Source organism: Lathyrus oleraceus, chromosome 4 (assembly GCF_024323335.1).
Source record: "Lathyrus oleraceus cultivar Zhongwan6 chromosome 4, CAAS_Psat_ZW6_1.0, whole genome shotgun sequence".
Taxonomy (NCBI): domain Eukaryota; kingdom Viridiplantae; phylum Streptophyta; class Magnoliopsida; order Fabales; family Fabaceae; genus Lathyrus; species Lathyrus oleraceus.
The window spans coordinates 428,196,317-428,268,405 of record NC_066582.1 but is presented as its reverse complement, the minus strand read 5'-3'; the positions used below and the strand labels follow the sequence as shown (position 1 = coordinate 428,268,405).

General features: G+C 36.1%; 2 protein-coding genes across 2 annotated transcripts in view; both read left to right on the top strand.

Moving 5' to 3' along the window:
- The window catches only part of LOC127137814 (uncharacterized), a 13,008-nt gene extending 4,133 nt beyond the window's left edge, over nt 1–8,875 (top strand). Inside the window, exons 2-4 of the mRNA XM_051064237.1 lie at nt 959–1,396; nt 1,493–1,623; nt 8,702–8,875. Of these exons, the coding sequence (XP_050920194.1) occupies nt 959–1,396; nt 1,493–1,623; nt 8,702–8,875 (743 nt within the window). The remainder of the gene's footprint in view (nt 1–958; nt 1,397–1,492; nt 1,624–8,701) is intronic.
- Nucleotides 8,876–42,533: 33,658 nt separating this feature from the next.
- Nucleotides 42,534–46,946, top strand: LOC127075855 (protein RBL). Its single transcript, XM_051017349.1, has 5 exons — nt 42,534–42,733; nt 43,003–43,107; nt 44,900–45,990; nt 46,072–46,333; nt 46,572–46,946. The coding sequence occupies exons 1-5, from the start codon at nt 42,715–42,717 to the stop codon at nt 46,748–46,750; spliced, it is 1,656 nt and encodes a 551-aa protein (XP_050873306.1). The 5' UTR covers nt 42,534–42,714; the 3' UTR covers nt 46,751–46,946.
- Nucleotides 46,947–72,089: the final 25,143 nt, after the last annotated feature.

The window sequence follows — 72,089 nt, the reverse complement described above, 5'->3', positions numbered from 1 at the left end:
TCTTCCCTCCACTCTAACCCAAGCCAAAACTTTTGTGCAAACATTTAACATTTGTTTTCAAACATTAGAAACCTAAGCATTATGCTTTTGATTTTCATACTTTCTTTTCATAACACTTATTTTGAATTGAATCTTTAAGTCAACTTTGACCATATTTTATAAATACTTTTCATTGGTAAATATAACCTGTTCAAATACTTTTTGTGGTTTGAATGGCCATTTCTTATAAAAAACTTTTCATAACCTTTAGCTATTAGGTTTGAGTTATCCTTGAGGTAGATATAATACTCACCTATATCCTTAGTGATGGACAATGAGTCTTCCATGCTTATTATAGGGTTAACCCCTCACTAGAATGTTGAAGTTATCCTCACATAGTGGATTTGTGGTTTTAGGTTGAGTTTTCTCCCTTGGATAACAAAAGACCTTAAGGCTTTTGGATCAATCAATTCACCAACTCACTTTGAGATTATTTTTTTACCCCGGAACTACGAGGTTTTGATCCTAATCTTTTTTAAGATGGTACGTAGGCAATGGGTTTATCCATTTAAACACAAATTGTAAATAACTTGTATATTCTTTTCTCATCTCTCCAATCATGTTTGCACAAATAAATTTTTCACAAAATACCAACCTTACAACAAGTGTGAAAAGGGCTCCCTAGGAGTACCTAGGATGTTTTGGGTGCTTAACACCTTCCCATTGCATAACAAACCCCCTTACCCCGATCTCAGACATTTTTACTAGTTTTTGATTCGATAAAACTATTAGGTTTTTGTTCGCTTTCTAACCATTCCTTTGGATAAATAGAAGTGCGGTGACGACTCGACTTTTATGGTTTACTTTTGATTTAGTCAATAAATCTAAAGGTAACGAATACCCCGCTACACTAAGTACACTGCTAAGTTAGAATAGCTAGTGGGATTTTCTCCACACTATAATGGTGCGGAAATTGTAGGGTTAAAGTGCATCAAGTTCGAAAGCGGTTTGCTTCCTGAAATCAAGCAATTTATTGGTTATCAAGAGATTCTTCGATTCGCTGTGCTGGTGAACAAATGCATGATATATAATGAATATAGCAGGGCTATATCTGCTCACTACAAGAGTGCTAGTAAGAAGAATAGTGGAAATCAGTTTTGTGGGAAACTGTATCTGACTTCAGATGATAAAGGGAAAGAGAAGTTTCAACAGAAATCTGCAGGCGGAAAAGAGATAAGTTGTGCAGGTGCTCATAATCCTATAAAGTGTTTCAAGTGGGGAGAGTTGGGTCACCGTGCTAATGAATGTAAGAGTGCAGGTTTGAAGTGCTTCAAATATGGGAATACAGGTCACCATATTGATGAATGCATGAGTAATGTTCCGACTTGTGATAACTGTGGCGAGCAGGATCACATCAGTATATAATGTCAGAAACCAAAGAAGACGTCGATTACTGTTGCTCAGACTAATGGTAAAGTGTTTTCTTTGAGTGATGCAAATGTCTTGAAATTAGATAACTTGATTCAAGGTACATGTTTTATTCAAGGTGTTATGCTGATTGATATGATTGATATTGGTGAAAATCATTCATTTATTTCCATTGAATGTATTAACAAGCTGAAACTTCAAGTGTCCTCTATGAATGTAAGTATGATCATTGGTACCCCAACTAATGGTTCGGTGACTACTCGCTAGTATGTCTGAATTGTCCTTTGACAATTTTTCGTAAAGACTTAGGGATGGACTTGGTCTGGTTGCCGTTTGTAACACCCTAATCTCCGACTCAACATTTAATAAGATAATTCAAATAAAAATCCATATTTAGAGTTTCACGCATGCTTCACCATAGCATAAAAACATCAATCACGAAATGGTCATGTGAAAATAAGCAGCGGAAATGAACAAATTCAAAAGTCTTAACAACAAAGCTCCAACATAAATAAAGCATAACACAATAACGAATGACATCTAATCCCCAATGCTACATATCAGAGAGACTCCTCTAAGACCTAATGATAAAAGCTAAATAGGCACCGACGTCATCCTCTAACTTAAGCTGCTACTATTGTACTTGATTGTCTGTACTCCCGAAGAACACAGATGTCATAATAACAAATAAGGGGTGATAATACATCTAACAAATGTTAACGAAGAAATTTAGAAAAACATGATAGTAATAACGAGTTATGAAATATCTCAATCACACTAAAAAATAATCAATTAGATAACTATGCAAATGCAATGCAAATGCCACCAACTCCTTCTCAAAATGCATGTGGTACCAAATCACTAAGATGAGAGGTGTGTTACCGATTTTCCCTTGTCTCCGGTCCCTTTCTAAACCGTGTCCCTATCTGGAGGTGAGACCGCCATAGTTCCTCTCTCAACCAGACCATCACTGGATCAAAGTCCTACCTATCTCCAAAATAAATGAAAGCATGATTATGAACAATACAAATATGTAACAACATCAACATCATAGAATCACAAAACATGGATATCAAAAAGTTCCACTCTTGAACCCATAATTCACCATTCACATGTCATCTTATAATCCCTCTCTGGATTACTATACTCAAATCACCAATAAATGCCTCACTATAATCTCTCTCTAGATTACTTTGCTAAAAAAATATATTTTAAAAACAATTTCAATTATTTCTCCTAAAAAATGTAAACTTATATTATTACCTTAAAATTCAACTCATCAAAATACTCAATAAACTCAAAATGTCTAAAAACTCGTGATTTCTCAAAATTCTCAAAAACTTATAAGTTCTCAAAATGTCTAAAAAAGGTAAAATGTTCATGAGTGATAACCCTACCAGGATAATGACAATCAAATTCCTAAGGTCACCAAAAAGACTCTAACATAAAAAATGCTTAATATTATCACCGAAGAACTCCCAAACTCGAAAAACTCCAGAAAATACCCGAAACTAGAAAAAATCAAAAATGCCCGAAATATCAAAAAAGTAAAAAATGCCCGAAATCGGAAATTACCGCAAGAAATGGCCGACCGTCGGTCTCCGAGCGTGCAAACCACTGTTGTCGGGCGACCAATGGAGCACGACCTGGCCACCCGATCGCAAAATTGAAAAAATGACGATCATGAATCGCCGCTCGCCGCCTTTCCGGCGCGGCCAGACCGTCGCCGTCGTGCTACCACCTGTCGTTGCCACCCTCTTAGCGCAACACAACTTCCCGACTGTCGCTACGCGGCCCGCCGCGTGACTACGATCACGATGATCGTCAGCCGCCGCCACTTCGGCACGACCCAGACGTCGTCGCCACGACGATTTCCCCTGAACCGATTTTGACTTTTCCCAAAAATATCCAATTTTTCAAAAATAACTTTTCCGATTTTGAAGTTTCTGCCAAAAAGTGTTTTTTCCTAAAATAAATCAAAAATTAAGTTTCTTTGTATTTGGAAAAATTTCTGAAATCAATCGACTCGGAAAACATTTTGAAATTCTAGTTATCAGACTTTGGATGTCACACTGGTTGTTATGACATCCAATTCTGCACAGACAGGGATTATGCAGAACTTAACAGTAAGTGCAGTAAATAACACAAGTAATTGTTCACCCAGTTCAGTCCAACATGACCTACGTCTGGGAGCTACCAAGCCAGGGAGGAAATCCACTATTAGTAGTATCAATTCAAAGCTAAACTCACCCGTTTACAACTTATCACTTAATCCCTACCCAATGCAATTTCAATCTTACACTAAGATCAGAGTTCCTACTCACTCCCCCTCAATCACCTCAGTGATATTAAAGACACTTTGAAGTCACACTTCAAAAACAACTCTTGATTATGCTTCACAGCTTAAATCAAGATACACAGCACTCACGCTTAAAAGCTTTGAGTGACACAACACTTACAACTCAATGAACACCCTATGCCAAAGCAATCATCTACTTGATAATGGCTTGGCTTACAAGATACGTCTAATACTAGACTTACAAAAATACAGCAGTGAAGTATGATGGACACACTAAATCTTCACGCCTCAAAATCCCTGAAACTGAATGAAGGAACGCCTTCCTTTTATATTGCAGTGTCCTGGGCTTTTGCACCTGTATTCTCCTGAATTTAAGGTCACACAAGTTCCCATAAATTCAACATTTAGGTTACTAACAAATAGGCTATTTGTTAGGTTCATTGAATGTAGCTTGGTTGTTGATTTCCTGGATTTTCTCTCAGCTGTTGAATCCCTAAAGAATAGCCTGAGAAAAAGCTGAAACAGAAAACTGAACAACCTACAATTTAGCATATGCTGTCAGGCATGAATGTCACGACATTCAGCTTGACATCAAGGTCCATATGCTGAGTCTGTTTTTCCAGAAAACAGACTGTACAATTTTGTTGGCCTGTACATGATCAAAATGACCATACTACAGTAACAGCTTACATTAATAAATGTCAAAGTGTCCAACTTAACATTTACACATTTGGCCTTAAGTTAGTTCTGTTATTCTCTTGAAGAACAAACTAAGTTACATGCTGAAGTATAACAGAACACCACTCTGTCTAATCTTCAGCAGCTGCTTTCAATGATGAATGTCATAACATCCAGTTTGACATTCAGTCAGTAGGCCTTATGCCAGGTCTGGTTCTTCCTTGATAACCAGACTGCACTTAAATACTAAGTTCTAACAGAACTCCTGCTGTTCTATTCCTTAGTATCTGTTGACAGGTATGAATGTCACAGCATCCAGTTTGACATTCAATAAATCCTGTGTTAGCTAGTCCTGCAGTAACTACAATGTAGTTACACGTACATGTCATGACATCAGTCAAGACATTGGTACCCATCTAGTGTTTTACCATATAATGCAGCCAATTAAACACCTACACGTTTACACACTTATAACTAACCCAAACTCATATCCAAAGACATACTTATAACTAATCCAAACTCAATAATATTATGTCAATCGAATTCCACACACACCAACATACGCCAACAACTTACAGTCATATAACCACACCCTAACCACACAACAACAAATATTTTATACCATTCAATTTTAACAACAAACTCCTTACACCCCAACCCCTTTAACAAGATACCACTACCAACCACCACCACAACAAACGACATTTCGACAATCCCTTCAATACACTTAAATCCCTAAACCAAGCTTCGATCACTTAAAACCCCAACAACACAACCTTAACCTTCAATTCCCTTAATAACCTAGAACATCCACACATAATGACTGATATATCCCTTTAATTGACCCCATTTACCCATACACCAATACATAACTAACATAATCCCAAAACATTTTTGCAATGATGGATGTTGATGTCTTGAATTTTAGTTGTGAGGGTTTACCAAATACTTTATCTGAATTCCCAATAATTCGTACATCCTCTCACACATCACAACATGTCCAAGATTCATCTTCGAACACTCCACCATCTCTTCCAATTCGTCCAGTTCGGGAATTAGGTTGTGGCAAACGTCAACCCAAACTTCGCCCATGTGGAACCAACAATCACCTATTTTGACAACATTATTGATTAAGTTTTTATTTTTTATTGTAACTCCTTGATCATATTTAAGTATAAATTTCTTCATGAGTATTAATCATGTATTTATCTATTTTTTAAAATTATTTTTAGAATGTTATTTCTTTTCAAAGGGAAAAGATAATTGATAAAAATAATTTTTAAAGTTTTAAATTAAGATATAAAAATAGTTAACTATTTTTTAATTAAAAAATTGAATTAGTTTTTAAAATAATTTATTATTAGTAAAATTAATATTTTAGTATTATAATTAAAAAACAATTAAGTAATTAATTAATTAAATTAAAAAAAGAGTATCAACTGAATGGAGGAAGGTCCTCATGGGCCAACAATCCTTTGTCCATCTACTTTTAATATATAAAAGTTAATTACCACCATAATTACTTAATTACCCTAATTACAATCCATAATACAGCTACTTTCATGTTCCTATAAGTAATTTCATACTAAACTCTATTTATACTACTAAAAAATATTACCGTTATTTTATTGTTGTTGCAATCTTATCATTCCAAAATGAAATCAATATTCTGAAATCAAATTAATTATTATTGTAGTTTTTTTTGCCAAATATTATGGTTACTTGATTTTCTTTAAATGACAAAATGAATATTTAATTGTATAATTATATGTTATTAAATTATAACTTTAAAATTAAAAATAACTATTTAATATAGTTGATTAATATTAATTGAGTAATTTAATATTATTGTTAATTTACCTACCAATTAATTTAAAATTTAAATAGTATATTTATTATTTGATTTGATTTGATTTAATTGAGATCCAAACTCTATAAATTAAAATCGGTTACTTATTATGAACAATAATATAGGGTCATTCCAATGTCAATCTATTATTAATTGAATTTTATATAGATGTAATTTTGCAATAACACGCTGGCATATTGAATCTTATACCGCTGTTATCTTTGCACTAACATATTTTATCCTTTCAACAGAATAATTATAGTAAATACGTACATTCTGTATACCGAATTATAATAAAAATGTATTAAATCAAAAGCAATAAAACTGTTTACAGTAAATAAAAATATAGAATAACATCTTAAAATTCTATTCTATTTGATTATTCATTTACTTATTACTAATTTATTTATTATATAAAAATATATCAAATAAAATTTTAAATATATGTTGTGTCATTAGCATTTATTTCAACTTTTGATTTATTATTGATTTTTTATTTCAATGAGTTTTTCTTTAAATATTTATGATCATGAAGAAATTAGACTATATTTTTATTTACTGTAAACAGTTTTATTGCTTTTGATTTTAATACATTTTTATTATAATTCGGTATACAGAATGTACGTATTTACTATAATTATTCTGTTGAAAAGATAAAATATGTTAGTGCAAAGATAACAGTGGTATAAGATTCAATATGCCAGCGTGTTATTGCAAAATTACATCTATGTAAAATTCAATTAATAATAGATTGACATTGGAATGACCCTATATTATTGTTCATAATAAGTAATTGATTTTAATTTATAGAGTTTGGATCTCAATTAAATCAAATCAAATCAAATAATAAATATACTATTAAAATTTTAAAAATATTCTTATCATATATGGCGGGTAAATATCAATAATAATAATAACAATAATAATAATTAATTGGTAGGTAAATTAACAATAATATTAAATTACTCAATTAATATTAATCAACTATATTAAATAGTTATTTTTAATTTAAAATTATAATTTAATAACATATAATTATACAATCAAAACGATGTTATATATGTGTAACATCAAAGGTTGAATCATTTTCAGCATTTTGCCACACACCTCTATCAAATTTATATACTCTTTTTTTTTCTTCAGGTTATTAGGTTTGTAATTTTATAGTCATCTAAATTTGCAGTTACATTAATTTTTGATTTTTTTTTCAGTGAAAATGAGTAGAAAGGTTGATTCTGTGAAAGACATCAATGACTCAAAAGAAACTTGGCGTCTTGCTGTTCGAATAATGAATGTTTGGAGTGTTGTGAACAATAAGGGTATTGAACATTTGGAGATGATTGTTATGGATTCCTTGGTAAATTGCTTTTCTTTTTTTAAGTATAGATTTTTGTATGATAGTTAGTAATTACAACAAAATGCTTTTTTGTATAACATATAAAAAGAAGATTATTTTCATTTTGTTAGGGTGATCGGATTCAGGTCCTTATTCGTCATGACCATTTACTGAAATGGAAAGAGGTCATTCAGGTCCTTTATCTTTACTATTACAATTATATTGTTTGCTTTTTGAAATTAATATCATTTTTTATTTGCTTTTAGGAAACTTTATGTGTTACTGTAGCAACCACATTGAAATTTGCTATCTCAAAGTATGGATGGTTTTATTATGGCTGCACAAGGTGTTCTTCGAAGGCACCTAATCCTGAAAAAGCTTATGAATGTTCATGTGGGCAAAAAGTCGAACAGCCTATACCAAGGTACATATAATCTAGATGAATTGCAAATAAATTTGGTAATGGATTTGTTATTAATCATATTATTTTCTTCGTTTAAAATACTATAGGTACAAGATTGAGATATATGTTAGCAATGGTGAATCAAAATATCGATTTGTATTCTGGGATTCCGAATGTGCTGCTATACTTGGAATGACTGCTGAATTTATGCATAACTCTATGGTGGAGGTACATTGTTATACATAAGTTAAAATGTTAATAGTTTATCGAGTTGTAAAGTTCAGATTATCACTCATGGTTGATATTTTATTTTTCCATTAGAATGGAGAAGATGATCCAATGGTTTATCCTGATGAGCTTGAAATGCTGTTGAATAAGAAAATGGCTTTTAGAGTTAAGGTGCAGCCAACGTTTTCCCAAGCGTCTGTTTGGAAGCTTTGTGATGATGAAGCCTTTGTTAAAGAGATTGAAAATGACTACATAGTAGAAGACGTATAATATTCACTTAATTCATGTATTATTTAAACATTTAACAAGTATAATAAATATTCGATGTTTCAATGTGCAGAATCAGTCTAAAACTGAATATGCAAAGTTGGTCCCTAACAAAGAAAATTTGGAAACTTCCGCAGTAAGTATCTTCATTTGTTAACATAATAATTTTCTATGATAAATATTGTATTATTATAATTCATTTTATATCTAACAATTAATTTTTTATATTGCAAGCAAACATTATCTGCATCTGGTGAAAATGATCCAGAATCAATCATTCTAATGACTCCGGCTAAGGATGTTGTAATTGTTGACAAGGGTGAAGAAGTTGATTTTGAAGCGCCTGACGCTACGCAATTATCAGGCACCAAACCATCCAAGAAATTAAAGATAGAACCATCTTCTTAATTAGAATTTTCGGAAATTTGATATTGAAATATATTTTATGAACTTTTTAGCACCAGAATGAGTTTAAGTATGAAGTTGTTAAGAACATGATATGTTTTGGTTGTAGGATGTGTTCTTACTTTTTTGAAGTGTTTATTTTGTGGGATTACAATTGACATTTATATTTCATGTATGGTTTAAAGGATGATAATGAGTATTTAATTCATGTGTGTGAAATTATTCAAAATCCTATGTTGTTATGTTGAACATTGTGTTTTGTGTGTTCTTTCAACTACAAAATTTATATGAGTATCATATCTTCAAATGTTAATAAGTATTTTAGATTGATAACAAAATACGTTGTCATCTTATGAAATATGTGTATACGACTAAATTATAAATAGATTATTGCATGTCATGTTTGGTTTCAGCATGCCTAATGGTGTTAGAAATTAAAAAAACAATTACATAAAAATTTATTATGAAATCCTTCAAAACTAATTATAGAAACAAATTTTTTTACAATTTTTTTCAAAGTCTAATACATATGTTAAAATTGCAGGTAGTTCAGAAATGTTGGAGCAATGTTTGAATCTTGCATTCAACTGAATTAAGGATTTATAAAAAAAAAACAAGGTATAATTATCATATACAGTGAATTGTCTTTTGATTGGTAATGGAAAATCTACATTGTTTGTTTGAAATGATTAAGTTAAGCATGCAACTATACTTTTTACCAATCTCACGTCATCATATATATATAACTCAACATATTTAAATTATTTATTTGTCAAAATATAGTTGGGGGTTGAAATGAATAATTATGTCCACTGCCTCCTTTCTATTGGCTAGGTCAGTGGAGTATTAAAATAATTCAGCCGTAAGATAATTAATGTTATGCATGATTTGTAATAAATCAATAAGAATATCAATTCTTTATACATTTAGTTGTACAAGAAAATGATTGTAAATAATTAAAGTGGGCTAAGAAAATGGGCCCCGCTAAATCCCATTATATATTATATAAAATATAATTAAAAAATTGATTCAAATATATCAAAATACATTAAAAGAGAGTTTTTCATTGGGTAAGGTGATGTATGATATGAGTAATTTCCAATGGGTGAATTATTTTATGGATTTGGGATAAAAAGAGAATTTTGAAATCTTGAATTATGGTGTGGATTTGGAATAAGAGGTGGATTTCCAAAATATGGGGTGTTTTGTTGATTTGGGATACAAAGAGGACTTCCATCATTTTGCATAAAATTGGAGCATGTGTTATGTTGATTGAGGTTCATTTTCAAATGAAATGTGTACACAAAAAAATTAAAATTAAATAAAATAAATTGGTCAAATTTAGACTAGATGTGAGTGAAAAATGTGATAAAATAAATTACCTATTTATACTACTAAAAAATATTACCGTTATTTTATTGTTGTTGCAATCTTATCATTCCAAAATGAAATCAATATCCTGAAATCAAATTAGTTATTATTGTAGTTTTTTAAGGTTGCGGGCAGGTTTTGAATCATCACTTCCTAAAAGGTTGCGGGCAGGTTTTGTATAAACCCAGTTTTTTAAGGACCAAAGAATTGTACGAAGTTAAATCATTTTTGTTGCTGGACTTATTTCTCACAATTTTAACTAAAATTGTGAACCTTTTGTTTCAATATCTTTTGTTGCATTAAACCTTACTGTATCAATTGCAATTAATTTCAACATTTGATAGTATTCATTACTATATTTTAAAACAAATGAGGTTCTGATATTTCTGTTACATGGTTTATGTATTTTGGTTAAATAATCATTTATTATGAAGGTTAATATTTGCGCTTTTATACCTCAAATTAGTAACAGATTGGAAAATTTCATCCATTACTAAATAAATATACTTTTATTTCTTATGTCCAAAATCTCAATGATAAATGAAATGTTTATTCATAACATTAACAATGGAATGTTTATTATATATCAATATATCAATAAATTGTAAAAATATTTTTGTATTATATTTTTTGATTATTTCCTTAATATAGTATACAAAAAAATTAAGCAAATTATATTACTATAAATTAATAATGTTTTACTTTATTATGTCCCAAACTGGAAAAAGTTATTTGTGGAAATTTTTTGAACCCATTTATTGATCATTTAACATCCATTACATTAAAAAAAACTCTTATGCAATAAATTTGTGTACGTTGATCCAACTATATATATATATATATATATATATATATATATATATATATATATATATATATATATATATATAATATATATATATATATATATATATATATATATATATATATATATATATAAACAAAAAAATATATTATATTTTAATTTTTTAAAAATAAATTATTGCACTTGCGCGACCCGTGCGAACGCACGGGTCCTTTACTAGTTCTATATTAAACTTGAATATATTTTTTTAAATAAAATAGAGCATTCTGATATTTGTTTTTCAAAGTGAGACATTTAAATTTTTTTTTTTTAAAGTGAGGTATTTAGAGCATTTTGTGAAGTCAAATTTTAAATTGGATTATATTTTGATGAAGATAAATATGTGAAAAGGAGGAAAAGATAGGACAAGAGTGTTTATGGTCATGTCAATGTTGATGAAGTCACAAGTTTGATCTTGATCAAGATACGATTTCTTATGGAATTAGATCAAACTTAATCTAAGGTATAATAGTTTTAGGTTCTCATAAACTTTCACCTAAACCCTTCTTAGTAAGTCATAACATTTGTGCATATTTCACATTCATCGTTTAATTTAGAAAATTTTCATGTGTTTCTTAATAAAAAAATATTTTTAAAAAGGCAACAATCGATTTTCATCCCTAGAGAAATTGACTGTCATGTGTTAACTTTTGAAATTTTTAACGTTGAAGAGGGCAACAATCGATTGTCATCATAGACCAATCGATTGTCGCCTAAAGCAACTTAAATTTTCTGAAACTTTATCATACATTTTCATGACACATGTTCATAAACACCTTTCCAAATCATTGTAACATATTTTCCAATTATTTCTAAAGCATTGACATGATTTTCAAAGGAAACGTGCCATTATAAATAGTAAAATTTTGTATGAATCAAATCACCTATTTCATTCAAATTTTTATAACAATTCTTCCGCATAATTTTCAAATTTTTGAAAACTTTGCTCCATATCAGATAAAAGTTTCTTGAACACTTAGAGTTTATTATTCTGAATTGTTATATTGAAAGTGAAGAAATTTGTTGGAATATTGTTGTGTATCAAAATTCACTTGTACTCAAATTCATATTCAATAACTTTGTATTGTTACTTGTTTATCAAGTTTGTAGAAACAAGTGCGTTAGAGAGAAAATATGTTTCTTTCTCTTTGTATTATAAAATAAGAATGTGGTGCGCCTTATTGATTGTGTTAGAGATTTGAAGAAAGTCTTAGGGTGAGACTGTATAATTTCTAACATAGTGAAATCTCTCATGGGAATGTGAGAGGATTGAACTACTCTTGTTTAAAAAGAGGAACCAAAATATATCGTTGTGTTATTTACTTTCTACATTTTACTTTCATATGTTTATTGGAATATTTCTGAAAAAATAAGAATATAAAAACTACCTTTAAAAGCGAGAAAAATATGGTAAATTTAATGTCCCCCCTCTTAGATTTCATTATATACTTACACATTTTTTCTCTCAAAAGTTCATTGACATATGACTCAAAAATCCCAACAATTGACCACTCTTAGACAATGTGAAAAATGAGACCTTCCATTTTATCTTCTATACAATGTACCAATTATTTTGGTGATGTTAGCTAATCACTTACTTTAGGTGTTTTTTAGACAATTGGAATAATTGTGCAATATTAAAATATATGTGTTTCTAATGTAATATTCTTGAAATTCATCTTAAAGAAAGTTTGTTTTCTTTAAAATCGTCAGCACATATTCCTTTTGGAAACACTTACGAGGACATGACTTGGTGAGGTTTTAAATAGAAAAACTTTTTCAATTTTATTTTCCTTGTATTTTCTTTGTTTACAATTAGTGTAATTATGCATAGATTATTACATTAGAAACAAACTTTCTTTAAGATGAATTTCAAAGAATATTACATTAGAAACACATATATTTTTCCACATTTGAAATGTGTGAAGTTGTGAAGGAAAACTCCACATTTAAACTTAAAGAAGAATAAATAGAATCTTAAAAAAAACAGTGTGTCAATTATAGATTATTTATTTATCACAGGCCATGAATTTCTAAAGGTTCAAGAATTTTCAGGGAGGATTATAAATCTGTAACTTAGATTTTATGAAATTTGTAAAGTTTTGAATTCTCTTGTCTTTAGACCTACCTCTGAAATGGTTATTTGTGATGATTTTTTTCCATAGATTATTTTATTTAAACAGTTTTTAATATAGTCATAATTAAAATAGACGAAAATATTTTTTAAAATATTTTCTAAGGGCAGGGTCTTTCTTGATTATTTTTAGATTTTCCATTGTTCCAATATTAGATATCTTGATTTAAATCTAAAATCTCCATATTGACTTGATTATTTTTATGATAATTCTATCATTTTGTTGTAGAATTGAGGTCGATTGCATAATCTTCATTACTCTCTGTATAAAGAGAAAGGAGAAAACTAGTACTCCACTAAAGAAAAACAGAAGGTGACGGTTGATCAAAGCAACAAAATACAACTATTCACTTCAAGAAACTAGACAAAGAGAAGGAGAAAGAAAATAGAAAAAGAGTAAGAAAAAAAATGTTAAAGAAGTGAAAGTTAAGAATAAAATGATTTTTAAATCTTCCTTTGCGTCTACCATTTTCCTCTACCTCTTCCCTATTTTTGTTTGATCTCTCTCTTTCTTCTTCCAACTTCTTCTTTGAAAATAAATCTCACTCTCATCTCTCAAACAACATCAGATTCAACGAATCAAAAGAGAGAATAATGATAATAGTGATAGCAATTTTGGGCCATAGAAACTGTCATCAGATTCAACAAATCAGAAGAGCTTATGAAGAAATTTACCAAGAGGATCTTATCAAACGTTTGGAATTTGAACTCAAAGGAGACTTTGAGGTAACTTTATTTATCAAGGTTTATTTTGTGAACTATTTTTTAAATGTGTTGATGAATTATTAAATGTGGTTTAACTTTATGATCAAATAGAAAGCTTTGTATCGTTGGATCTTGGAACCTGCTGATCGTGATGTTGTTTTGGCAAATGTTGCTATCAAGAGTGGTAAGAACTACAATGTAGTTGTTGAGATTACTTCAATTATCTCCCCGGAAGAGCTTTTTAACATGAGACACGCTTATATCAAACACTATAAGCACTCCTTGGAATAGGATTTGGCTACTCATACCTCTGGTCATCTTCGACAGACAAGTACTTTTTCTGATCTAGGGTTTTAAATCATGGGTTCATATGTAGGGTTTAGGGTTTGTGAGATTTTTTATTGTATTGATGAGATTTTATTGTTGATTTTTTTGAGCAGCTTTTAGTAGGGTTGGTGACTTTATTTAGGTATGTTGGTGATTATGTGAATGCAAGATTGGCATAAAGTGAAAATGATATTCTTCATGAGGTTGTGAAAGAGAAGAAATGAAGCCAGGAAGAAGCTGCCAGGATCTTAACTACAAGGAGTAAGGCTCAACTGATTGCAACTTTCAACCGATACAGAAAGGATGTAATTCTCTGCATTGAGAGTGGACTCTAATCTCTACATTTGTGTTGATTGCCAGGATTTTCTGAAACTTTTTTCTGCAGTTTACAACAAAGGTGTATTTCTCAGAGACCATAAGCGGTTTCACCATTTCGGCGAGGAAATTGCTCCTGTAGTGACCATTGGTAGATATATGAAGAGTTGGTAAAATGATTTTGAAGAGCCACAATAAATGAGTGAGGGCTAGCTCATTATTGACTTTATTCAAGTCTTTTATTTCATACCACCTTGTTACAATTAGCATGTGACTTAGGGTCACAACTTATTTCATACCACCTTTTTTCTTCAGCTAATCAGGATTTGATCTATGGCCCATCTTTGTCATGGTTTGAATTAATCGAGTATGGTTTGATTTGGAAGGCTATTGATTTGGGAAGAATGTCATTAGGAACCATTTTCACGTCATTCCGCTCATGGTATTGTTGGGATGTCAAATGTGCCTAATCTGAATGAGAAAATATGATGGTTTTCTCCCGAGTTTCAATCGTCTCACTTAGGAATTCAATAGGAGGATATAGTCTCTTCTTTGATTAACAAATTGACAGTAAATAATTTAGTCGTCGTAGCAGGTGAAGGGTAGGTACTTCGTCCCATTTTCACCTATTTTCATTTGTTTTTATGTTGTTCCATTGGTACTCACGTCCTTCTTTTTGCTGCTATTCAGTATAATTGGACGCGCCATATTTACTAATAGTCACGAGTGGATTCTCTTGAATAATTTCGCTAAAGATGCATATCCACCTGAGGTATGAAACTTTTTTGTTGTGATTCTAATGTATAATGCATAATGGATGCAACGTTTCTTTTGTGTAATACGAGTGTTGTGATTATCATTAAGTTTCTTCTGAACATTGTTTTGGTTTCTTATGTGTGCTTTTTTTAGGTGTATGCTGAAATGCATCTCCAATTTTCAGCTGGAATGCAGGTTTGTGATTTTTATTTTGCTCCACTTTTTGTATTAGGCTTTTCATTGCAATTTTGTAATCACTATAATGTATTGTTTTTGCAGACAATATGTTCTTCCTCATGGGGTTGTTCAACTTGGTTCTTTCTTGCTTGTAAGTCCTTTTTTTTTTACAATTTTTCTTCTTTTGTAAGTTCGGTTTGAGAAAATGTCATACCCCAATTTTGTCCGGGTAATTTAAATTCATCTGATACAAGTCCATTTGTCAAGTTTTGCATTTTTATCCATATGCATCTTTATCATAAAAAGTCACCATAATCATCCATATATGCATTATAGTAAAAAAGTCAATATAAAGTCAACATTTTACATGTTGAAGAAATTGACTAAATTTGTATATTTTTTTGTTATGTTTTGAAAAATAAATTCATGATCATTTGATTTATCATCAAAATATCCATTTAAATTTTATTAATCATTTTCATGCATCATAAAACAAAAATCAATGTTTTTAGAAGATCCAAAATATCTCTCATTTATCACATCATTATTCCATGCATATATTACATCATTATTCCATACATATATTACATCATTATTCCATACATATATTATATCATCATTCACTATTTAATTAAATAAATTTCTAGAAGGCACTCACACTCTTTGCATAATTCCTAAACTATCCTTTTTAGAGCCTATAAAACAAACAATTCTCACCACCAATCATTCATAGAAACTAAGTCAAAACTCTCTTCATTTTTCTTCAAGTAATTTCTTTCTTTCTTTGTTGAATTTTATTTTAGGTATGCTCTTATACTTGTCATTTATTTAATTTTATTGCTTTTTTATTATTGCTCCATTTATTTAGCATCTTAATCATCACTATTTTGCATGGAAACTCAATTGATTTTAAATCCAGAGTTGAAAAGTGTTCTTGAACCTCCATGAGCAAAAGTGATTAAATGTGATTTGATTTTTGTTTATTTAATTTTCTTTGCATTATTATTCTTGCTACACTTAATTAGTATCTTAATCATTACCATATTGCATGGAAACTCTATTGATTCAAAATAAAAAATTTAAAGTGTTCTTAAACCTCTATGAGCAAAAGTGATTCAATATGATTTAATTTTTGTTTATTTAATTTTATTTGCATTATTATTCTTGTTACACTTAATTAATCACCACTATTTTGTATGGAAACTTCATTGATTCAAAATCAACAGTTTAAAATGTTCTTGAACCTCCATGAGCGAAAATAGGTAAAATGTAAATGATATATGTTTTACATAAATAATGTATCCAATAGCTTCCCAACATCACACCCGAGCATGTATCCATGGTTCGTTTGTCATGAGAGTTGTTAAGATGGCCGAATCAAGCAAATATATGCTACCGCATTTTTGTTAATTTTTGATTTTTTTTGTTGTTTATTTGCTGATTCTAAATATACCACCGTATTTGTGAAATCGAGTGGATAATTTTTCATTATTTATTTACTTAATTCTGTACAAAATTGAGAAAGTTATGATATTTTGCGTTTTTGTTGGAACCTTTTTTCTTTCATTTTTGTTGCTACGGGAATAGTAATCAAATATGGGGTTAGGGAAAATGAAGTCTCCCCACACCCCCTTAATGCTCAACACGCACTTGTGGGTCTCCCTCTTTGAGCCTAGAACATTTTCTTAACTACACCTCTAATTTTCAGTCTTTTTTATCTTTTGTTTATTTTTTATTTATTGTTTTTTTATTATTGCTTTATTTTATTTATTTTTGTTCTTTCTTTTTCATTTTCTTTAGTTTTTTAATTCTTTTACTTGCGCCCCTCCCTTTTATTATTTCTTTTATTTTTTTTGTTTTATTTTTTAGTTTATTGTATTCTATTTTTAGTTCATGTATAATTGTTAATCCAAAAAGATAAAATGACTCTAAAAATTAACCTTTCAAAAAATACAAAAAATCAAAGCTATTTGATCAACATCTAGTACAATTTTCAAAATTACACCAAAACATTTTCAAACAAAAATCAATCGCTTAACATTCATTAACATTCACAAATAAAATCAATCCTTTGAAAAATTCAACTTGATCAACACTGAACCCCTTTTCTTTAATAAGCACCTCAAGTCATTTCTCAAACCATTTCATTTTTGTATCACAAACAAAATGCTTGATCCAACGTCAAGTTCATTTTCCCAAATCAAAAACACTTAATTCTTATTAAATACTTTTGCAAATAAGCTGGAAAAGGAATGTTGTGGATACCACGAGCTCCAGAGACTAGGATTCGAGATGGATATCTCGCCCATCTAAGCTCTCATAATTACTCAAAACACATCCAACCTATCAAACTCTTTTCTCGCCGCCGCGTGATTGATCCTCAAATCCTTTTCATAAACGAAAGGTATTTTGCCTCAAGACGATGTAAAACAATGTTTCGTCCATTTAAATGTGTGAGTAAGTTTGCAAAGTTGCCCACGATGTTGATTTGTAAATCGATTCGGCCATGATGCAAACGTTCTCTTCTCCACTTGTTTTGGGTAGCCAAAAATATTTTTCTCGATTGACACAAAGTAGTTTTTTGCTAAAATCGACCAACAAACAAACATTTTCTACCTAAAACTACGTAAGTTTTGAATTCTCTATTGCACTCGGAGATACGTAGGAGCAAGATTTGTAAATCTTGTCAGACTCATTAATAAAAAAACTTAAGTTTAGTCCCCTTCCTTGCAAAAATCCAAAAACATCTCTCTCTTCTTTTATTCTTCTTTCCCTCCTAATAACTTGAGAAGTCTAACATTTTTAAGCTAACACTAATGCGCACAACTAACCCAATGGTTCCCGTTGAGTACAACGGACGTGAAAGGTGTTAATACCTTTCTCATGCGTAATCGACTTCCGAACCCTGATTTGGTGCGACGACCAATATCGTTGTCGTTCTTTTTTGGGTTTTATCGATATTTTTCTTTTCATTTTTAGGAATAAATAAAATTCGGTGGCGACTTTGTTCAGTCCATCATATGAGCGTGTGATTGCGCTTCGTTCAGTCGTATTCTCATTTTTTGAGGTGCGACAGAAAGGGGTAAATCTTTCTTGCCTCTGTAATTTGTTTTAGAGTGTATCCATGCAAGCTGGACAAACACCATCACTATTGCGATACTTTAGAACTATGTTAACCACGGATAAACTGAATTCTTTTGAGTCATTGGAACTATCATGACTTGTCGTAAATCAGAAGAAAAAGAATATGTTAGAAATTGTCTAGCAGAGGATAATTTGGAATACAATGAGGAGTTTGGTGACCTGGTGCAAGGATCTGTTGTGCTTATTTATGATTGCTTGATGGTTTTTTTTTATAGTATACTTTTCTTGTGATTAAATGAAACAAAATGTAATATACCTTTCTCAAACTTGAGATTTGTAAAAATTATTCGTCAACTTTTTGAATAAAAGATTAAAAAGTATTATACTAACTATCAATATGCATAAAAAAAAACTGGGATGATGCTTACTTTCAAGATATTTATACTCTCCATTCTATAATTTCATGTCTCTTTCTTTTAATTAGAAAAAATGAAATCTGTATAAAGGGTATAGAAATATTGTTTATATATGTCTGCTGTGCTTATTCTTTTCCATACATGAAGTGTGCTTGAAACAGTGGAGGTAGTTCTCTGTGGTATGCCAATGACATTTGAGTTTGTTCATCTGTTGTGATTTTGATCTGCATTTTACTACTATTATCTCCATATCATGTGTTGTTGGTGATACATTATGTCTCTAGAAAACATTAATAATAACACATTTTTGAGGTAAAATAAACTTTGTTCACTACCATAGGATACAAAGAAACAAATAAATTAACTATTGTTTCAAACAGGAAAAAATAATAATCATTCTTTAATTAACTATTATTTTTATTTGATGTTTTATTTGTGTAGTAAGATTGTAACACAACAAATTTAACAAATTTAATGAACATTTACTTTGCTTTAAATTGTTATTATAAAAAAAATTGTGTTTTAATGGCTTATGAAGATTCTAATTACTTAATATAGATATTTATTTGTCAATTTAAGATTTTTATTGTTATTAATATTTTTGATGATGTTCATCAACTATAAAAAAAATTTGATCAAATCAAAACTTATTATTTTTTAAAAATACTAAATTAAAATAATTATAATGGAACACGAAGTTAGTGATAAAAATCTTGAATAATAATGAAAATAAATTTACTATTGATTCAAATATTTTTATAAATAATGTCAAAATAAAAAAATCATATTTATATATGAGAACAAATATATTTTTATTAAAATATTTTTATATAAAATATTTTTTATTTCTGTTACTATTATTATTAAGTTTGGTCTTTATTTCAATATCTTTATTTTAATAAGTTTTGCTTTCTCATATAGTGTAAATTATTTGAAATAGAACAAATAAAAATTATTGATCCAATTATTGTTATAAACGAGAATAATTGATTCAAATATTTTTATAAATATTTTCAAATAAAATTAATATTTATATACGGAAAAAAATATATTGTTGATTCAAATATTTTTATATACGGGAACAACTTTACTATTGATTCAAATATTTTTATAAATAATATCAAAACAAAAATTATATTTATATATGAGAATAAATACATTGTTGATTAAATATATTTATATATGAGAAAAAAATACATTGTTGATTAAAATCTTTTTATATACAAGAAAAAAAATACTATTGTTATAAACGAAAATAATTTTACTACTGATTCAAATATTAAATAATAAAATTTTATCGATCATTTTTTTCAAACTTGTGAAAAAGATTAAGAGAGTTTATTAAAGAAGATTAAGTAGATATTTAAAAATTAGATTCTCTTTTATAAAATAATTGTCTTATACTAATTTATTTAATATAAGTTTCAATAGTTTTTTTATTTTAATCATATTATTCATAATATTATTGTTTATGTTTCATCTTCTACATCTTCTATATGTATTATTATTTCAACTTAAATTAACTATTATTCTTAAAACTTATTATTACCAGTAAGAGACTCATGCGTTCGCACGGGTCGAACAAAGTTAATAAAATATAAAATAAATATAAAATAAAAATTATATAATTGTGTTTAAGAAATAAATATTATAAAAAATATTTAAAGTGATGGTTAAGAAATATATATAAAAGATATACAAATTAAGTAATTTCGTCCGGTCAAAAATGTATATTTTAGTAGAAAAATAAAAAAATTATTAAGTAGTCATTTATCCGTGCGTTCGTACGGGTCGTGCAATATCGTTATTAAATAGTAAATAAATATAGTATAGTGATGATTAAAAAATATATATAAAAGATATATAAATGAAGTAGTTTCGGCTCGTCGAGAATGTATATTTTAGCAGAAAAATAAATGAAATAATTAAGTAGTATTTTAACAAATTACTCATGTTCATACACGGGTCACGCAATATCATTATAAATAGTAAATAAATATAATATAGTGATGGTCAAAACATATATATAAAAGATATATAAATTAAGTAGTCTCAGCACGTCGAAAATTTATATTTTAGTAGAAAAATAAATGAAATAATTAAATAGTTATTAATCCGTAATGTTCTTATAGATAGTAAATAAATATTATATAATAATGATTAAGAAAATTCATATAAAAGATATACAAATTAAATACAAAATAATAAATATACTATCATAAATTTAAATTTGAATATATTTTTTAGGATTTGGAATCGAATCTTACTTTCCCGTGTATCTTTGGTATTTACATCAATTATACCACAGTTGTAAAGATTATTGTAATTGTAATCATGAGTGTTTAATATAAATTGGACAAAATAATACTAAAATCTTGTCATAAATTATAATTTTAAAATTATTAATTATATTTTAAAGGTAAGGAATAAAATCTTGTCATAAATTATTAATTATATTCTAAATTATAAATTATAATTTCAAAATTATTAATTATAAAATTGAATTATATTATTTAATTATCACTCACATTTTTTAGGGTTTAGGGGAAAAAAATGAAAGTTTTATTAATTTTGTTATGAATGATTTTAATTTCCTATGAATTTGAAATGGAGAAAGTGAATGAATGGTTAGAAAATTACCGGTTTATTGAATTGGAAAGGTAAAAACCTTAATTAGTCAAATATTTTCATTGAATACAAAAAAATCAAAAGTCATAATAATTAGTTGTAGTAATTAATGAAATAGTTTCACACAAAAATGACATTGTAATGAAAATAAGAGCTAATTTCAACTCTTATTCCAACAACTTCTCTGTTGCCAATAGCTTATATAGAAGCTTTTAAAAACTTATAAACAAGTACTACTTCGGTCTGATCTATAAATAAAAAAAGATAACTTTCACGTTTATTAAAAATGATAGTTAAGTGTATTTAATTTTGTTGATTTCATGTAAAGAAGATAACTCAATTACTAATATACTTTTAATTAATTTGTCATCTAAGTAATTAATATATTGATAGTTTTGAAATAAAGGCATTAAATGAGCATAAATTTATTGACATTTGCTTATATTTAAGGTAAAAAAATTTAGAAGATTTTTGCTTAAAAATAAGTCCGGAGAGAGTATCTTCCAAATACACAATAAACTTTATCCAAATATAAACTCTGCAACATTACTATAAACTCATTGATAAACCAAACCATTAATTCCAGTAACAACAATTCATAAAATATGATATAAATCCATTAACAAATATGTGGACCAACTAAATTCATATAAAAATTCTTTTGCTGCCGAGTTTGCAACATCATAAAAAGTTAAACGACCTCAAACTTTCGAATAGTTGATATCCTTAACACAATCAAACTTTTAACTCATTTTAACTACAAATAAAAACATAAGAACACGAGAATAATATTCAATTTTAGAATGAGCTAAATAAAACAAAAGGAAGTTTTTATACTTTGTTCATGATTCAAATTTGTTCATACATATATTATATATATATGATATGAAAACATAACCAATCATAAAACAAACTACAAAAACACCATAACAGGCCAAAGATAAAAAAATTGGGGATTATATATTTTGTTCATAAAAAAAAGTATGAAAATATTCACATTGTCAACATAGATTGATCAATCATACACTTCTTCCTTTTCAACTTGAGATGCAGAAGACCCAGAAGGATATTAAAAATCAAAAAATGAAAAAAGCTTTTAAAAACAATGATTTAGCAAAATGATAAACATGTTTGAATCAATCAATCAATAAATATGAAACCTTGAACATTGCCCATCTCTTTTTCTACCTTAGATTGCATTTCGCGAAGGACATTGGCTTCTTCCTCTATCTCTTTTAATCGCATGTAGTGTCATGTCATAATTCAGAAATAAGATTTGTTTTTACTACTTACCATAACATTGTCACATTGTACCACCATACTTAAATCATAGCATACTAATTGCTTAAAAAATAAAATAAGGCAAAATAGACTTTTTCGTATGGCATGTTTAGCGCGGGGTTCATTTTGGTCCCTTAATTTTTAAAAGATTTATTTTCGGTCCTCAACTGTATTAAATGTACCACGTTTATCCTTTGCAGACAAAACACGCTAACGTTGTTAAACGTGAAAGTGTTAACATCCATGTTAGCTCCACGTAGGATATCTTCTTCTCTAAATATATGCTCAGTAACACACGCCATCTTCTTCATGTGAATTAGGGTTTTCTGCATTTTGCCTTCATCTTCTTCTGTAATCTATTATTCACGCTGCAAAATCTATTGTGAAGAGTAATGACTCATAAAAGTTATGCTCCATTGCAAAAGGGGTATGGGTACAGTGGAGAAGTGAATTAAAATTATCAATTTGGGTTTAATTCTTCTTCTTTGAAAAATCAATGGAGACCTAACTGTTGGTGTGGTGATTTTGCTATACTCAGAAGGGCAAAAACAATCAAAAATGTTAGGAAGCAATTTTGGGGATATCCACATTATAAGGTATGATCTATTTTGTTAAGTTTGCAATTTCAATTTTACACAGCGGGTAATGTTGTATGTAACCTGTGCAGGGGAATACAAGTAATGAATGTGGTTATTTTGATTGGTTTTATGCTGAAGTGAAAGACGACAAGGACATGTTTATCAAGAATAAAAAAAGGGGTTAGAAATCTTAGCAAAAGAGAATGAAGATCAACACTATAAATTGCTTAAATCTGAAGGATTAATTGAAGAAATTGAGAGGGCTCTCAATAACACAATGAAGTGGAAGACATTTTGGAGAAATTCATTTTTTGTTGCTTTAAGTGTATTAATCTACAGTTTGTTAATGTAATTGTATAATGAAATAAAATTGAATTGTTCTATGAGATGAATGAATTGTATTTCTACAATATTGTTTTATGAGATGAATGAATTGTATTTATACAATATTGTTTTATGAGATCAATGAAATGAAATTGTGCAGTGTTGTTTATCACCTGGTATAGTTATTGGTATAATTTATTTGTCAAAATGAACACTATAACTGGTTTCATTGCATTATAACCTAACTGGTATAATTTGTAACTTAACTGGTTATAATTTGCACTATAACCTAATTGGACAAATTGATATAATGTAGCTGTTATAATTTGTATATTTGGCCACAATAAAATATTGACAAAATATGTCTTTCATTGCACCATAACAGAATTCCCATATAAGGGTTACAAAACATAATACCAAAATATACCTAAAACATAATGCCTAAACATAGTACAAAAATAAGTGACATTATAGACCTAAGACAACACATTGTACCAAAACATAGTACCAAAATATGTGACATTACAAATTAAAATTATGACCTAAAACATCATAACATAGTTATCTATTTTTTCTTCTTGCTTGCTTGAGATGAAGTGAGCCTAGTTGCAGGGCCTGCCACATTCCTTGATGCAAATAACCTAGTTGTAAGGTCTGGTGATCACACATTTCTTGTAGGCCTCCTAATGCTTAACTTCTTTACTGGAGTCCTGAAACCACTTGCTTTAGCCTTTGTATGAGCTTGAGTCTAAGCCCTAGATTGTTGTGTTTGAGCCTGAGAATGAGCTGATTGTGTCTGAGCCTGAGATTGTTATGTTTGAGATTGAGCTGGTTATATCTGAGCTTGATTTTCATGAGTCTGAGCCTGGGACTGTTGTGTTTGAGACTGAGCTAGTTGTATATGAGATTGAGCTTGAGTTCCCTAAGCCTGAGACTGAGTTGATGGAAACTTGCAAGTAAGCTTGTTATGACTAGTTTTTTTTGCACTTATTGCATTCAATATGTAGTCTAATCCTCCTCAGTTTGCAATCAGATCCATCAACTTCACCTTGCTCCAAATTCCTTTTATTTTTTGGCCTTCCTGGCATTTTTCTAAAAACTGGTGGTTGCACATCATTATAGACTGTCCTTTCCCAAAGATTAGAGCCATTAACTGGGTAAATGACATGGATCTACACCTCCTGATATTTTCCTTTTTTGTACATATTTGGTATGTAACTCTCTAACTTGAAATTTCTTATTTTCATGGAAGAAATTTCATGCATAGATGCAAGGCTGTCAGCTGCTATTTCCTACATGTACAACTTTGATCTTGCAAGTTGACACTGAACTTATATCCAACATTTTCAAGGTGTCTAACCTCAAAAATATGCTCAACAGACATTCTGGAAAACAATAGATAATCTCAACAAACATTACATTATGAGTATACAGAACATATCATTATGAGTATATCTCACCCTCACTCATATCCTTAGCCCCATTAACATCAAAATTAATATCTCCTACCTCACCCTCATTCATATCCTCAACCCCATTAACATCAACATTTGTGCCTCCAACCCCAACCTTATTCAAGTCACTTACACCATTTGCTTTATCCTTGAGAACTTCTTCAACCAGTTTTCCAATGACATCTTCAGTTTCATCAAAATTAACAACAACCTTAACTATGTTTTCAATTTTATCCTCTATAGATCCATCATAATAATCAGGTTGAGAAACTGAATGTTGCACATACAGATGAACACTCTTATGTACCTTACATAAATCAACTATTTCTTGGGCACCTTTATCATCACTCAAAGTAAACAAACAAATTGTTAGGTCCTTGTATATTACTGTTCCAGATTCCTCATATCCCAGTTACTTAACAATCCCTAACACCTCAAAATAACTCCACTTATCAATATCACACTTCATCTCAGCAACTGAACCTCCATAACTTGACTCATTATCACCTACGAAAAAAATCCCAGGGTGTATAACTACATGCACATATTCATCCATAATATACCTAAAATTACAACATTTTGAAACAGGAACGCAAAATCCTAAATCCATGATAAACCCTAAAATGCAAACTCAAATGAACCCTAAAATATAATTGGGCGAAGATTAAAAAGAAGAAAAAGAACATTACTAGTATTCTCTTCAGAAATCCCTTTTCTCCGTACTTTCTTCGTTCTTTCTTCGTTCTTCAACGATTCACTTCCTTTGTCAAAGAATGTGTTCGTCGTTCTACAAAGTGAGGTTTGAGAGAATTTCAGAGAAATGCGAGAAATATGAGAAATCTGAGCATACCCTTTTTATGTATTACATTGCCAAGTCATCATAAACTAATACAGGTCATCAAAAACTTCCTTGTAAACCTCAATTTCTTTCGGTTCACCCAATTTCTTTTGTTATATGCAAATTAAGGTTAGGGTTAGGGTTCTTCCCTAAACTATTTTTATACCTTGTTCATAACATTTTCATAAATACATAAAGCAATCATTTATACAGGTTTGAAATGAAACTCAAGAAATTAGGGAATAAATTTTAAAAGCATGATGAAAAGGTAAAAATACTCCGAAATAGGGTTTTATATTTTGTGTATATAAAACCCATAGTTCGGAAATGGAAAAACTCATCAAATGTTGCAACAAATTAGAAAAGAAATCGTAAATATCAAACACGATGTACCTTTTGATTCGAAAGTTCTTTGCAAGCATTTCAAATCATATGAACTGGACGATAATGGACCAGTCACGATTGGAAAAAAAGAGAGGAATGGGAAACGAAGAAGAAGAAATAGTTTATATAATAAACTATACAATTTTAATTGATTTAGGATGTGACGAACATCAACATAGACAATGAAAGGAACAACAAAATTGTTATAGATTCAATGATAAGCTGGAGCACACCGTTTTTCAAGAAGAACAACAATAACATACTGTCATACGGTGAACTGGACTTTTTTGGATTTTTAATCGCAATGTCGCGGTTAGCAAGAGTCGCCACCGACTTTTCTTTTATCCCATAAGGAAAGGCGGAAAAGAACAGGAAAGACCTTATTTCAGATTCTTAGGTTCGGGAGGTACGTTATACAAAGGGAAGGTATTAGCACCCTTTGTATCCATGGTTATCCATGGGCTCTTAATTGCTCAATCATTTATGTTTTCCTACTTGAAAAGTATTTGTGAAATGTGTGAAAGATGTTTTGAAAGGGAGAATTTAACTTTGTAATGATTCTTGCATGAATGTATACAAAGTGGTTATCTCGTTTCGTTTTTGAAAGTTGTTAGAAAAATATAACTCGGCAATGATCCTAGTACGGATGTATGTCAAGTGGTGATTTTCTAAAAAAGGGGTGTTTGAAATGTGTAAGGTGGGAGAAATATTTTAGGTTATGAATGAGCAATTAAGGGTTGTACCTATCCGAGGTCTTTCCGGGCATTTCCTATCCTTATGAGGGTAAAACTGTCCTTACTATTGAGAAGTAAGTAGTTTTATCCCTGGGATGTAGGAGGGTCATCGTAGGGTCACCGGCTGGTCATTGAAGGCAACAGTTGTGAGGATACCTTAGCGTTCGAAGGGACTATCATCATTTAACCGTAGGCTACACCGAAGGGTCATCGAGGGACGAAATCGTATTTTTGAAGGCAACATCCGGGGGACCATGATGATTTAACCGAAGGGTCATTGCTAAGTGTATCCCCACATTCGCGGGACATGACCGTTATACCGTAATACCGTAATCGTGGGGTAATAAAGAGAGGTCCGATATCATTTATTTAAAGTCCATATTTTAACATTCATTAGGTTATTATGATGAGTTTCCATCTTAAAATCAACACATTAAAATCAATACATTAAAAATTAATACATTAAAATTAATTAGGCAATCAATATGAATCTTCACATTAAAGTGAAGTAATTTGGAACTCATCTCCACGAAGGTCTCCCACACGTAAAGTGGAGTACCTAGCCGGCCACTTCCTCGAGAATATGCAAGCTTTACACAATTCAAACACACAGGTGAGAATACCAAGATACAGTGCAATAGAAAATTGCACTACTAAATGGACACAACAGTCATAAAGCCAAGTAATGCATGATTATGATAAGACAAACATAAGACAAACACAAAAAACAGCTACTGGTACGTTCGCCCCGGCCTCGCCTAGCGAAGGCTTAGCGAGGACTCGCTACAGGCTCGCTTAGCGAGGTGCTAGCGAGCGGCGACAGATTTTGAGTTTGACAATAACATGGCTTCTGTAACCATGGACTTCATAGCATTTCATTATATGAACAGCATGGCAGTATTATTCAAGTACATTTAAATTTGCATGTGAAACCAAATTGCATTCGAAACTTCAATCATGATGCCTTATGTATATAGAGATTATAATTTAAAAGCATAGAGCAATAGTGATGCGCAAACCTGTGGCAGCTGAACGGTAACACTGGATTGGCAGATGGCTTTTGGTATCGGGCGGAGTTGGGCGGCGGTAGCTTCAGAGCGAATGAGCGGCCTTCAGGGTTTCTATGCCAGGGTTTCCGTCTTTTCAGTCCGTCTTCGTCTGTCTGTGTGTTCATTTTCGTGGCAGAGGAGCTGGTATTTATAGTAGTAGTGGTGGTGACCTAATGGGCTTAAAATGAGGTCCAAAATTTCAGAATTTCGCACGCTTCGCTAGGCGAAGGAATTGCTCGCCTAGCGAGCAAACCATTCTGGGCCTTTTTTCTGGATCTGATGCTTCGCTGGGCGAGTGTCATGACGAGGTGTTCGCTAGGCGAAGGGATTGCTCGCCTAGCGAGCAAGCTATTTTGGGCCGCCTTTGGATTGGGCCTGTTGTGAGCTGGGCTTTTGTCCATTTGATATCAGTGCCTTGTAGAACAAGTCAGAGGGTCTTGAGGAATGCTTTGTAATATTGACGGGCAAATTTTGGGGTATGACAGCTGCCCCTGTTCAATATTCTTGAACCGAGAGAGTAGAATGGTATGTGCCGTTCGTGGTCTGAAGGTGAAAGATTATTGAACACTAGAATGCCCCGAAAATTTGCGCTTGTCCATTAGTCTTGATGGGGATGGGCTTAAAGACGCCATCCAGGAAGTTGGATGATGAGGGCCCCAGATTACGTCGTCCGTTAGACGATACCTGGAGACATGGGTGTCACACCGGGTCATACGCTAGACCGTATAGTGAGTCATCCATTATGCTGTTGACTTCGCTGGGGAGTCAGCGTGTGCTATATACTACTGGGGATAAGGGATCAGAAATGTACCTGTCCGAAGGTAGCATCTGAGTAAGGGAGTAGCCGTATACTAGACTACCATTCAGAAATGTACCTGTCCGAAGGTAGCATCTGAGTAAGGGAGTAGCCGTATACTAGACTACCATTCAGAAATGTACCTGTCCGAAGGTAGCATCTGAGTAAGGGAGTAGCCGTATACTAGACTACCATTCAGAAATGTACCTGTCCGAAGGTAGCATCTGAGTAAGGGAGTAGCCGTATACTAGACTACCATTCAGAAATGTACCTGTCCGAAGGTAGCATCTGAGTAAGGGAGTAGCCGTATACTAGACTACCATTCAGAAATGTACCTGTCCGAAGGTAGCATCTGAGGAGATGAAGGTTTAACTTGGTCGTACATTAAACCATACTTGAGTTGTTAAAGATCAGAATGGATCGTACGTTAGATCGTATCTGAGCTGAAGATCCAAATGGGTCGTACGTTAGACCGTATTGGAGTTGCAGAATGAACCGTACGTTAGGTTGTATCTGAAAAAGAAAGTAGCCGTACGCTAGACTACACCCCAGAATGTACCGTATGCTAGGCAGCATCTGAGGATTTGAGTATCCAAATGGGTCGTACGTTAGACCGTATTGGAGTCGTTGAAAGTCAGAATGGATCGTACGTTAGACCGTATCTGAGCTGAAAGAGTCATATGTTGGGCCGAATCAGAGTGAACCGTACGTTAGGCTGTATCTGATAATATTTGTTGTATTTGCAGCGAATATCTGAGGTGGGCTTAGAGATGCCACCATTAGGAGGATGTCAGAACGAATGTTGACATGGAGTATATCTGAGAGCTGTGTTCGCACCTTGAATGTGATCAGGAGGATAACTAGCCTGAAAAATAAAGTTAGTTTCATGCAATGTCATGATGCCTGAGATGCAAATGTTGTATGCATGCGTGTGCTGTGAAATGATGTGATGAGTGAATTATGCGTCTGGAATAAATGCGAGCATTGTATGCATGTATATGAAATGATGTAATGTATATGATGCGGAATGAAAATTGTATATAGGTATGTGATGTGAAATGATGTAATGAGTGCACTATGCGTCTGAAACATTCTTCCAGGGGACTCTACTAGGAAAATAAATCTCATTCTTCTGGTTGGAGATATTGGTATTGATGACCCTTCCTTAGCTGGGGGATTTGCATTCTGTCTGATGGTAGAAACATTCAACAGAGCCTGGCTGGGGATAGAAAAGATGACCCATTTGTCTAGTAATGCCACTCTCTTCTGGAGAATAATTGGCGTTGCCGGGGAATCGAATCAGCAACGGACTCCTCGGAAAGCATGGTTAGACCTTATCCACGATCCTGAAGTCTTTTAGTAACTGCCATTGCTATTTTATGCATGTATTTTGATAAACATTGATCGTATTCAAAGGCATATATCAATTCAAATTAACTCAATGGACGTTTATGCAAACAAAACAGAAAAGTAAAAATAAAATTGCATTGATTTTTTTTTTGAAAGAAGGCCTATGAACAGGCAATCTGTGCACAAGGAGACAGAAATCCTAGTAAGAGGAAATTGTCAAGAAAACAAAGAGAAAGCTATGCCGAAAACGTCCTATTGACTTTAATTCCACTACTGCCATTATGTCTTCAAGCATCTCATCCCTTGCTGTCGGATGGAAGTGATTTGCTTGTTCAGTCCCTTGAACTTGGTTGAAGCTGACAGAAAACGGGACATAGTCATACGCTTTAATCCCTAATTTTTGCCTGGACCGCCTTTTCAAGTTTTCAGTCCACCAGGATACCCCTTTTTGCCCAAGCCGCCTTTTCAGGTTTTCGACTTGCCGGGTATACGTCTTTATATATTTATCCCTAATTTTTGCCTGGACCGCCTTTTCAAGTTTTCAGTCCACCAGGATACCCCTTTTTGCCCAAGCCGCCTTTTCGGGTTTTCGACTTGCCGGGTATACGTCTTTATATATTTATCCCTAATTTTTGCCCGAACCCTTTTGGTTCGCCGGGATGCCCTTACTTTTGCCTAGGCGCGTCGACCTAGCGGGTCTCTGTTATGCGTAGTATTTTTTAACCATGTCCGCGTTCACAGGATGCGGGAAGTCTTCGCCATCCATTGTAGCAAGTATCATGGCTCCACCGGAGAATACCTTAACCACAAATGGCCCTTCGTAGGTGGGAGTCCACTTGCCTCTGGGATCCCCTTGTGGTAGAATGATACGCTTGATCACCAAGTCGCCAACTTGATACACCTGTCTCTTGACCCTTTTGTTAAATGCTTGGGTCATGCGCTTCTGATATATCTGCCCGTGACAAACAACCGCAAGTCTCTTTTCATCCATCAAATTGATCTGATCGAGTCGAGTCTGAATCCATTCGTCCTCGTCTAAACCCGCCTCTTTCATGATCCTTAGAGAGGGAATCTGAACCTCCACTGGTAAGACGGCTTCCGTTCCGTAGACTAAAGAGAAAGGAGTTGCCCCTGTCGAAGTGTGTACTGACGTGCGATAACCGTGGAGAGCAAACGGTAACATCTCATGCCAGTCTTTGTACGTTACTGTCATCTTTTGTATGATCTTCTTGATGCTCTTATTAGCAGCCTTTACGGCGCCATTCATCTTTGGCCGGTACGGAGAGGAGTTATGGTGTTTAATTTTGAACTACGTGCAGAGTTCAGTAATCATCTTGTTGTTCAAATTAGTACCATTGTCAGTGATAATTCTTTCAGGGATGCCATATCGACAAATAAGACTATTCTTGATGAACCGTGCCACCACATTCTTGGTGACAGAAGCGAATGAGGCTGCCTCTACCCACTTTGTAAAGTAATCAATAGCGACAAGGATGAAGCGATGTCCATTAGAAGCCGTAGGTTTAATCTCTCCAATCATGTCGATGCCCCACATTGCAAAGGGCCAAGGTGCTGTCAACACGTTCAATGGAGCAGGAGGCACATGTACTTTGTCCGCATAGATCTGGCACTTGTGACAGGTTCTGGAGTGATGGTGGCAATCAGCTTCCATGGTAGACCAATAATACCCTGATCTCAGAATCTTCTTGGCCATTGTATGTCCATTAGAATGAGTCCCAAAAATACCGTCATGCATGTCTTCCATAATCCTTTCTGCTTCCTTTCTATCCACGCAGCGAAGCAGGGTCGAATCATGGTTACGTTTGTATAACACTCCATTACTCAGAAAGAATTTAGCGGAGAACTTCCTCAGGAATTTTCTGTCATTGATGGATGCCCCTTTAGGGTATTCCTGAGCTTCTAAATATCTTTTTACGTCGTGGAACCAAGGTTTCTCCTGTACCTCCTCAGTGTTAAGTTCATAACAGTGTGCTGGTTCATCTAACCGTTCAATAGTGATCCTGGGAGTGTCACCGTCCCATCTGACTCTGAACATAGATGACATGGTAGCTAATGCGTCTGCCAACTGATTCTCCTCTCGTGGAATATGTTCAAATGTAATTAATGTCATCACCCGCTCTCGATAAGGGATGAGATTAGGATGTTTAGTATCCCATTCTCCCTTGATCTGACTGATTACCAAGGCTGAATCTCCGTACACATTCAAAAACTTGATTCGCCAATCTATAGCAGCTTTGAGTCCCAAAATACATGCTTCATACTCAGCCATATTATTGGTGCAATGAAAACATAGTCTGGCAGTGAAAGGTGTATGGTAGCCTCCGGGAGAAATGATTACAACCCTAACACCATGGCCCAATGCATTAGAAGATCCATCAAAGACCATAGTCCATCGGGATCCCAGTTCGGGTCCTTCATCCGGTTTGGGTTTTTCATCATCAGTAACGAGCATGACATCCTCATCTGGGAACTCAAAACTCATAGATTGATAATCGTCCACCGCTTGATGAGCCAAATGATCAGCTAGCACGCTTCCTTTGATTGCTTTCTGGGTAGTATACTGGATATCGTACTCTGTTAAGATCATCTGCCATCTCGCTATTCTTCTGGAGAGGGCAGGCTTCTCGAACATGTATTTGATGGGATCCATCCTAGAAATCAACAAAGTGGTATGATTCAACATATACTGTCTTAGTCGGCGAGCAGCCCAGGCCAAAGCACAGCAAGTTCTCTCGAGCGGTGAGTATCTTGTTTCACAGTCGGTAAACTTTTTGCTCAGGTAGTATATGGCATGCTCTTTTCGACCAGACTCGTCATGTTGCCCCAATACGCACCCCATCGAATTTTCTAACACGGTCAAATACATGATTAGAGGTCTTTCTTCAACTGGTGGTATCAGAATCGGAGGTTCCTGGAGATAGTTCTTGATTTTGTCAAAAGCTTCTTGGCATTCGTCATTCCATATCATTTCTTGATTTTTCCTCAGTAATTTGAAGATGGGTTTGCAGGTAACGGTCAAGTGGGAGATAAATCGAGCAATGTAGTTCAAGCGTCCCAAGAAACCTCTGACTTCTTTCTCCGTACGGGGAACTGGCATTTCTTGAATAGCTCTCACCTTAGCCGGGTCAACCTCAATCCCTTTACCACTGACAATAAAGCCCAGGAGTTTACCGGATCTTACTCCAAAGGTGCATTTGTTCGGGTTCAATCTCAACTTGTACTTCTTCAACCTCTCGAACAGTTTGTATAAATGATCGAGATGTTCTTCTTCAGTATGAGATCTGGCTATCATGTCATCCACATATACTTCTATTTCATGATGAATCATATCATGAAACAAAACCACCATAGCACGCTGGTATGTTGCTCCTGCATTCTTCAAACCGAATGGCATTACTTTGTAGCAGAAAGTGCCCCATTGCGTTACAAACGTAGTTTTCTCCATGTCCTCAGGTGCCATCTTAATCTGGTTATAACCTGAGAAACCATCCATGAAGGAGAATACTTTGTGTTGAGCGGTATTGTCTACCAGAACATCGATGTGTGGGAGTGGAAAGTCGTCTTTGGGACTTGCTTTATTCAGGTCTCGGTAATCTACGCACATTCGCACCTTACCATCCTTCTTTGGCACTGGCACCACATTAGCAACCCATTGAGGATAAGAAGTAACGGCTAGAAAACCGGCATTGAATTGTTTCATAACCTCGGCTTTGATTTTCTCAGACATTTCAGGACGCATGCGGCGAACCTTTTGCTTGACGGGACGACAGTCTTCCTTCATGGGCAGACGATGCACTACTATGTCAGTATCCAATCCTGGCATGTCTTCGTAAGACCAAGCGAAAACCTCTACATAGTCATGTAACATCCGAATCAATCTTTCTTTGACACTGTTTTCCAATCCTGCTCCTATTTTGACTTCTTTTCTGTCCATTTCAGTACCTAGATTTACGGTTTCGAGTGACTCTTCATGCGGCTGTATAGTCCTTTCCTCTTGCAGTAATAGTCTGGCAAGCTCTCCAGGGACTTCACAATTTTCCTCATTTCCATCTTCGGCTTGGTAGATTGGATTCTCAGAGTCATAATGAACAATAGCGGAATTATTATCAATAGGATCCAGAGTGGATACGGATCTGCAATTTGTTACGTGAGTGTGTGTAAGAAAGCATAGCTTGTTTGAAAGACGACAGGAAAAATAAAGAGCGCAATATTCGAATGCAAAAGAGTCCATTGATTTATTGAATATGAATATGCTTATGAAATGACAAAACCCTTAACAAATTAGCTATTGTGCCCCGGGTATAGACACAATGCTTTAAGAAGTTCAATTGAAAAATTAAAGATTTGCAATACTAAATGGACAATAACAATTACTCCTGACTAAAGGAGATCGGGATAGTGTCTTCAGCCTTCCAATTATTGAGTCCGTCGCCAATTGTTGGGTAGATCCAGCTATCCAGGTCGCAATCACTGTCAGCATCTTCTACGACATTGATTTGATCTTTGACCATCTTTTCAAAGTTGAATCCCAGACCGGATTTATCAGACTTGTAGGGTACATTGATCAGTTGACCCCAGCCAGTACAACCACCATCTTCAACCACAACTTGAGCGTCCTTCAAGGAAACCATGGCAGGAGGAGCGTGAACAACCTTGGGCACACAGGAAGTTGGCTTAAGGATAGGATCGGGCGGAGAAACCACTTCAAATGACTGAGACGGAGTCTCGAAGAATTCACCATCCATCTCAACGTATCTGAAGGTATGCACACTACTGACAATGTATTCTTCTTCCCCACACACAGTGACGATCTTACCCTCCATTGGATACCTCAGCTTTTGATGGAGAGACGAAGCTACAGCACCTGCCCCATGAATCCAAGGGCGTCCCAGCAAGCAGGAATAGGCGGGGCGAATGTTCATTACATGAAAGGTAGTGTCGAAGACTTGAGGTCCTATCTTGATAGGGAGAACAACTTCACCGTGGACCACACTCTTCGCACCATCGTAAGCACGCACCACAATGTCACTAGGCGTCAATTCGATGCCTTTACAGTCAAGTTTGTCGAGCACGACTTTCGGCAGCACATTCAAAGAAGAGCCATTATCGATCAACACATGAGACAGGGTGATCCCCTTACACTCAATGGAAATATGCAGGGCTTTATTGTGGTTCTTTCCCGCTGGCGTCAGGTCAGCATTGGAAAAACCTAGGCCACCGTCGACAGTCAGATTAGCAACATAGTTTTCGAACTGATCGACGGAGGTTTCCTGAGGTACATGAGCAGTCTTCAAGAATTTTATCAAGGCATGGGCATGAGATTCAGAAGATAACAACAAGGATAACATCGAGATCTTAGACGGGGTATGCCCCAACTGCTCTACCACATCAAAATCACTCTTGCGGATGATTTTCATCACTTCTTCCATTTCTCGTTTGGCAACGTCTTCAGTAGTAGCTTCGATCGGTGTCTCTGGCTGAGAAGGGTTGACTGGTTCCTTTCCTCGGGTTTCAGGAATTGGAGGTGAGATCTCTGGAGAGAAGATCCTTCCACTTCGAGTAACTTTACTAGTCCCAACAATGTCATTAGGATTAGCAGAATCACCCACTTGCTTTACGCCATGGAGGTAAACATCACCTCCATAATTCCACGGAATGGCTTTGCTTGAAGAATACGGTACTGGGCCAGGCGCAGTAATAATTAGGGGAGCTACTCTGGGCTCAGCAATAATCTTCACAGGTATTCTGGGAGCAGTAATCTTCACTGGAACCTTGGACCTTGCAATCACAGATACTTCTTCAATAGGGTTTCCCGTCTTAGAAGCCCTTTCAAAGAGAATTGTACGATCGTTCATCAGCTGTTGAACACCATTCTTCAATTTCAAACAGTCCTCAGGCCAGAGTATGCAGAGATTGCAATCTTCAGTACAACCTGGAAATAAACCAGCTTGCAATAAATTCCTCTTTATGATCGGGAGAGGAGATGTTAAGTCCGCTACAGTAGTGATGAGAGAATCGTCATCGAGAGCATTAACAGCCTTGTCATGATTAGGCATAGGAGCAGTGATGACATTAGGAGTCTCCGGAGGCTCGAACTCAATTTCCCCAGCGTCGATCATGTCCTGAATTTTATTCTTTAACAGCCAACAATCGTTTGTATCGTGCCCGGGGCTATCGGAGTGATATGCACACCTGGCATTGGGATTATAACGAGGCGAAGCAGTGTTGACATTTGCAGGAGGACCTCTGAGAGTGATTAAGTTTACCTTTAGCATACTTTGCAGTGCTTGTGCTAAAGTCATATTGAGCTTGGTAAACTGCCTTCTTGGTCGGTCTTGTCTTTGCTGGAAGTTTTGAGCTGGCGGGGCTGCGATCGTCACTGCTCCAACGGCATGGTCACCATTTTTCTTGTTATGACTCTTTTGACCATACACAACATTCGATTCATTCTTCCCATGGTAAGACTTTTTACTGCTTGTTGAAGTAGCTGCCTGTAACTTTCCACTTCGAATGCCGCTCTCTACCCGTTCACCTGTCAGTATAAGTTCAGTGAAACCTGATGAAGAACTCCCCAGTAGGTGGCTGTAGAATGGGCCAGTCAAGGTACCCATGAACAGGTCTACTAATTCTCGGTCAGTCATAGGGGGTTTGACTCTGCCAGCCAAATCTCTCCATTTCTGAGCATACTCTTTGAAGCTTTCTTTAGATCCCATAGCCATATTCTGCAACTGTAGCCGAGTAGGCGCTAATTCGGAATTGTACTGGTACTGCTTATAGAAAGTCGTTGCTAAATCAGTCCAGGTGCGGATGTCAGAGCTCTCGAGCTGATAATACCATTCCAACTGAGTGCCAGACAGACTTTCTTGGAAGAAATGGATCCACAGTTTCTTATCAGTGGTATGCGGCTGAATCTTTCTCACATAAGCCCTTAGATGCATCTGAGGACAAGACGCACCATCGTACTTAGTGAAAGTGGGGATTTTGAATTTGCGAGGAATGGTCACGTCGGAGACCAGACCCAAACTTTCAAAATCCAGACCAGGCGCCTTCTGGCCCTCCATGGCTAGCATGCGTTCTTCCAGCAGTTTGTACTTATCATCTCTTGGAGAGTACTGTTCATTTTCGTAATTCTCATCGTCATCCTCAGGGTTGGAGAAATCAACATTCTCTTCCTCTGAGTCATTCTCCGCCCCCTCTTCTGGACCATTCGGGATTCCAAATTTGATTCCCGTAGCCTGTCCTTTACGCCTTCTTCCCGGGTTAATGAAACTCACAGCTTTCTTGTCTTTCTTCTTTTCGACCAAAAGAGCCTTCAGTTCCTCTTGCCCCTTGGATAAGCTTAGCATCATCTCCTTGAATTGAGCATTCTGAGTCTGGAGATCTTTGACAGTTTGTTCGAGATCCATTTTTCTGTGTAAGAGGTAGACCGTGAGAATATGGTCTTTTAGAACACCTGTTATGCAATGTTATGTTATGCGATGCAATGCATGAAATGTTTTCGAGGACTTTTGGGATTTAACTTTGCGTAAATCACCAACAAGAGAGAAATGTTTATTGCTACTTTTTTCCAATGTTCATTACAAAAGGAATAATAGTAAAATACAATGAAAGCTCAAGTCTCCCAGGGGCGACTTCTTTTTGGGCGAAGATACGCATTGAGTCTTCGTTCCTCATTAAGCTGGCTGGTGAGCTCTAGTACTTTCTTCCTTTCTGCATTGAACCGAGCTTCAAAAGTATCCCTCTCCTCTCTCAACTGGGTCCAGGATCTCTTCAGTTCCTCAACATCGGTAGGCATATCTGGATAAGAAATGATCTGGGAGGTACCTCCTTCGACCTCTGATTCAACAATCAATGGTCCGACTGCAAGATATGGCATGACAAGTTCACGAGCTCTGGCGCGTACCCATCTGAGATAAGGCTCCATAGGAATAGAATTTTTCTTTCCTAAAGTGCTTCTTTTCACCATGCCCCAAGCTCGTACAAACCTTTGGCGGAGACCTTGAGAGTCATTGTCATAGTCAAACACTATACCTTGAATAATCATTTCATGTGGACTATCCCTTCGAGCATACCCAAACTGACGTAGGGCTAAGGCAGGATTGTAAGTAATACCTCCTCTTATCCCCATGAGTGGTACATTAGGGAATTCTCCACAACGGTCGATGATGATAACATTTTCTCTGAGGTTAGAACACCACCGGATGTCTGAATGGGAGAGTGCCATTATCCTTTGAGACCACTTCAGATTTTGATCATTCTTTAAGACTGATTGAGGAAGGTGCGAAATAAACCACCTAGACAATAAAGGTATGCAGCACATGAGAGTCCCTTGCCTCTTTATAGTACGAGTGTGAAGGGAATGCAAGATATCTCCAAGCAAAGTAGGCACAGGATTATGAGTGAGGAATATCTTAATAGCATTCACGTCTATGAATTGGTCCGGATTAGGGAATAGCACCAAACCATAGATTAGCAATGCTAGAACATCTTCAAAAGCATGGACACTCATAGCTTTTAGGAATTCTCGGGCCTTACTTATCAGAAATTTGGCAAGTAAACCTTTTGTTCCACTCCTTGTTACCCAATTGGTCTCAATGTCAGACTTTGTCATGTGTAAAGCTGCGGCAACTTCTTCAGACCTCGGAATCTTTTCCAGACCACTGAAAGGTATTTGATCAAGGATAGGTATCCCAAGCAGCTGGGAGAATTCTTCTAATGTGGGTACCAACTGATAGTCTGGGAAAGTGAAGCAATGATGTTTAGGATCGAAGAACTGGAATAGGACTCTCATCATATCTTCTTTGAAACCAGTGGTAACTAGGTTGAGAAGATGACCATGTTTCTTGTTGAACTGAGCATGATCGGGGAGTTCTGACACCAAATCCTTGAGTTGAGGAGAGATTGCTACAAGATTGATCCGGATAGTCTTCCTGGAAGCCATAACCTGTTTAACAGAGCAAAGCTAAATTCCTAAGTCCTTGAAATGGTTAGTATGATGCCATGATGTTATGATGTTATGCAAGCAGAGACATGTCACACAACGATCAATCCTAGGTTTTAAGGCTTGCATGAGTTCCATAGGTAAATACCCTCCCCACTGAAGTTTGGTTGGTTCAACCTGTCCTAGGATAGTAATCCGGGTTCTAGAAGGATCTCAAATCATCGACCTTTCTTTAAGTCCGCTTCAGTGCAACACCGAGTGGTTGACCGAAGCTTCCCTAAAGTCCAATCTCAAAGAGTGTAGTATCGAGTATCAACCAACCCCAGTCGGAACCGAGGTCAGTCATCTCACTACTTTCTAATGGCTAGGATGAGTCAATTAGGGTTCTAAAGGTCTGGTTAATGCTTGGATGACACCACGCGGAAGCCAAATTTTTCCTCAAGTAACATGAGGAACATCAGGACAACCAAAGTGTCGCATTAACCGTGGCCATCATTTTGACCATTCCAGTATACGCCGGATAGTCGCGATGATCTATTGCTACTTACCTAAGGTACACTAGATCCGGGTGTAGGATCTTTCACTCAAAATACCCTTAAAACGAAGGAACAATTTAAAACATAAATGATTTTTAAGGTGACCTCTCTTCGTCTCCCCAGCAGAGTCGCCAGTTCTGTCATACGGTGAACTGGACTTTTTTGGATTTTTAATCGCAATGTCGCGGTTAGCAAGAGTCGCCACCGACTTTTCTTTTATCCCATAAGGAAAGGCGGAAAAGAACAGGAAAGACCTTATTTCAGATTCTTAGGTTCGGGAGGTACGTTATACAAAGGGAAGGTATTAGCACCCTTTGTATCCATGGTTATCCATGGGCTCTTAATTGCTCAATCATTTATGTTTTCCTACTTGAAAAGTATTTGTGAAATGTGTGAAAGATGTTTTGAAAGGGAGAATTTAACTTTGTAATGATTCTTGCATGAATGTATACAAAGTGGTTATCTCGTTTCGTTTTTGAAAGTTGTTAGAAAAATATAACTCGGCAATGATCCTAGTACGGATGTATGTCAAGTGGTGATTTTCTAAAAAAGGGGTGTTTGAAATGTGTAAGGTGGGAGAAATATTTTAGGTTATGAATGAGCAATTAAGGGTTGTACCTATCCGAGGTCTTTCCGGGCATTTCCTATCCTTATGAGGGTAAAACTGTCCTTACTATTGAGAAGTAAGTAGTTTTATCCCTGGGATGTAGGAGGGTCATCGTAGGGTCACCGGCTGGTCATTGAAGGCAACAGTTGTGAGGATACCTTAGCGTTCGAAGGGACTATCATCATTTAACCGTAGGCTACACCGAAGGGTCATCGAGGGACGAAATCGTATTTTTGAAGGCAACATCCGGGGGACCATGATGATTTAACCGAAGGGTCATTGCTAAGTGTATCCCCACATTCGCGGGACATGACCGTTATACCGTAATACCGTAATCGTGGGGTAATAAAGAGAGGTCCGATATCATTTATTTAAAGTCCATATTTTAAAATTCATTAGGTTATTATGATGAGTTTCCATCTTAAAATCAACACATTAAAATCAATACATTAAAAATTAATACATTAAAATTAATTAGGCAATCAATATGAATCTTCACATTAAAGTGAAGTAATTTGGAACTCATCTCCACGAAGGTCTCCCACACGTAAAGTGGAGTACCTAGCCGGCCACTTCCTCGAGAATATGCAAGCTTTACACAATTCAAACACACAGGTGAGAATACCAAGATACAGTGCAATAGAAAATTGCACTACTAAATGGACACAACAGTCATAAAGCCAAGTAATGCATGATTATGATAAGACAAACATAAGACAAACACAAAAAACAGCTACTGGTACGTTCACCCCGGCCTCGCCTAGCGAAGGCTTAGCGAGGACTCGCTACAGGCTCGCTTAGCGAGGTGCTAGCGAGCGGCGACAGATTTTGAGTTTGACAATAACATGGCTTCTGTAACCATGGACTTCATAGCATTTCATTATATGAACAGCATGGCAGTATTATTCAAGTACATTTAAATTTGCATGTGAAACCAAATTGCATTCGAAACTTCAATCATGATGCCTTATGTATATAGAGATTATAATTTAAAAGCATAGAGCAATAGTGATGCGCAAACCTGTGGCAGCTGAACGGTAACACTGGATTGGCAGATGGCTTTTGGTATCGGGCGGAGTTGGGCGGCGGTAGCTTCAGAGCGAATGAGCGGCCTTCAGGGTTTCTATGCCAGGGTTTCCGTCTTTTCAGTTCGTCTTCGTCTGTCTGTGTGTTCATTTTCGTGGCAGAGGAGCTGGTATTTATAGTAGTAGTGGTGGTGACCTAATGGGCTTAAAATGAGGTCCAAAATTTCAGAATTTCGCACGCTTCGCTAGGCGAAGGAATTGCTCGCCTAGCGAGCAAACCATTCTGGGCCTTTTTTCTGGATCTGATGCTTCGCTGGGCGAGTGTCATGACGAGGTGTTCGCTAGGCGAAGGGATTGCTCGCCTAGCGAGCAAACTATTTTGGGCCGCCTTTGGATTGGGCCTGTTGTGAGCTGGGCTTTTGTCCATTTAATATCAGTGCCTTGTAGAACAAGTCAGAGGGTCTTGAGGAATGCTTTGTAATATTGACGGGCAAATTTTGGGATATGACACATACCAACGCATCTAATGCATCACGATAACATACAATTACAAAATCAGTTCAATAAATCAGATCCGAGCAAATGATAAAGAGGAAGAAAGTAAGTACGAAAGAATTTGACTTTTGGAGGATATGTAAACCTAACTCTTATTTTGAAAATGAATAGATTTCAAATGGTAAAGACCTTTTTTTTTTTTTATTGTGAAGCAGTGGAATGCAGAATATCCATGTAAAAGCATGAATGATTGAATGTGAAATCATATGAAGTGAATATGTGAGTCTTGAATTTTCAAAATCATTCAAAGTATTTAATGAAAATTGTATTACCAATTTAAATATGATTGCAATTAATTAATGATATGTAAATTACTAGTTATAAATTAATTTGATTTGATTTGATTAATAATATAATAATGGTGATATTTAACTTTTATATATTTGATATTAGATTCTTAAACTTTTTCTTTTTTCAACTTTCTATTTATATAATAGTTTGCAAACCATATCGTATAGTGACGATATGCAGGAACCATGACATTGACATAGACATAGTGAGCGAGTAACGTTGGTATATACAAATGTCACCTTTTCAATTTCCCTCTTCTCAATTGCCTCCATTTTTCGTCATCCCAACTTCATCATCCTCTTCACGCTTCTCTTGAAAACGATGAACACATCAATACTCGGTTAGTTTCCTACACTTCTTCTTCTTCTTCCTCTTTCGATTTCTCTATCTTCGTTTTCACGCATTTCATGCTGTTCAATTCATTAAACTATCACGATAACCTCATAACTGATTATTAGGGCACACTTCCTTTAATCAACCTTTAACAATTTGAATATAAGTATCCACGCGAAATTATTACTCTAATCTTCATGTCACTTTACTTTAATTTTTAGTTTATATTGTTCTTTTATAAGTTCTGACATTAAATTATGGTGTTCCATGTTGAAGATCCTTTGTATGGAGGTTTTCCTGAAGTGATAGAAGAGTATTTGGAGCTGGAACATGGGATTATGAAATGCATTGCTTTCAACAGTCGCGGTACCCTTCTTGCTGGTAACTAACTAACTAACTAGCTTTCTCTAGTTGATTGGAAAAGCAATAGGCTTAGTTGTATGAGGTGGTTCTGCAAAATTTAAAGGGTTTTACCGAGGTTTATATCGCGGTCGAAATGCAATTCTTCATATTATAGAGAATCACGGTTTTAATGTGGATGTTGTGGTTGTGGAGGCATCAACATCTTTGATGTTGTGGCTGTTATTGTGGCCGCGGGCCTTTTTAAAACGCTAGGTCCTGACCAATGTTGTTAAAAAGTTGGTATATAGGGTTATGTTAGTTGGGTAGGCGGCACTCTGCTATTTGTAGTATAGTGGCGAGTTTTGAGTTTTATGTTAGTTGCTTTTTTAATTTATGTTCAATTTATGTTCATGCCGCTTTTTTGTGTGTCGAACATGCTTTATTTTATACAATTATTTGTATTTCAACCACTTTGCGGCTTCTGCTATTTACCCGCTAGGCTATCTTCTATTTTTCATATTGAAGATCAGGGAATCTCTATTTTACGTGTTCCGCTATTAATACACTGGTTCTAACATTGATGATGGGAGTATGTGTTTACATTCTAGCCGTTTTTTTTGGAAGAAAAGAGAGCCGAAGCCCAAAGAGGAAAGATTACATAGCAATCAACCTAGAAGTAGAGACTCCAATACAATCAGCTAACAAAAAAAAAGAAATTTGAGTAGGAACTCGCTCATAAAGCATCAAATTATGACCTAAATCACACCCCATCTTGGCAATTTAATGCTTAGTGTATTTTGCTTTTCTGTTCTAGCAAATAGAGCAGCCTGGTAATTTTTGTGTAGAGAATGTAAGCTAACTTTGTGTGCAAGAGATGCTTAGTCACATGGTCTTTTGTCTGCTTATGTTGTGAAGAAACACTGTGTGAATGATGCCATTTGTTGGACTATCTTTAGTTCTGTAGTAAATAGAGGCTGTAACAGCAAAATAGCAGAGCAGACAAATCGCGCTTGTTGCAGTTGCTACAGTGAAGTACTTGTAAAAACCTGAATATGGTAAATTTGTGAAGGATTTTTGGCTCTTAGCCATGATCCACCTTCTCCTATCAGTAACACTGACTTATAGCCATTCACACTTTTTACTTGGACTTTTCAGTCCTTTCACCCTAAAACTTATTTACTGTATATTGGGTTGAATATTGATTATAATGAACTTTGATTATTAGTTATGAACGCCTTTAATTTTGTGTATTCTTCTCTTTTTGAGATTTCATTCGTATAGTACTACTATGTTATAAATTTCTTGTATTGTTTCCTTAAACTTCAAAGTAACGGCCATACTACCACCTAAGGCTGGCACAAAGTGTTTTGAGGCCTAAAGAAAATGGTCACATTAGGCCTTTTTAAAATTTATAATATTTTTATAAGTATTATATATTTTCTTTTAAAAAAAATTATTTCTATTTCAGTGTTTATAATATCTCAAGATCCTCCAGCTTGTAAACCAGAAAGATTTATGGGTTCACTGCATGTTATTTGGAATAGAAAAATTCAGTTCTATTTGAGTATTTACCATTCAAAACTTTCTGAGTATACTTTATTTACACAACTATTTTCCGTGCGGGATTGGATTTCAGGAGGTATACTAGTGTATTCCTTTCTGGTTTATGTTGCAGTTCCTTTTTTGGAAGCATATAGGCTTATATTTGTATTTGAATGTCTCTATTGGATAAAATTATAGCAAGTGTTGAACTTTTATTAATTACTCATTGGAAGTATTACACATTATCAACTTTCTCACCATTGATACTTTATTTGATCAATTAAATCAGCTGGCTGCAATGATGGAAGTTGTGTAATCTGGGATTTTCTAACCAGGGGTGTTGCTAAAGAGCTTCGAGATAATGAATGTTCTTCTCCCATTACCAGTATTTGTTGGTCAAAGTGTGGTAATCGAATTCTTGTATCTGCTGTTGACAAGTCGTTATCCCTGTGGGATGTTTTGAGTGGTAAGAGGATAAGAAGAATAGTTTTGCAGCAAACCCCTTTACAAGCTCGTCTTCATCCAGCAGGGTCCTCCAAATCATCTCTCTGCTTGGCATGTCCTCTCTCATGTACTCCAATGATCGTTGACTTAAACACCGAAGATACAACTTTTCTTAAAGTTTCTGTCTCTGAGAAACCAAGTGGACCAAACCCTGCCTCACGCAATAAGTGTTCTGATGGAAGTACCTCCTTCACACCTACTGCGGCATGTTTTAGTAGGTATGGAAACCTGGTTTATGTAGGAAATTCAAAAGGGAAAATTCTTATAATTGACACTAAAGACGGTGAGGTGCGTGGCATGGTTCCTATCTCAGGTGGTTCAGTAGTGAAAAGCATTGTATTCAGCAGGAACGGACAGTATCTTTTGACGAACTCAAATGATAGAATAATCAGGATCTATGAAAATCTTCTTCCCCCGAAAGATGAAATTAGAGCACTAGATGAACTGAATGAGAATTTAAGTGATCTAAATGGTGTTGAGAAGTTGAAGGCCATAGGATCAAAATGTCTAACTTTATTCCGAGAGTTTCAAGATGCAATAACAAAGGTACACTGGAAAGCACCCTGTTTCAGTTGTGATGGTGAGTGGGTTATTGGTGGTTCTGCTAGCAAAGGAGAGCATAAGATTTACATATGGGATAGAGCTGGACATCTTGTGAAAATTCTTGAAGGGCCTAAGGAAGCTCTTACTGATTTAGCATGGCATCCTGTACGTCCTATTGTTGTATCGGTTGCTTTGAACGGCACAGCTTATATCTGGGCTAACGATTACACCGAGAGCTGGAGTGCTTTTGCTCCCGATTTCAAAGAGCTTGAGGAAAATGAGGAGTATGTGGAACGTGAAGATGAATTTGACTTGAATCCTGAGACTGAGAAGGTATGTGAGTGTTATATGGTCATGCAAGTCTCGTTATTCTTTCCGTTTCAATTTTATGATCTAAAGTTCATATCCTTGCAGGTAAAAGGATCTGATGTCGATGAAGATGAGGAAATTGACATTATGACAGTGGAGAAGGATCATGCTTTCAGCGACTCTGATATGTCCCAAGAAGAATTATGGTTCCTGCCAGTATCTCCCATTCCCGATGTTCCTGAACCGCAAGATAAATTCTTAGAAAGTTCTTCAAAGCTGGTGGACAGCAATAACTCTGAATCCACATTTTCAGAAGAGGCTGTTACAAATAGACATAAGATGAATCATGCCTCAAGTCCAGTGGAAGGTAATGGATGGCGTCATACCTTGCAAAACACGCTTGTTTGTAACAGAGTATTTGCATTCCTAAGAATTCCAAAATTTAAAATTAACTATTAAATAACTTTTTGAGACCTTAATGTTAGCTTAAACTTTCTTCCCCATGTTATCGAATTTGCAATTCTCAAATACATTGATTCTGTTATTTAAAAAACATTACTAAAGTGTTTACATTTCTGACATTTTGCATTCAACACTATTTACAGATGATGCTGTGGGAACACGAATTAAAAGAAATCGGAAACCATCAGAGAAGGTGCTGGAGTTGCAGGCAGAAAAAGTAAATAACTCAAAATCTAGTAAATCATCAAGAACCAACACAAAATCTTTGGTTGATGAGAATGCTCGTAATGGTTTTTATTATGATGAGCTTTCTGATGAATAACATCAGATTCTAAATTCTTTTATTTAAAAGTACATTTCATTTCTCATATCTCTTTCTTTTTTTACCTTTGATAATTCTTGCCATTGCATTATGTTGTCTATTTCTGTCACACTATTTGTTGATTATGTGGTGGCAAAAATTGATTTTGACATAATTGATTTTATAATAAAAGTGAGTTAAATATAGATTAATTTAAGTTTGGATAGATTAAAATAACATTGATTCTTATCCATTTACTTTTGATAATTCTTGCCATTGCATTGTGTTTTTCTCATGATGAACTTTCTGATAAATAACATCAGATTCCTAAAATCCCGGATTATTATATACTGCACTGATATAATCCAGGATTGTTTTAAGTTTATTTACATTAGTTGAAAATAATTTGAGTTTGGATTTGTTGATTTTTTATATAAAATAATCACTAATTTCAATTTACATCCTTAAATAATCTATTTTTCAAAAAAAGAAAAAATCAAAATAACCACCTTTTATAATTGATGCGTCAGTTGAATTGGCGCATTCAATAAAGCTATAGAGGAGGCACAATTATCCTTGACGCATGCACGCAAAACCAATGCATGTAGGTGCCACATGCATTGGCGCATGTATGTGTGCATGTGTGTATGCGCCACATGCATTGATGCATGCAGTGTGCATGTGCGTATGAGCCATATGCATTGACGCATGCATGTGTGATGTCTTGTGTGAGTGTGTATGGAGCCTACTGCTTTGGCCCATGCATGGTTTGGTTCTTCTATAAATACCACCCTCCCATCTCCATATTATTTCAAACAACTTCTTACCCTTTTCCATTTATCTTCAATTTCTTTAATCATCTTCAATTTCATTTTCTTTAATCATGTCTGAATACATTCATAAGAGAAATGTCGATTTAATCTTTTCAGCAGTCGTGCCTCCGATAAAGATTCGACTTTGGAATATAGATTTGCTTAAACGTCTTAATCGGACGTTGAACCGTTGGTTAGATGGAGAAATTGCAGATTATGAAATATTTGTTTGTGATGCCTTTGAAGACAAAGTTCATTGATTCCACAAGATTTGTTGTCATGTGACCCCAATGTTGATCATTGTCGTATGCCCTAGTCCACTTCTCCAATGGAATATTATCGATCCACTGTATTGCATATGCATTTGACAATTTAATGTCTTTTGATAATGTTTGAAAGAAGGTTCTGTTAATGTGTAACCTGCGTTGACAACCTTCTTCCGCAACGTTTTGTCTTTAATCTCCCGCATAAAATTTTGAGCGATATGTCTAATGCATAAGACATGCGTTGGCGGAGGATCCTGCCAGCCATTATCAATGTTTTTGTATGCACTCACTATTGAAGGGTTTCAGTCAGAGATCAAACATAAGTTAGGTTGAGGAGCAACGTGCAATCAGAGATTTCTTAGGAAAAAACTCCATCCCTCAGTAGTCTCCCCTTTAACTAGTGCAAAGGCGATTGGGAAAATGTTCTTGTTGCCATCTTGTGCCACTGCCATTAGTAATATTCCTTTATATTTCCCGTACAACCATGTACCATTAAGTTGTATAATAGATTTACAGAAAGCAAAATCTTTGATGCATGGTTGATACGCCCAGAAGAGATGATGGAATATTCCATTTCCAATAGCACATGTCCCGTTTGGGGTATACGCCGACAGCGTTTCCAACTTGACAATAGTCCATGGAGCATACTGTTTAAGAGCCACCAAGTATTTTGGAAGTTGTTTGTAAGACTCCTCTCAATTGCCATACACTTTTTCAACCTCCTTTGTCCTATCTATCCAAGTCTTCCTGTATGAAGGAGTACAATTGTATTATGATATAATATGCGAGATTATTGTACTCACCTTTAATGACGGATTATCGCTAATGACAAATAAAATTTCATTGCATATTAATTGAGAGATAAGTTTTCGAAGGTTTTGCATTGGGTTCGTGAGCATGCATGTATGAATTGGACCCATGAATCCAATCTCCTAAGAGTCACTCCTCTTCTGATAAGAAGCCGACAACCGGAAAAGGCAACACTCATTTCGTCAATAAATCTTGTACCTCATTGCATTAGTTCTATCTACTCTGTAATCAGCTGATAGTTCCATGTGATACTTTTTAATAACTTTTACACAATCTTCTTTTGTGCGAAATGTGTCTTCTTCTTTCAATGATCATTGAATTTGCACATAAGGATTGTAAATATATCTGATGAAAGTTCATCGGCACCTAAATTCAAGCTTGCCATGTGTTCAGATGAACGATATACATGACTAGTTGGTAATGGCTCCTCTTCTTCTTCATCGTTCACCATTGAATCAACCAATAACTCGGCTTCTTCTTCTTCCTCATCTACAACATTTACCTCGACTTGTTCGTCATCATCAGTTTCACAAAATACTTGTGAATGATCAATAAACTAAGACACTTATTGTTGTTGTGGTAATATATATATATATATATATATATATATATATATATATATATATATATATATATATATATATATATATATATATATATATATATATATATATATATATATATATATATATATATTGTATCCAGATTGTTCATGACTGACAAACATATGATGAACGTTGTCATCATCTCGAATCTTCAACTGATAAAACTTTATCTGGTTGTTTGGAAACCACATCGGATTTTTATAGATGATTTGGCCCACAGGACTACACTATAATTTCTTTTCTATTCTTTGTTTTAGATGTGAAAATTTTGATCGTCGATTTATTGTAAACCGAGTTACTTATGTGTTGCGAAAACAAAAACCGAATAATTGATGCTCAAATATTGCATCTTTGGTATGGGCACTGATCATGTAATGTGGTGAGGAAGACATTTTTTTTAAATGCAACTTTAGTGTTTCTACTGATCTGTATGGGTATTGATGGTGAATGCATTGATCTGTTATTCACATGCAGTTAAATAGGATACACAATGTATCGACTGACCCCACAAACCAACACGAGTCTTTTCAGCATATTTTATCCTCACTCACACACTTTCCGGAAAACTTCCCAAAAGGTCATCCATCCAAATATTACTCCAAGTCAAGCAAGCCTATGAAGTTCTTATCTGTTGGGCTACTGAAAAGAAGATGTATCTTGTTTTCGGTAGCTCGTTCGAACAAAACTCCATAGTTAAGCGTGTTTGACTTGGAGCAATTTTGGGAAGGGTGACCTTCTGGGAAGTTTCTCGAAAAATGTGTGAGTGAGGATAAAATATGCTGAAAAGACATGTGTTGGTTTGTGGGTCAGTCGGTAATCCTGAAAGCAATTTGGGGCATTATAAATGGTATCAGGGCCAGACCTCTCTTAGTACAATGTGGTTCAGGGACGAACCAAGGTGGGCATGTAACACATGAGGCCAGAGAGGTCGGAGAATGGTTACATGTAACACCCGAGGGCGAGGGAATGGTTGTCGGTGCACGAGGCATGACAATGAGACACTCCTAGCAGCTTCTAGGGGAAAAACCGAATTCACATCAGAATGAGAGAGATCCCGAGGTTGTGCAGGTATGGAACTGCATAGTTTAAGGAAGGCTTATAAGGATTAATTGGTACTATCTATACCAACGGGATATATCTTCCTTTCGTTAGCTCGTTCCATAAAAAATCCATAGTTAAGCGTGCTTGACTTGGAGCAATTTTGGGATGGATGACCTTTTGGAAAGTTTCTCGAAAAGTGTGTGAGTGAGGATAAAACATGCTGAAAAGACATGTGTTGGTTTGTGGGTGAAGGAGAATAGCGATCCAAAACGCAGTAGAATTTAAAATTTTCTCCTTTAGTGATCCTTACGAATGGGCATGATCAGTGATAGAATCGTTACCTCTTGCGACGATTGAAACCTTTATTGCAGATCTACGGGGCGATCACAAATGTTGAACGATGACAACGCCTCTGCTCAGTCCACACGAACGGATTCCTTCAATCTCAGTGCTAGTTGCTACGAATGAAGGCTTTGAGTGAGAGAGAGAGAGAAACGAAATTGCAACTACACAAATGCTTCTGCACAAGGGTTCTATTTATAGAACCACTTGTGTGGGCTACAAGCTAAAAATCCCACTTAAGTGTATGTGGCCCATATCTTATAATATGCCAAAATCACTTAAGCGCATGGTACCTTACCATATTTCGTATTCTACTTAAGTACACCGTACCTTACGATGTTCTAAAATTCACTTAAGTACACCGTACCTTACGGTGTTCCTTAGTTACTCTATCTCTCATCAATCTGTCCTTTTGTGTGTGACCCTGTAGGTTTTCACGGCATTGGCAATTATATTAAATCACGCATTTAACATAATAACCAGTGAGCGGTATCTAGCAACACATCACTACTATCCAAGACACGAAAATGTCATGTGATCTGACAAATCCTTTTGTGATAATACTTATGTGTATAATTACTCTTTTGCCCTTATGTCTATATTGAACACAAGGCATAGACCGTGTCATCCTTGTCCAGTTCAATATTGGGCCCATAGACATTTATCCTGTTACACAGGATGGGCAAATTCCATCTAGGTCACTCATGTCCCTTAGCATGCTTCGTGGAGTACCCATCAACTGTCTTTATGGTCATCCAGTTACGGACAACGTTTGATCAGCAACAAGGCACTCGACTCTACATCTATGGTCCATAGTGGTTTCAGGTCGAAGGGTGGTATACACCATTATCACCATGAGAATAACTTATGACACTTTGCATAACATTCTATATAGTATTCTCATAGCGGGTCAATCCAGTATAAATATTATTCTTAATATTCATACCTATGTTTAAGACTTGATAACTCCTTATCCATGACCCATGAGATGTGATCATCAGTCTATATACATAATAGTCTTTATGCTTTAATGTTATCCCACTTCACAATAAAGCTCGACTAAGGATAATTTAAGAATAGTGTCCTTATGTTTAATGTGATCTCATGATTAAGTCACACTTGATACATTAAATGGACTAGCTATTCTAGGGACTTTATTAAACAAACATAATAAAGAAAAAGCCTTTTATTATTAATAAATAATTCGATACAAGTACCAAAAGTATTGGTCTCTAGGGCTTACACTAACAATCTCCCACTAGCACTAGAGCCAATCAGGCATACCCCTAATGCCTATAGATCTAGTATGGCCATCATGCTTCTGCTGCGCAAGAGGCTTTGTCAGTGGTTCAGCAATATTGTCAAGTGTAGATACTCTGCATATTTTCACATCTCCTCTATCTATTATCTCTTGAATGAGGTGATAACGCCTAAGTATATGTTTGGATCGTTACTAAGATCTAGGTTCCTTAGCTTGTGCGATAGCACCATTGTTATCACAATAGAGATCAATGGGATCCACAATGTTAGGAACCATGCCAAGTTCATTAATGAACTTTTTGATCCAAACAGCTTCCTTTGTTGCACTTGAGGCAGCAATATACTCGGCCTCGGTTGTAGAATCAGCAACTGTATCTTGCTTTGAACTTTTCCAGCTCACAGCGCTACCGTTTAAGCAAAACACATAACCAGATTGCGATCTAAAGTCATCCTTATCTGTCTGGAAGCTAGCATCGGTGTATCCAATTACAACCAGCTCTTCCTGACCTCCATATATCAAGAATGAGTCCTTAGTCCTTCTCAAATACTTAAGGATATTCTTGACAGCTACCCAATGAGCATCACCAGGATCAGATTGGTACCTACTCGTTGCACTTAAAGCATACGAGACATCTGGTCGAGTACATAACATGGCATACATGATAGATCCTATTGCAGATGCATATGGAATCTTATTCATGCGATCCCTTTCTTCCTTAGTTGAAGGGGATTGTGTTTTTGATAGACACAGGCCATGTTGCATAGGTATGAATCCTTTCTTGGAATCATGCATATTAAAGCGTCTCAGCACTTTGTCTATGTATGTACTCTAACTTAGGCCAGACAGTTTTTGTGTTCTATCTCTATAGATTCTGATTCCTAATATATAGGCTGCTTCACCTAGGTCCTTCATAGAAAAGCATTTCCCCAACCAAGACTTTACTTGTTGTAGGGTAGGGACATCGTTTCCAATGAGTAATATGTCATCTACATATAATACCAGGAAAACGATCATGCTCTCACTAACCTTCTTGTAGACATAAGGCTCATCTTCGTTCTTGATGAATCCATATTGTTTTACTGTTTCATCAAAACGAAGATTCCAGCTTTTGGAAGCTTGCTTCAATCCATAGATTGATCTTTGTAACTTACATATCTTTTGGGCTTCTTCAGGTATGTCAAATCCTTCAGGTTGTGTCATGTACACATCCTCAAGAAGATTCCCATTAAGGAAAGCAGTTTTGACATCCATCTTCCATATTTCATAATCATGATATGCAGCGATAGCAAGTAAAATCTGAACAGACTTAAGCATTGCAACTGGTGAAAAGGTTTCATCATAGTCGACCCCATGAATTTTTTTATATCATTTTGCAACCAGTCTTGCCTTATAGGTATGTACCTTACCATCCATGTCAGTCTTCTTTTTGAAGACCCACTTGCATCCTATAGGGTTAACTCCTACATGAGGCTCTACCAAGGTCCAAACTTGGTTTGTGTACATGGAATCCATTTCATATTTCATGGCTTCTAGCCACTTCTCAGGCTCGGGACCAGTTATGGCCTATTGGTAGGTCACAGGCTCATCCTGATCCATGAGTAATACATTACCTTGATCAGTTATGAGATATCCATACCTCTCAGGTAGGTGACGTATCCTGCTTGACCTACACTGGTCTTGTTCTACTTGAGCAGGTTGCTCTTCCATAACTACTTGTGTTTCCTGCTCTAATTCCTCCATAGGTGTATCAATGCTTTGTGATTCTTGAATTTCTTCAAGCTCTACTTTCCTCCCACTGATTCCTTTGGAAATAAAATCCTTTTCTAGGAAAACTCTAGTTCGAGCGACAAACACTTTTCCCTCAGAAGGATTGTAGAACTAATACCCTCTTGTTTCTTTAGGATACCCCACAAATAAGCATTTGTCAGATTTGGGCTCAAGATTAGTTGAAATTTATCGTTTCACATAAACTTCGCAACCCCAAATCTTCATGTAAGACATATGTGGTTTCTTACCACTCCATATCTCATATGGTGTCTTCTCAACCTTTTTGGATGGAACACAGTTAAGTGTGTAAGCTGCTGTTAGTAGTGCATGTCCCCAAAAGGAGTTTGGAAGATCGGGGTGACTCATCATGGATTGGACCATGTCTAACAGGGTTCAATTTCTTCTCTCAGATACACCATTCCATTGGGGTGTTCCAGGAGGAGTAAGTTGGGATAGGATCCCACACTCTTTTAGATGGTCATCAAACTCTAGGCTAAAATACTCACCACCTCGATCTGATCGAAGAGTTTTAATATTCTTACCTAGTTGGTTTTGTACTTCATTCTTGAATTCCTTGAACTTTTCAAAGGACTCTGATTTGTGTTTCATTAAGTACACATAACCATATCTACTGAAATCATCAGTAAATATGATGAAGTACTGGAAACCTCATCTGGCTGGTATGTTCAGTGGTCCACATACATCAGTATGTATGAGGGCCAAAAGATCATTAGCTCTTTCACCTTTTCCTGTGAATGGAGACTTTGTCATCTTTCCAATTAAACAAGATCTGCATGTCTCATATGAATCATAATCAAAAGAGTCCAAGAGTCCATCTTTATGGAGTTTGGAAATGTGTTTCTCATTTATGTGGCCTAATCGACAATGCCAAAGGTAAGTTGGATTTAACTCATTAGGTTTCACTCTTTTAGTATTAATGTTATAAATAGGCATTTCAAGATCAAGGACATATAGTCCATTGTTCATTTGTGCAGTAGCATAGAATATATCATTCAAATAAATTGAGCAACAATTGTTCTTTATTATAAATGAAAAACCAAACTTGTCCAAACAAGAAACGGAAATAATATTCCTGCTAATTGCAGGTTGTTGCAGTGGAAATAGGATACCAAACTATTAATTAGTTTGAATCACAATTTAATTCACAACCGCTCTTTGATTTATCCGAAGGAAAAGGTCAAAAGAGGGAAAAACCTATTTTTGCATCGTAAACTCAATGCGAGGAGAGCTCTAGGTAAGGGGTTGGCTAAGCTTAGGGAAGGTACTAGCACCCTAAACTTCTGTAGTACTCTACAGGAACCTTTTGTTTACTGTATGCTTTTTTCTTTTATTATCTGCTTTAAATATATACTAAGCTAAGGGATAGAGTGACCTAAAAGACCTAAGGGGTTAATCCTAAATTTACTCAGCAAGACGTCGCATCTTGTGCCTACATATCCTGACGGGAATGGAATCAGAGTAATTGTAGTTCCCCTCGAAAGGGAGGTTAGAAACTTCTTGACTGTGGTCAAGGTTTCGATGGGGAATAAGCATTTCTTAAGGAAACACTCCTATTTCTACGTTGAGACGTTGAATTGAAATTAGGGCTAAAATTAGGGATTCCACGGCGGGAAACCCTAAAGCAGAGTACGACGATCTTTGACCTAATGCTAGGGTAAAGGGCGTTTTCGTCCACGGCGGGACACCTAGGCTATTGAGGTTTTGGAAACGGTCAAGGGTTTGAAAAGGGTCAAAATTTAGGGTTATTGACTCGGCGGTCACACTGCTAAACCTAATTCCTTCAGAGGGCAAGACGGTAAAAACATGCAAGCAACAGAATTATTACATGGCAGGCATAAAAAATATGAAAATAAAGCAAGCAGTAAAGGAAAGCATCACGACCACTCGCGTAAATTACAAATCCCCAAAAATGCGAAATAAAATAAATCGCGACCATGGCCTCGCGTAAATTACATCCATGGAACAAAAACGAGCAAATGAAATAATAATGATAAACTGAAACAAACAAATTAACGAGGGTTAGACGAAAATGAAACGGCTAAGTCAAAACTGAATTTTTGAGATTTTTCTTTGTTGAAAAGAAAAGTTATTATATATATTTTTTTTATATTTTGAGAAGGAAGGGTTATTTTAAGGTTAATGCATTTTTTCCTAAAAAACAAATTGCTTTAATTTGAAGGGTTTTTTGATTAAGAAAAGAACTTATTTTTAACTTTTGTGGTAAATAAATAAAAAAAAATTAATCTAAATATTAAAAAAAATGTGTTATTATTATCCTTTTTTAAACGGTGGAGAATGATTTATAGTTACTTTCCCTATCCTAAATTTATTAAAGAAAAACAAAGAAAACGAAAATGAAAAGGCAAATTAACTTAATCCCAACAAGACGTCAAAAAACTTTATACAAACAAAATTGATTATAAATTATGTACCTAGCTTTTAAAACAAAGGAAATTTGTTATCTAAAAGTTATATAAAAAAATCTTACTTAATAGCAATTATTAACGTTACTAACTTTATTAATTAGAAGTTATGAGAAAACTTTCCAATTTACTATGTTAATGACTAATTGACTCCTAGTGGTGTTTTTTTTATTTAAAAAAAAATTACTAATACAAATTTACTAAAGTCAAACAGACAAGCATAAACGTGAATAGAAAAAGGCCATTTGGCTTTGTGCTTGCTGCTAGGGGTTGTCAATCCCGTCTTTTTCTCTCCTTATACCGCCGGCGGCGACCATTGTTGCGTGCTCCATGTTTCTTTCTTCTATCCTACGCATCTTCTTCTTAAACCTGAAATGCACACATCAGAGCAAAACGATTTACGGTGATAAAATCCTACCTGTACGCGTTTGTTATCGACGGCGTTTGTTGAGGTTCGTTAGTCGATGATGTTTTGCGACTGAGGCGTTGCTCGATGACGGTAATGGGTCCCGGTGGTAGTGGCACTCGAAAGGATCCACGGCGGCCGCGAGTTCCCGACATTGATCCGTTAACGACGAAGCTTCGATTCTGACTTCTCTTGGTTGAGGATTGCGCCGCTTACGTTCGTTCTTTGCCTCTTCTTCTTTCTGCGCGGGGTGATGATGAAAGCTTAGAGCTTTCTGAGCCTTCTCAAATGCGCCGCCGCTTTTTCCGTCCTCTCGGGTTCTGCGGATCCCTCTTAATATTTATATCCCCCTCGAATCCACTGTGGGCTTTGATTTTTCATGATTTCCGCTGAAGTCGTTGCTAGATTTGTTGAAGTATTTTTGGAACAGATTATTAATGAGTCTTTGACTGAACGACTTTGTTATATTGTTGGTGTGCTTTTGGATCCGGATTTTACGTTTATTGATTTTATTTCGAATTTGCTGGCTGGTATTGTTTTGGATTTAATTATGATTTATGGATCTTGGATGAGTTTGATTCTTTTCTGATGTTGATTTGGATATCCGTTTTATTTTCAGATATTGGATTTGCCGAAATATTATTCTTGGATCCATAGCTCCAGAATTGGATTTTCGGTTGGCTTTGAAATCTGGATATTTGGATTTGTCTTGGATATATTTACTTGATAGATGGATATGGATTTTAGATTCATGTGGGTAATCCGTTTGGCTTCGAAACAATTTTCCGGCAAAATCATTTTCGGCCCGGGACTTCTTTTTCTCTTCTTCTCGGCTGTCCCGAAAAGAACGGATACTACCGGTTGATGTCGAGGTCGTGAATCGGAATGGGAGCTGGTTTCGGCAATTGTCGTGCCCTCCCGACACCCAGTGATGACATTTTTCTGAGGGTGTCAAAATAAATTCTAACATTTTTTACTCCGCTTTTCTGTTCTTTGTCTGTGTGCAGTTACGGAAGGAAACATAGGATGAAGAAACATGAAGAATCGGCATGAAGATCATAGGACCTAGAAATAAAAATCAAAATGTATTTTCTTTTATAATTTGTAATAAAATTATTTATGAATAAAATTCACAAACATTTCTACCCAAGAACAACGTTTGATTCTTCTTTCCATGATTTAATTTTGTTGCAACCGAATGACCCAAAACAATATCTGATTAAAATCAACTTGGTCAAAATTCTATGAATGAAATTAATCGGTTAAATTTTAAATGATTAATAATAAAACCAACTTCACCGTATGAAACCAATATGAATAAATTCCAGAAAATCCCAAATGAATTAAACTTCATCATCTCAAACCGTGTTGTTTAAAACATGATGTAACCTTCAGTTCCAATCCAATATTTCCAGATTAAATCGCGCCTGATGATAGAATCGATGATAGTCTTGAACGAAGTAAAACAGGAAGGAAGCAGAGAAAACCGATTAACAGTGAAAATAGAAATATATTCCGCATTAAAATTCAATTTGCGTCTCTGATAAAATACCAAACCATAAACCAACTCAACCCATAAACCTCAATCAAACAACAATCAAAACCCGAATCTGAATCAGAACTTCTACTGCTTTGGCTTCAAAAATAACTGGCAGATAGCAGAAGAACAGAAAAATAAACTGATTAAAACAGAAATTCCGCCGCATGGAATCTTCTTCCGATTTGAACCGAACCAGCTTAATGTCTCAAACATACTCAAACCCAAGTGACAAAATAAATGTCTCGGAACTCAATTGACGACAGAGTCTCAGCCCGTTGAATTAATTACCATATCTCAAAAATCCTGATGCCAAAAGTTAGCGTGAATCTCTGTTTATCCTCAAAGAAAATAAAAATAAAATAAAAAAAAACTCAGAAGCGGAGGCCCTAATTATTCAATAAATCCCTGATGATAACTTAGCTTCGAGGACTATCAGTAAACAACGTGAAAATGACCATTTTGCCCTTTAACAACTAAAGTGCACCAGACGCGGTTCCTGCAAAACGAAACAAAACTACACAACCCGTTAATAGTTAGCTGATGTGAAAATGAGATGACATGCGACATGAATCGACTAATCTGAGGGTAAAATTTGGGGTATTACACAGGTACATAATAACAATTCTCTAACTGAATTATTAAACCACTAGGTAAAGTCAATACATAAGTTCCTACGGCTAAAGCAGCAACCTTTGCTCCATTGCCAACTCGTAGGTCAACTTCACCCTTTGCCAAATCTCTACTCCTTTTTAGCCCCTGCACATTTGTACAAATGTGAGAACCGCATCCAGTATCTAATACCCATGATGCAAAAGTAGATAAATTAATTTCAATAACAAAAATACCTGAAGTTGAAGTCTCTACTCCATTCTTCATATCTTCCAGGTACTTTGGGCAGTTTCTCTTCCAGTGTCCGGTCTTACCGCAATGGAAGTAGGTGCCTGCCTTTGTTATGCCTCCACTAGGCTTCAAAGCAGCAATAGTGGGTCTGGGTTTGGCAACTTCCTTGACTTTCCCTTTATCACCCTTCTTGGTGGGTCTTTTGTTCGGTCTCTTTCCATTTCTGATCATCAGAATGAACTTCCCTTTTGTCTTCAGATTCTGCTCAGCAGTTCTTAACATGGCTAGCAGTTCAGGAAGAGATTTGTCCTTATCATTCATATTGAGATTTAGGACAAATTGACTGAATCTATCTGGCAACGATTGCAAGATCAAATCAGTCGCAAGTTCTTTTCCGAGGGGAAAACCCAACCTTTCAAGGTTTTCCACATACCCAATCATCTTGAGCACATGGGGACCTACAGGGGCTCCCTCAGCTAACTTGCCTTGAAAAAGGGCTTTTGAAACTTCAAACCTTTCATGCCTTTCTTGCTCTTGATAGAGCATCTTCAGGTGTTCGATCATATCGAACGCTGCCATGTTCTCATGTTGCTTTTGCAACTCTGAGTTCATGGTAGCTAGCATGAGACAAGCAGTTTCATTGGCATCATCGACATGCTTCTTATAAGCATCTCTTTCTTCCTTAGGTGCAGAACTAGGAGGTTCCTCTTCAGAAACATGTTTCTCCAAGACATACAACTTTCTATCATGTTTGAGGACAATCCTTAGATTTCGGTGTCAATCCAGAAAATTTATCCCAGACAATTTTTCCTTGTCAAGGATTGATCGCAAAATATTGTTAGGGGTGTTTGTTGTCATGGTAATCTACATGAAATTAATGAAAATATAAGTATCAATAACATATTTAATTAGGCCTTTAATTAATTATGCTCCCACTATTCTACTCAAAACAAATGACCCTCACCATTTGATTCGGAAAATCCCGTTGGAAGATTTTCTAGTGGGTCGAGATCCACATTTCACTTTGTTTTAAGTCCGCGTAGGCGGATTACACAAAACTAGATTATTTAGGTAGGAACTCCTTCCAATTGTTTCTAATACAACTCTCGAATATTTTAGTTGGGTGAATAACTCCTTATTCCAATCCATCACATGGATCATTTCCAACTCTTGCTTTTAAACACATATAATCTTATTATAATTTGTTTAGTTAAGTTTGACCCATTGTTTTAGCAATTGGATATTACAATTATCCCATCGCACCTTACTAATATAGAACATGCACCACGCGTAGGCGAAACCTACATTATCCGATACTAGTCTTGATGAGTGCTAAAACTTGGAAAGCATAAACTTAATATTTAATTTGAGGGAATTTGCAATTATTCTGATCTCACCGGCTTATTTATCATATAAATCGTCTCTCACATGCATCAACATACATTCACATGTATCAACATACACAATGAAACAGTTATGGCCCCTAGCGCAATTGTTCTCCCAAGCCAACGAGAGAACCTAAGATAACCTAATAACGATCTAGGCTTCTCCAAGCAAGATCTTCAAGGTTGTCCTCCTTTGATATTGAATTCTTCTCTTTCTTCATAACATTACATTACATAAAAGAAACTCGTTTTACATACGAGGGAGTGAGATGAGAAAATAAGTTACATTAAGAGATTAAAAGAGAGGCACGACACACAGGTCATATTTTAAAATCCCAAAACAAAATGAAGGAAAACTAAGGCCATAACCGAATACCACAAGACAATAATAATAAACACATTATTATTGTTAATTTTAATTCTTTTAATTAATTAAAACCAAATTAAATTTTGGTGACCGATCATACTTTGTGGATGTGACGACCGTTATAAGGCATGTTACGACCGTCACGTCCAGATTGTTACGACCGTCACAGGCCCATGACGAACGTCACACGGCCAAAATCAGCGCTTTGAACCAGTCAACAGACGTGATCTAACAAGCCCTAAATTCACAACTCTTTGACAGCACAACCCTTGTGTTGTCACTAACCATAATGCACCAATTTCAGACCGTCAAACACGCCTCGATTGTTGATTCAATATGATTGATAAACATGTCATTGCTTCACCATACTAATGTCGGATTCCGAAGCAAACGACCATTGATCGCTCAAAGGAAAACAACCATTAAGTGTTTGAATGAACGAAACAGAAACAGTATATCATATATACCATATTTTGCATTAGGATTACTTATATCATATATATAACTTGATCAATCTCAATTGTGTAACCTATGGACGATCGATGTATCGCTGCTTCACCATACTAATGTCGGATTCCGAAGCATAGTCAACATCAATCATCCAAATCGTACACACATGATGCCAAATTTAATTACTCATTTATTCTTTCATTCATTCTGTCTTTTAATCATATTAATACAGAAATTAAATAACTATCAGATGCATGGTTTCGTAAGTGGCTCTGATACCACTGAAGGAGAATAGCGATCCAAAACGCAGCGGAATTGAAAATTTTCTCCTTTAGTGATCCTTACGAATGTGCATGATCAGTGATAAAATTGTTACCTCTTGTGACGATTGAAACCTTTGATGCAGATCTACGGGGAGATCACGAACGTTGAACGATGACAACGCCTCTACTCAGTCCACATGAACGGATTCCTTCAATCTCAGTGCTAGCTGCTACGAATGAAGGCTTTGAGTGTGTGTGTGTGTGTGTGTGTGTGTGTGTGTGTGTGAGAGAGAGAGAGAGAGAGAGATAGAGAGAGAGAGAGAGAGAAACAAAATTGCAACTACACAAAGGCTTCTGCACAAGGGTTCTATTTATAGAACCACTTGTGTGGGCTACAAGCTAAAAAACTCACTTAAGTGTATGTGGCCCATATCTTATAATATGCCAAAATCACTTAAGCGCGTGGTACCTTACCATATTTCGTATTCTACTTAAGTACACCGTACCTTACAATGTTCTACAATTCACTTAAGTGCACCGTACCTTACGGTGTTCCTTAGTTACTCTATCTCTCATCAATCTGTCCTTTTGTGTGTGACCCTGTAGGTTTTCACGGCATTGGCAATTATATTAAATCACGCATTTAACATAATAACCAGTGAGCGGTATCTAGCAACACATCACTACTATCCAAGACACGAAAATGTCATGTGATCTGACAAATCCTTTTGTGATAATACTTATGTGTATAATTACTCTTTTTCCCTTATGTCTATATTGAACACAAGGCATAGACCGTGTCATCCTTGTCCAGTTCAATATTGGGCCCATAGACATTTATCCTGTTACGCAGGATGGGCAAATTCCATCTAGGTCACTCATGTCCCTTAGCATGCTTCATGGAGTACCCATCAACTGTCTTTATGGTCATCCAGTTACGGACAATGTTTGATCAGCAACAAGGCACTTGACTCTACATCTAGGGTCCATAGTGGTTTCAGGTCGAAGGGTGGTATACACCATTATCACCATGAGAATAACTTATGACACTTTACATAACATTCTATATAGTATTCTCATAGCGGGTCAATCCAGTATAAATTTACTCTTAATATTCATACCTATGTTTAAGACTTGATAACTCCTTATCCATGATCCATGAGATGTGATCATCAGTCTATATACATAATAGTCTTTATGCTTTAATGTTATCCCACTTCACAATAAAGCTCGACTACGGATACTTTAAGAATAGTGTCCTTATGTTAATGTGATCTCATGATTAAGTCACACTTGATACATTAAACGGACTAGCTATTCTAGGGACTTTATTAAACAAACATAATAAAGAAAAAGCCTTTTATTATTAATAAATAATTCGATACAAGTATCAAAAGTATTGGCCTCTAGGGCTTACACCAACAGTGGGGTCAGTCGGTAATCCTGAAAGCAATTTGGGGCGTTACACCTAACACTACAAGCATGCGCATGCACACAAGGAATATATGCCCTAATAATCCAAGGCATGCGCCCATTCCAATGGCGCATAAAGCAAGGCATGCGCCCTAGCCTTAGGTGCCTCTTCCTTGCATGCCTAAAAAGGCATGCATGTGCCACTAGCCTTGGTGCATGTGACCATGTATGTCATAAAGCAAGGCATGCACCCTAGTCTTAGGCGCCTACACCTATCTCACATGCATGCACCCTATCCCATGTTTCACATGTTGCGTACCTATTCAACCTCTGCAACACTTACTCATCTATAAATAGGGCATCAACTCACAACATTCAACATCTACAACACTAACAATTAACCTCTGCAACACTCAACCTTTACCATACTCAACCTCTGCAACACTCAACCTCTATAGCATTATGTCTCTATTGACTATGTGTGATGAACATCGAGGAACAATCGACAATATCTCGACATTTGTAAGTTATTACTTCTTCTTACTTATTTCATATTTATTTCTTATTTATGTTTTTATTGTATATTACTTCTTCTTATTTCATTTCTTACTTATGTTTTACTAGGACCCAAAACGATTTCGATGTCGTGTACATGAATATGTACCCCACGATCCTTTGATAGAACCATATATTCGAGGATGCGGTTTTGGTAATCTCTTCAACATAGTCTCGTAGTCGGTTGACTATAAATTTATTCTTGCTTTGTTGGAGATATGGAGACCCGAGACCCACACGTTTCACCTTCCTTTCGGTGAGTGTACCATCACACTTGAGGACGCCTACATGTTGTTGGGTCTTGTAGCACCTCAAATTTGCACCCATCATTGTACATACATTCTCATATTAGGTCATAGCATAACATGGTCCACTGCATAGCATTGCATTGTCCCATTTGCCTCAAGTGCAAGTCAATCAAGAAATTAGGTCAAACTGGTCAGGAGATCAGTCAGTCAAGATGGCAAGTGCATTTCTCAAGGAGCCAAGGCCCTAGGGTTGGTCCAACATGTTCACATGACTTGGGGATCCATTTGAAGTGTTTAGGTCAAGGATTGGATGTTCAGAGGTCATCAGTCAATGCCCAGTCAGTCAGAAACCCTAAAAAGTCAACTGTTGGTCAACTGTCCATTTAATCAGTGGTTTGATGGTTGGATTTGGTTTGAGAGGTCTCATTCATGTCCAAATAGTCCTCATATATCATGTCAAACACCATCATGGAAGAATTTGAAGCCAGATCAGAAATTTCCAAAAATGGAAACTGGACCTGTAACTGAAACTTACCAAAAATGGAAAGTCTTGATCCTCAAACTTACATCATGATACAAGCTCCAAATGAATTTTTGCCCAACATGAAAGTTGAAGATCTTGTTCTCCCATTTCCAAAAAGTCCAAGAACTCTCAATTCCCATGTATGGTTGGCAAGTTGTGATCAAATCATTTTCACAAATTCTTGAACTTCAAAAGGCCATATCTCTCAAACCATTTGGCCAATTTGGGTGGGGTTTTTTCCTACAAACCACATTTGATCCCCTCTTTCCAAAAATGTAACTTTCATGTACCAAAACTTCACCAATCAAAATGGCATTTTTGAACCTACTTGAATTAATTTTAAGTAAGGGTGAAAAGTGACTTTTTGAAATAATCATTTCCAACCATTTCTACCATTCAAATATGGTCTGAAAATGCATTTGAGACATGTTGCCAAGTCCTTTTTATGCAGTACACATAGCCCATGCTAGCTTGCTTGAATTTTGGGAAGAAAGTACAATTTTCACCAAACCTATCCCACATATCCATGGACCATGCCTTGTACCACAAAACAGCAGACTTAAGCACCATTTTCTGTCATATTGAAACCTCAGAAGCAGCCATCAAACACATTGCAACACAGAAATCACTCATTCTAAAAAACCTCATTTTTCACACTTTTGCAAAATCTGTCCAAAAACTTCAAAAGAACTGAGCTTAGCCATGGATTGTTTCACCAACATAGCAGTATTAGACATCATTTTCTGTCAAATGTAAACCCTATTAGCAGAAAAAAACCAACAGAACTTCACACTCTCAAAAAACTTCATTCTTGGCCATTTTCCAAAATTTTCCAAAAAGCTCCAAAGAACTCTCCTTGGCCATTGTTGTTTCATCATCCAAACAATATTGTGGACTCATTGCAACCTCATTTCACCATCTGTATGAAGCTTGTGCCAAACTGGTTTTCAAAACATCATCCATGACAGTTGGGATTTTGAGAAGAACCAAGCATTATTGAACTTCATTCCTTCGTCCATGCGTCTACTGGGGTATTAAAGAACTTCTGTTTTTGTCTTTCAAGGCCAAAAGACCACAAACCCGTCACTGCCATGGAAAAGCTTCAGGAAAAGGTTAGAATTCGCGTGGCTCAGTTCTGGTTTTTAAGCATACAATCATGAAGTTCATTTCACCCTGATTCCATTGATATAAAATTCGATTGAAATAGTGCACCGTAGGCGAAGTTAGGGACGTTTGAAGTTTTGGTACCATTTGTTCTTCCCTTCGATTTGAGAAATTGGTGATGAATTAGAGTGTTTGGACCTTGGATTTGGAACCTATGATCGATAACCTTTCGATTGGTATATTTATTTTAGAATTCTGGAAATTTTAGAAGAGGAGCACTGTTGCTCCGCCGTCTCCACGAAGGAGACGGTTGTTTCAGCCGCACCGGCCGGCGCCTGCTAGGGCTCGGTCACTGTTGGGCCTACGTGGACGCCCAGTGGCCATTCCATTGGCCCTGCGTCCGTTGACCAGGCCACGCGGGATGAGACCATTTAAGTGGTCGCCACATCAGCAAGCGGATTGGACTTGTTTTGGCCCCCAGTTTCTTCATTTAATTACAGTTCTGCCACCGGTCCTTTAAAATCTAAATTAATTCATTTTTCATTTCAATATTTATTTCATTTAATTACTCAAACTTTGAAAAATCATAAGTTCCCCATTTTAATTCCAAATTCATTGGGAATTTTTGCATCATGTCCATCTTGATTTCTAGTTTTTTGTCATACATTTTCCAGAATTTTTGCATGGTCGAATTTTAAATGGTGCTAGGGTTTGTGACATGTGACCAATTTTTGTACACTTTGCCAAAACATTTGTGAAATGGTGATACTTTATCCAATGGCTCCCAAATTTTTTGTGCTTAAACTAGACACACTCATGGTGATTTTGGTGTAGAGTTTGTGAATTTATCATTGCTGGTTTGTGAGATATAATTTTTTGAATTAGGGTGTGACAATTTGTGTCACACCATTGATGTCCAACTTGATGATTTTCATTACCATGCTTCTTGACCTCCAATTGATCTGATTTTTTGCATGAACCTACTCTTGTATGTCTAGTTTACATGTGAAATTTCTTGGAATTATTTGTGGCATTTCCTAATTGTTTGAGATTTTCTCCCCTGTCTAGTCAAATGTTGACTTTGTGTGACACATGTTCCCATTTCATTTGTGAAATTCTCATACTTTATTAGATGGACATGAAATTTTACATGAGATAACTAGACATCCTAATCTTTGCCATGGTTTTGATCCCATTCATTTCTCATATGCTATCACTGATTTATGATTTTTCTAAGTTGATGCATGTTTGGTTGACTTCTTTGAGCATGTTCAAAATTGCTTTGACTTTCTGATTTTCATTGACTGCCTTCCACTTGTCCAAATGAGATGAAATTTGACATGCTTACCATGCTGTGGGTTGTGATTGATCATGATTTATTTGGTGATTTTTGGAAATGTTTAAGATTGGTTTTGATGCAAGTCTTGCTGTTGACTTCCATGAGCTTCTAAATGCCATGTTTTGACCTAAATTGTTCATGAAATGATGATGATGATTGATATGAATGTGAACCCAATTGGTTGTGTTTCTTAATGGTTTGAACATGATTTTGTATGCTTGCCCTTTGCTGTTTTGACTTTTCCATTCCTTTTTGACCCTAGGCTTGCCCTAGTGGTCTTGCTACTCACCTTTGAGCTCATGTTTTCAGGTTAAGCTGCAAATGCTTCAAAGAGATCACTACAGTTTGATTGAGTTCATTTGATTATCATGAGCTAACCTCTTTGTTTTGTAGGTGGCTTGGCTCACATGCCTTAAGCCTTGTGCCTTGCACATTCACTTGCTTGTGTTGACTGTTAACCTTTGTTTCATTCTGATTTAACTTTGACTTGTATACTAATTGTGCTTGACTGATTTCAGGTACTTTAGTTGCTTAGTTCCTTGTGAACTTGTTGCTTTGCTTTGTTTGTATAAGCAATTTGCATTGAGGTATGCTTCTAATCTTCATGTAGTCTGGAAGACCTGGCCTGTTACTTGGCCAGGCAACTGTCTGAAGTCCTCCTTAAGAGGCAATGTTTGTGATTGTTTAATTTTGTCCTTGCATAGAGTCAAAGACCTCCTAAGTGAAGAGGCAATTGGCAGAACCAAGGGATAAGCAACCTATCCCCTGCTATTCAGTGTGTCCTCTGTTTGCTCACACCACTGTGTTGATGCATTACAGATAAAAACCCAAGATCTTGTACAATTGTACAGTTGAGTCAGTTTCAAATGTGTAGAAGGGTTCCCATTTTCTGAACCCACACATTCTTGTCTTAAGCTCTCCCAGGCCAGGGATAAGAGCTGTGAAGTCTTATCTTCACTCACCTTTCATCTGCTTCACCTTAGCCCCTCAATGGCAAGGTTAAGAGCACATTCACCCAGTTCCAGAGGTTTGCTTGTTGAGGTTGATATGACCCCTCGACTAAAACCTAACCCTTGTTTGAGCCACTTGCTTGTGTATAGTGTGTGCTATCTGTGCTTGTATGTTTGTTTGACTTGCTTCCTGTGCAAGTTAGGATTGTTGGACTTGCTTCCTGTGCAAGTTAAGTTTGTTTGACTTGCTTCCTGTGCAAGTTAGGTTTGTTTGACTTGCTTCCTGTGCAAGTTAGGGTTAGCTTAGACTTGCTTCCTGTGCAAGTTAGGTTTTGCTTGGCTTGCTTCCTGTGCAAGTTAGGTGTGTGTGTGGCTTGCTTCCTGTGCAAGTCATGACTAGGATAGGTTGGCTCCCTGTGCCAGTTAGCTAGAAACCTTAACTTAGGGGTGATTTTGCATGATAACATCTAGGCTCGAGTCGTAGTCTCCCTAGTTGTGTCTCCCTCTGTTATCTGGTTAGGCTAGTCCTTTATCCCTCCGTAGGGGAACTACGTCGCCCTGATCCTCATACCAGATGAGGTACGTAGGTAGGAGATGAGCAGATCTCTCCGGGCGCCTGTGTCTTTGTTTTGTCTTGTTGTGTGCTTGGAAGTTGATGTAAGTCCATCGAGTGGCATTTGGGTTCCAGTGTGCGTGTGTTTTGGTTCGGATGCTGATATAAGTCCAGTGATTGGCATTCAGGCTCCACGTTTGCCTTTGCCTGTGTTGGTTTGTGTGCGTGCCAGCCGAGCTACGAATGCTCTGATTCTTCTCTCGTCCGAGAAGATACGTATGCATAGGATGCGATATCCTAGCGAGCATGTGTCGTTTCCCCAGTCCGAACTACTTCGACTCTGATGTCTATGCCTGATAGACTAAGTAGGCCCAGGATGCGGTATCCTGCCGAGTCAGTCTCTTTTGTCTTCTTGTGTCTCTTTCAGCCAGTGTGTGTGTGTGTGTGAGCAGTGTTTTAGCAACCATTTTCCTTCCTTTTGTGCGTGGATCCCGTCGAGTACGACGGATGCGTAGGGGTGCTAATACCTTCCCTTCGCATAACCGACTCCCGAACCCATTCTCTTTGGTCGCGAGACCATGTTCTTTCCAGGTTTACTCTGAGCGTTTCCTTTCCCTCTTTTGGGATAAATAACGCACGGTGGCGGCTCTGTTGTTCTTGTTTCCCGCCGGTTTTTCGCGTGATGCGACAGCAGGCGACTCTGCTGGGGATAATAGAGAAGTTGACCTGTGCTGGTCCGTCTTCCCTAAGCGAGTCTCTCCTAGCGCTCTCTAGGTTAGGGTTTGGTTGCTTTGTGCTGTGTTTATTTATTGCATTCATTATTTACTGTTTGCATTCATTGTCTATTGTTTGCATTTATGTTTGTAATTATGTTTGCATTCATATTCATCTGTTCACCTGGCTGGTTGTCTGTTTCTCTCTGTTGGGGTGGGAGTTACATGAGGTAAAAGGCCCAATACCCAGGCCATGAGTGAAATCTAGGATACTTAGGAATAGAGTGATTCATGGGAAGCGGGTGGTATTGCGCCACTTAGCGGAACATTGATATCACGAGCAGTTCAGACCCTGGTGGGACATTATCGTTACATACTTCGGGTGTGTATATGATGATGTTTTGCGAAAGGTTATTTATGCTGCGTTCCTCTCGACCTTACCCCGGCCTAGATGACACCCGTGAGTGGGGAGGGAATGATCATTATTACAGGTACAGTTGGTGACTCCCAGTACTGATGGTGACTATGAATTCTGGACATTCGTTTCTGGACGCCGGAGGTTCGACCCTGGTATTGATCAGAGGGTTCCGTTTATTTCGGATCCCTGGGCTGAATTTGAGGGTACTCGCTCAGATGGTGACTCAGTTCTCCAGACTTGGATTCAGATGCCAGCTCCTCAGATGACTTTGGGGTTTCAGATGGTTCCTCAGATGCCAGTTCCTGCCAGTCTTGGCTCCATCATTTGCATCATAGCATGTTTATTTTCCAAAAAAAATAGTAATGCATGAAAAAAAAGTTAACTCGCATACGCATATCCTTTTCAGGATCATTCATGATAAAATAGCATTCGCATCATATGCATATCATACACATATCATCCTTGCATTACAGACATGTTTGGGGACGTGACTTCTCACTTTGGGTTTTAACTGAGACAGGATTGTTGATCACCGTCCGCATCGCGACCAAACTCAATCATCAAAGAAGTATGGATCAGGTTCAGACTGAGTTAGCTGAGATGAGGGCGAACATGGCCCAGTTCATGAACATGATGCAAGGAGTTGTTCAGGGGCAAGAGGAGCTGCGTGCCTTAGCCCAGAGACTGGAAGCCGTGATTTCACCAGTCCACCGTGCTTCACCAGTGGATGCACCCGTTCATGAGAATGCTGCTGTCACTATTCTCGTCGATGATTATGCCGTGGGTGATGAATTGAGGGGGATCAGAATCAGTGAACAGCCTCTTGCTGCAGAGACTGTTAATGTCAGAGCAACCTGCGCTCCGGTTCGCCATCCTGGCTCTTCAAGTTCTTCCGGTTCTAAGAAGACATACTCTGGGGCACCCAAAAGGGGAGAGGATGAGACAAATGATGTGCACCGTCGGAGGAGTGTAAACAGAGGACAGTATCGTCAGGCTGCTGTGACTATTCCAGCAACTCAACCTCAACAGCAACAGAGAAGACCAGCTCAGCAGCATCAGCGTCCACAACATCGTCCTCAGCAGCAGGCTTCTCAGCCTCACAATGGTAATCAAGCTGGTACAAGTAATGGGAGGAAGAAGATCATTTTTGATCCAATCCCCATGTCCTACGCCGAATTGTATCCCTCTCTGTTAGAGTGGAACCTGATTACTCCCAGAGACCCGCCGGCTAAACCCGACAACCCTCGGTGGTGGTATAGGCCCGATCAGCATTGTATGTATCATTCGGGTGCTCCTGGTCATGATGTGGATAGTTGCTTTCAGTTGAAGATGAAGGTTCAAGACCTCGTAAGGTCAGGTATTTTGAACTTTGAAGACTTGGGTCCCCGTGTTAATCAAGCCTGAAGATAACAAGTCCTGGGCTGGCGCCGACTTTTTCTTCAGAAGGGTTGTTCAGAAAGCAGAAGTTGCTGATGCAAGAGATACTGACAGTTGTCATCCCCGGTGGGATCTATCACAATTGGGTCACAGTGGGCGTTCCTACAGTTGTTCATAAGTCGGAGTAATAATCACTTTGTTTAGAAACCCTTCTCCCATGAGGAGATGTGATGACATTGTTGGCAACGTTTTGTGCAATGATATTTTCATTCAAATAATTCATGTTAAAACATTTATTTTCCAATTGTTTTCCCTTTTCGCTTTTTGCATGAAATTGGTGATCACAAAAAACCCTAAAAAACAAGAATAAAAGCAATCTTTTCATCTGCATAACGATTGTCTTGTTTGATTTCCAAAAAGCTTTTATACTCAAAATCTTTATGCAGGTTGTTTCTTAGACCCATTGAACATAGTGATCAGACGTCATCTCCCAATTTTGAATTCCCTGTATTTGAAGCGGAAGAAGATGATGTTGAAGGGATTCCTGACGGTATTTCCCGACTTCTTGAGCAAGAAAAGAAGATCACTCAGCTGCATCTCGAGAATCAGCAGAACAGCCAACTGGGGCATCGAAAAAAAGAGAGAAAAAGAAAAAGAAAAAGAAAGAGGAGGGTGCAAAATCAAAAAAAAAAATCAAAAGAAATCCAGATCAAAAGAAAGAAAAAGAAAGAAAGAAACAAAAAAAATAGCACCCTCAAAGTCCCAAGTTGGCTGATGCTGAATTCGATCGAAAGGAAGAGATCAACTGCCGTGTGTCATGGACAGTCATGTCAGCAGAGAGTAAAAAAGCATTCAACAAGAAGGTCAAGCCTCGTGTGTTCCGAGAAGGTGACCTTGTGTTCAAGAAGGTCTTGTCTTTCGCGCCCGATTCCAGGGGCAAGTGAACCCCCAAGCTATGAATGTCCATATGTTGTCAAGAGAGCCTTTTCAGGCAATGTTTCGACACTTACAACAATGGATGGAGAAGTTCACTCGTCCTGTGAATCCCGATGCAGTCAAGAAATACTTCGCCTAAGACAAAAAAGCAAAAGCTCGCTAAGTCGAACACCCCAAAAGGCGACTTAGGCAAAAAGGAGCGTCTCGGTGGATTGAAAACCCGAAAGGGCGATCCAGGCAAAAGTTAGAGACATTGAAAAAAAAAAAGAATTTGCATCCCGCTAGATTGAACACCTCCCACTGGGGCAATCTAGGCAAAAATTAGGGATTTGGCAAGTAACTGCACCTTGACAAGACTGTGCTCTATATCTGTCATCCGTCAGGAATTCTCGATTCGTCGTCGACTGAAGCTCTGAATACATCGAAAATTCAGAATGGTAGAGGAAAGGTCATTATGTTCAATGTAGCCCTCTCCAATATATATCACCGATTTCAAACTTGTACAGATCCATGGAGTCTCGCCCTTTGCAGACTACCATTCCATCACATCAATTTGAGCTTTTATCCAATTATTTGCATTCTTATTTGTTTCAACTCAACAAATGTTTTGCATGTTTTTAATTGATAAAGTA

Excerpts from the sequence above, each read along its gene's own strand:
- LOC127075855 (XM_051017349.1), top strand. Across the intron at positions 43,108-44,899 it reads TCGCGGTACCCTTCTTGCTG|CTGGCTGCAATGATGGAAGT; the intron begins GTAACTAACTAA and ends CAATTAAATCAG. Across the intron at positions 46,334-46,571 it reads TGCCTCAAGTCCAGTGGAAG|ATGATGCTGTGGGAACACGA; the intron begins GTAATGGATGGC and ends CACTATTTACAG.